We start from the raw sequence: 72,089 nt of genomic DNA on the forward strand, positions 1-72,089 counted from the left end.
TAGAAGCATGTCTAGGAAAAAGGCTTCTTAGAATGATGTCCAAAAACATGGAAAACAAACAGAAATTGATAAATATGATATCATAAAAATTAAAAATATTTTCCCTGAGAAAAATTCTGTGAAGAGAATGAAAAGACAAGCTTTAAACTGGCCGAAAAAATTTGCAGCCATATAGATCTGACTAAGTACTAATATCTTGAATATCTAACATTCTCATACCTCTGCCATAAAAACAAAACATATGGAGGGCCTGGCTGGCTCAGTCAGTTAAGCATCCAACTTCGGTTCAGGTCAGGATATCACAGTTTGTGGGCTTGAGCCCCACGTCGGCCTCTGTGCTGACAGCTCAGAGTCTGGAGCCTGCTTTGTATTCTGTGTCTCACTCTCTCTCTGTCCCTCCCTTGCTCATGCTCTGTTTCTCTCTCTCTCTCTCAAAAATAAATAAACATTAAAAAAATTAAAAACAAAACAAAACAAAAACAAACAAAACGTATGACAAAAATAAACCAGTCCATCTAGAATACGGACAAATGCATGAAGACACATTTTACCAAAAGGAGTTATACAGATGTTAAATATGACTGAACATCATTACTCATTAGCCACAAATGAGATACTATGGCACGCTGACCAGAGTGGCTAAAATGAAATAAATAAATAAATAATGACTACACGGGAGGCTCCAAGGATGGTAGGCAAATTGGACTGCTCATACTTTGCCAGTGAGTACAATGTCACAGCCACTCTGCAACACAGTGTGGTGGTTTCTTAGTAAATCCAGTCAGGCAACCACCACATGACCCAGCAGTTGTACTTTTTGTCCGTCAAGCCAGAAAAATGAAAACTTATATTCACACAAAATTATGTACACAAATGGTCATAGTTATCTTACTCATAATATCTAAAAACAACCCAGAGGTCCTTTTGTGGGTGGATGGTTAAGGACACTGTAGAATGCTGCTCAGTAGTAGAAAAAGAACTGATACACACAGCAACCTTGATGAAACTCCAGAGAATTCTACCAAGTCATAAAAGCCAGCCCTCAAAAGTTACCCATTGTATGAGTCTGTCTACAGAACATTTTTGAAATGAAAACATTGTAGAAATGTAGAACTAGTGGGTGCCAGGGGTTAGAGGAGGGAATGGGGATCACAGATAAGTGGGTATAGTTATAAAGGGGAACAAAGTGGATCTTTGTCTTGATAGAAAGGCTCTATATCTTGACTATATCAATGCTCATATTCTGGTTGATATTGTACTACAGTTTTGCAAGATATTACCACTAGAGGAAATAGAATAAAGGGTACCTAAGCTTTTTCTACATTATTTCCTACAGGTATGTTTGCATTTTCATTATCTCAAAAGAAAACAAGCATTTAATTTAAGTAACCACTTCTTCCCTTTTAATGGTGGAGGTGTTGTTACCAGGTCTGTTTGGGATACTTGCATCTTCTTTGACTTTGTGTGCATTCTTCCTGAAGAAACCTCTCATTTTTTCACAGGTCATCTTGAGAGGAGCCCAGCTGTGTGTGTGCATCTGCGCATGTATGTGTGTCTGTACGCCCATAAATACACACAATGTACATATGTTTATTATATATTTTACTGAAGCCAAGCTGCCACAAAATTTACAAATAAAAAATACAGTACTCTGTACTATAAATTCCATACAGCAAATTGATTCGCACAGAATGCATTGTTGGTTTTTGCCAAACTCGTAGGCACAGCCAACCTATGGTTGCAACGGACAGACAAACGTAGCTCTCCTGCGGTGTGGGTTATTTGTGTTTACATTAACAAGAAGGATGCAAAAGTAAAAAATGAAAACATGTCAGCACCTTGCTCATTTGTCAATGACCTGAGTGAGTCAGAATTATCTGCTGATTCAGATAATGATTTTTTTTTGATAGTGAAAGAACGTTTTCTAGATTTTTGTGCTATTTGTAATGGAACAGCTATGGACTCAACGTATTTTGAAATTTAATCTGCATTATTAACCTTTCTCTATTTTTTTTTTTTTTGTCTAGACAAGAGTCAGCAAACTTTTACCATAAAGTATTAAAGCATAATATTTTAGGCTTTGCAGCTCAGGCAGTCTTTGTTCTAATTACTTAGCTTTGCCATGTGGCTCTGGCATTGAAAGTAGCCACAGACAATACATAGTTAAATGGCCTGGCTGTGCTCCAATTAAATTTTATTTACAAAAACAGAGAAATTATCTCTCATCTATCTATCTATCTATCTAATCTATTGAGAGTGAGTCTGGGTAGCATGTTCTCTGTTTTTAGTTTATAACCTTTTAAAAACGCAAAACACATCCTTAGCTTGCAAGCCAGATTTAAACCACTGTCTTAGTTTGGTGATCCCTGGTTTAAACAGACAATGAAACAATAAACCAAGACTTACTTTGTGTGATTTGTCTATTTCACTGGTATAAAGAATCCCATGGCTGATTTTAAGCTGCTAAAGTGATGTCAATGAACCAAGAGTTAGGAAGACAGGCATACAAAACACCATTATATGTATTTCCACAGAGCAGAGAAAATAGTCAGATGCAGTGAAATCATGAGAAAAAGATGACTTTTGAGTATGCACCACCTTTGTTTTGAAACGATTTAGTTATAATTAAATTTATTAAAAAGTTTATTTATAATATGTAATATGGTAATGATGATAATTGAGTATAAATTTAATTCCACATAAATTTATTAATAATAATATAAATGGAATTAAATTTAAATCTCATCATAATTATAAGCTGGAGGTGGACATATTATTACAAGTGCAAATGTTCATGGTCCCAGGACTATGTCAGGTACAGTGTGCTGGAATAGAGTTGAAGAAGAGAATAATTAGTGGTCCCAGGAACTGCAGTAAAGATCCAGAGAGAGACCAGAAGGCCACGGGATATTAGAAAAGCAATCATTATGTTTCGACAGGTAGATGGCAAGTGGTTTGGGAAAACTTCAGAAATGGGGAACACATCCATTGTTAGACAATGACTCACCAGCACATTTTCTAGGCCTGGGTGGGTGACTGGATGATATTTCACATCAGTGGTCTTAATAAGGACTCAACGAATAACAATAATAATGATAACAATAAAATTATTAAATAGGGAGAGAATGAGAGGCTGGGACTGGAGCCCATGTACTTGTTCCACTGAACAAGAGGAAATTGTCCTTTCTAATGAGAATGTATTCTCTGGAATGCCAGATGGCCAAACCTTACTAGGTTCCCTTGTACACATGAAGCTTGCAACAAGCTTGCAAATGAAGAATTAGCATGTATTCCCTCATTCACAAATTAACAGGAGGGCTCACTCCATTCCAGCTCCAAGCAGACATCACTAGCTGTGTGTGGCCTCAGCGTATGTTATAGCTCTCAGCTTTCCACCTACTACAATGCCAATGTCACAACGGTGTCAGGGAATTTGGCCTAGTGAAAGGAGTGAATGCCAGACAAAGCCAATGAGGGTCTATCTCTTATTCCTTGATGTTTCTCTTTGTTCATTCTTGATCTCTGACAAGTTGCAGCTGAAAGGGAAGAATTAATCTGTAGCAAATCCTATGAAACATCTGTATGAGGAGGAAGACTCCTTCATTCAGCAGCCAACAAGAATGTCTCCAAGGGTAAGGGGTGAAGTGAAAAGTGTCAGGGAGCCCTGAGGAGAGAAAGACTGCTCCATTAAACAATAATATATTGCTGATCCAAATCCTGATGAGGAAGGCAGTTTAGTTATGTAAAAATGGAAAACTGGCCCAGGGGAAAGAGGTGAGCTGCAAAGACAGGAAAAATGTGACATTCAACAAAGGTGCTATTAGAAAGAAAAATAAAGACACAATAGTGATACCAATGGAAGAAGCTAAATTTAGGGGTGATACTAAAGATATCTAGAGATACTAAATTTAGAGGTGTTGTCCACTGACAATTGGCCTTATAGAGAAACACGGCCAGGACTTGGTCAGTATGTGTCCAGAGAAGTGACTCCTGGGTCTTTGAAGACTGGAATCAGGTTTTCTTTCACTGGTGATTGCCATAAGTAATGCTAATGTAATTTTAAGAGACTTGTGCTTTCTTAGAAAAAAATATATAATCTGCATAAGCTATCCAGAGATTAGAGATGTTAGCCTTTTTTTTTTCTATAGCACTGTAATAAAAGTACTTATGGGGGGATGGGGCAGAATGATATTGCTTCAGAGTAAGTTTTATCCAGGTGAGTTTGGTAGAATAAGCCAAGAGATGGGACTTCATTGCCTAAATATATCTTCCCAGTCAACCCCCCAAAACTCTACCCTGTTTCCCCATCTGAGTGCAGGATGATTATTAAGCCGCAGATCTAGGAAACACTCCAGCAGATATTATCACCTGGAATGACAGGGACTGCATTCTTTGTCTTCTCATCAGAAAGAATCAGAAAGAATTCAGGTGACAGACCTGGAAGGCACAAGCAAGCAGAGTTTATTGAGTACAGTCACAAGAGAGGTGAGCAGGCAGCTTGAGAGAGACTCAATTGCCCAGAACAGAATTGGTACCAGGGTTTTTATTAACTAGGGGGTAGAATATTACTAGGGGGTGGAATAGTCATTACTTGTTGGGTGGGGAGAGGCAGGGTTTCCCTCCTTTTCTTCCTAATTTGGTTAGAGGTTTCCTGTCATAGCATCCACCATCTTGGGTCCATCTGGTTTGATCTGGGTTTTTGTGGAGAGCTGCCAGGACAGGTCTCTGACTTTCCCCATACCCTTTCTTATCGTGGTGCACCTGCCCAAAATTCTTTAGTTTTATTACCTAGCATCCTCTAAGAAGGTCGGATGAAGGTGAGGGTGGGCAAACCACGATGATAATTGCATTTTTTTTTCTTTTCGTGCCTGTGCATCCTGTGGTTTCTGTATTAGAATTCCCCTTGGCCCTCGGGGCAAGATATGCCTAATTGCAGTTCACAGATGTCTCTCCTAACACATTCACCCTCCCTGCCCCTGTCTCTGTGGGACCCAGGCCTCACACAACTATCTAACTGCCTACCACCCAGCCTGTGCTTCAGTCTCCCATATGTGGTCAGTTTCTAGGCCTGTCCATTCGACCACCTACACTGAGTCCACCTGCCTTTGAGTCAGCCACATTGTTGCCTCCCTCCCAGGCACTTGCTTCTTGTCTGGATGGTTGCTGATTTCCCTTCCTGAGTTTCACCTCTTTTCTCCATCTTCCCAACTGTTGCTGGAGCCATTTCATGGGGGCATTTGCTTGTGCGCTTGCCGTCTGTAAGTACTCCACAGGCAATTTGCTGTCCACTTTCTGGCAAGGCTCACCCCCAGTTCCATCTCTCTCCCAGCTTCCTCACTCCCACCCTACCCCAACAGCAGACAGCAGTGTGCATTTCCAGCAATGCTGAACTGCTAGTACATTCCCGTGGTTTTGCACACTCTCTTCTTGCTTTGAATGACCTTCCTCTTTTCTCTCTCTCTCTCATCTTGAATTGAGTTCCTACTCATGAGACAGTGAAACCAAAGGGATCCCATGAAAGAAAAACAAAATTTTCCTTTTGCTTCTTTTCCTGCTTCTATTCTTGCTAGGGCCTACACCCCCCACCGACTCTACAATTGCCTTAATGTATGTCCTCCTTGAAAGGGACAAAGAGTTAATGCTATCTTTGGAGTCTTCCAGAAAAATAGATAATATCTAAACCATTGGCACTAGACAACTTGTTGCCCAGACTCCTGGCTTCAAGGAATAAGTGACTTATGATGGACACTTGAACTTGTCCTTGTTCTAACCAGTTCCTGGGTGCTTGAGAAGACATGTACACCAAGCCATTGTCCTCAGTAAAAACCCCCAGACCCTGAACAAAGGTGAGACTCATGCTCCTTTCTTTTACAAATCTTCCAGATGGTCTGTCTGTGTCTGGTCTCTCTCTCTCTATTTTCAATAGACTCTGTCTTCATGTCTTTCTGGTTCTATTTGATTTCCATCTTGTATGAAGCCAAGGACCCTGTTGCCTGGTTCTGTGGGATCCCCCTCCTCTGCCCTGTCCCAACCCCGCTCTGGGTCCTTGAACCGGCTTGCCTGCATCAGTTATTAGAGATGAACACTAACAGTCTTTCAATCCCTCACCCCATCTAACCTGGGTACAGATTCTTAAAACATACAAGTCTTCTTTCTAAGAAAGGAAGGAAATGGAAGGGAAGGAAAGGGAAAGAAAGGAGAGGGAAGGAGAGGGGAGGGGAGGGGAAGGGAAGGGAGGGAAGAAGAAAGAAAGAAGGAAAGAAAGAAAGAAAGAAAGAAAGAAAGAAAGAAAGAAAGAAAGAAAAGAAACAAAGAAAAAGAGAGATGAAGAATTGCCTCAATACACATAAATTTTATTCTGGAAAGATACTTACAGATGCTGCTTCCCTAGGGAGAAGTTAGGGAATTTTTTAAGGCATATATAAGTGAATTTCTTTTCTTTTTTTTTAATGTCTTTATTTATTTTTGAGTCAGAGAGAGACAGACCATGAGCAGGGGAGGGGCAGAGAGAGAGGGAGACACAGAATCTGAAGCAAAGCAGGCTCCAGGCTCTGAGCTGTCAGCACAGAGCCCGATGCGGGGCTCGAACTCATGGACTGTGAGATCATGACCTGAGCTGAAGTTGGACACTTAACCAACTGAGCCACCCAGGCGCCCCTATAAGTGAATTTCTTAACACAGCAGTGGGAAAAAAATGTTTTTATTTTTAAAAAAGGAAATGTAAAGTCTGAGACATAAATCACACAAACATTTACTAACTGCCTGTGGATGATTATATACTGAGAGAAGTGGCAGATGAAGGAGGAAAGGTCATCTTGAAGTTTGAATTTTATTCAGTATGAAATGAAGAATTTAAAAAAGTATTGAGTAATGGAATGACATACAGTATGCTTTTTACATTTTCCTTTTTTAATGTTTTTCTATTTATTTTTGAGAGAGAGAGAGAACACGAATGGGGTACAGGCAGAGAGAGAGGTGGGGAGAGAAAATCCCAAGCAGGCTTCTCACTGTCTGCACAGAGCCTGACATGAGCTAGATCCTACGAACTGTGAGATCATGACCTGAGCTGAAATCAAGAGTCAGACATTTAACCAATTGATCCATGCAGGTGCCCCTACATTTTCTTTTTAAAATTTTCATATTGTACAATTGCAATTTTTAAATTGGATTGTGTGTTTTTATTGTTGCTGTTGATATATAAGAGTTTTTAATATATTTTGGTATCAATCCCTTATCAGATACATGCTTTGAAATATTTTCTCCTATTCTATTGGTTGCCATTCACTCTGTTGACAGTGCCCTATGATGCACAGAAGTTTTTAATTTTGATTAAGTTCAATTTATGTAGTTCTTTTCTTTTATTGCCTCTGCTTTTAGTATCAAAACCCAATATTATAAAGCTTTTCCTTTATGTTTTCTTCTCAGAGTTTTATAGTTTTAACTATTACATTTTGGTCTTAGCCCATTTTGAGTTATTTTTTATTTATAGTATAAAGTAAGGGCCCAACTTCACTCTTTTGCATGTGAATATCCAGTCTTCCTAGCACCATTTGTAGAAAAGACCGTTCCCTATTGAATGGTCTCAACACTTGTAGAAAATTATTTGACCATGCACACAAGGCTTTACTTCTGGGTTGTTTTTTTCTATTCTATTGGTTTATATGTCTATCTTTATGCCAGTACCATGCTGTTTTGATTACTGTGCACTTGTATTAAGTTTTGAAGGCTTTTGTTTCTTAAAGAAGGGTATAAATGATCTCATCTCTGGGATAATCAAGTGGGACAAATTATTCCTGGTCAGCTACATGAATGCCACTATTCTAAACCCAGGGACTAGAGGGACAGATAAGGGAAATGGGTGATGATTTCACTCAAGGGGATAATCAGGGTACAGAGACACATAAAGGAAGGCAGACTGGAGCAGTGTAGGCTGCTTTGTGGGTCTGCTGCCATGAAACAAATGAGGCCTTTTGCTATCGGCCCTGGATCTGGCCAACAGTCAGGAGACCTATATTTTCTGGGACAACATATGTACTGATTATTTGTATGGTACACCATAATGAAGTGGGGACAAGTACATCAAAAACATTGGACCTAAAAAAAAGCTAAAAATTGCTAGTGCGGCTCTTGCCACATCCTGAAGAGAGGTGGTGTCAATCACCTAATTAGTTCATGACACCAGAATGGGACCACTTGCCTGGAAAGGGGCAGAAGCTAAGACCAGCCTCTGACTCTTAGTCAAGCCCCAGGAAATTTCCTGAAGAAGCCATGGGTGAAGGGATCCTTCAATCAACTTCCCTCAGGGCAAGATTTCCAGGTCACATTCAGTTACAAACAGTTGCCCACGTCTGCAATCCAATTCCAGCTTTCTTTGGCTGCATTTGGGACACAAAAGGACAATTTATAAACAAAAAGAGCTTGTAAGGGACTTCTGTTATATGTTCCCCTCTATGTCTTTGTTATAGGTAGAAGTTCAGAAAGCTTTGGTAATTTCCTGTCCCAAACAATTGTATCTAGGATTCTAAATCGTGTTGGGGCAGGGGTTGGGGGGGAATGTCATTCATTCCAAGGCTGTTGAAGTTTTCAGGGAACTTGTGATTTTTCCTGAAGATTCTCCAAACAATGTGGATCAATGTTCTCTTCATATTGTTGACTTTCTAAGCATAGTACCACAGAATCTGGGAACGTCAGCACTGGGAGGGAAAGATCTAGCTTGATGTGTATCCAGATTTATGTATATACTGTATATACCAGACTGGTCATCAGAGACAGGAACTTAATGCAAGCCACATGGCCTGCAGATTGCTGAGACTGCACAAAAGGCAGACTCCCTGACTCCCAGCTGTTTCTCCCTCCACTGCCCACAACACCTTGCCCCCAGTGAGTGTAATTCACAGTCACCAGTGGGAAATGGGACCAGCAGCTGCTTCCTCCAGGCACAAATCCTGAACACTGGATGTATTCAGATGCCTCAGTGCCTTCGCAGGGCGCCTTGCATTGCATAAGTGCTCAGGATTGGCCTGCAGATCTACTGAGTCACTAAGTCCCCTAATTAAACATTCTTGAGTGACTACGTAACATAATTAATTATGAGGGTGTTATCAGAATTCTTCCCCCTTCCCAGGGCTCCAGTATCCCTTAATAATATGAAGAATGCTGACCACTATACTCTAGAAGAGATTAGAAAATGTAGCCACTGTACAAATATAGTGTTTGCCCTGCAACAGGTCACATATATGTGACTACAGCAGAAAGCTGTTCTTTTGCCTTTGGGTCCTTTAATCCTTCCATTTGGAACTCTTATTTTTTCCTCAGCTCCCTTCTTCCCACCTTCTTTAAGGAAAGAATCCTTTCTACCTCCCTTTCAATGTTGGTGCCTCAAAATATCTCCTGGCTGCACCAGGTTTCACAGAGGTCCACTCAGATAAGGTAGACCCCTCTGAACCCTCATTTCTGAATGTAGTTCCTTCCAGCCTGTCCTCCCTGCCCGGGTCAGTTAGCCTGCCCTCTGCTCTCTGGATCTCTCACTCCCCTCACAAACTGTTGGGCATGAGTGTGTATGGACAGTGCCCCTGATATTATGGGAGTAAGTACTCTGCCCTAGCAAAACACAAAGCCAACAAAAATCTTGACAGGAGCTTCGAAAACCCTTTACTAGATTAGAGGTATTTGAGGAATCTGAGAGGGCTTGGGAAAGGCTGTTCTGGAGAAAGGCATTGAAGAGCTCCATAGAACTCACTCTAAGTCAGCCCTACTCTGCATATGCATGACCCCCTATGAGACTGCAAAGGAAAAGCTGTGAGAAGGTGAAGGTGGTGGTCATTTACAAAGTCTTACACTGATTCTCAAGGGTAGCTGCACATTAGAATGTGCTGGAGGATTTAACAAATACCAAAGCCCAGGCCTTATCCCAGGTCAGTTAAATCGGAAACTCTGGAGGTGGAACCCAAGGACATTTACCCCCTTATCTGCAGGAGATAGATTCCAAAGCCCCCAGTGGATGCCTGAGACCATAGAGAGTGCTGAATGCTTTGTATACTACACGTTTTCTTATGATAATGTTTAATTTATAGATTCAGCACAGTAAGGGATTATCAGCACTGACTAATAATGAAATAAATAAATTAAGAAAATATGCTGTAATAAAAGCTTATGTGAGTGTGCTTTCTTTCTCTAAAAATATCTTATTGTACAGTACCTACCTTTCTTGTGATAAGGAGAGATGATTAGATGCCTACATGATGAAATGAAGTAGGTGAATGATGTAGGAGTTGTGATGTAATGTTAGGCTATTATTCACCCTATGACCATATGTCAGAAGAAGGACCATCTGTTTCTGGACTATGGTTGACCACGTGTGACTGAAATCGCACAAAGTGGAACTGTGGTTAAGGGCAGGACTACTGTATCAGTAGTTTCAAAGGATTCCAAGGTGATTACAACGTGTGGCCAAGACAGGAAATTTGAAATTCACAATAACATTAAAGAAAGAGAAAGAAGATTTGTGAAAATAGCAATGAGGTTATTTCTATCACCTGATAAAATCCTGGGGCCTGTGCTAAGCACGTTGTAAGATTATAAGGCATTAATTTATTTAACATTTCTAATAATGCTTTGGGATTGGTAATAGAATCCTCATTTTATTTATTTATTTATTTATTTATTTATTTATTTATTTATATTCATTTATTTTTTAAAGTTTATTTAGTTTGAGAAAGAAGGAGAGAGACACAGAGAGAGAGAGAGAGAGAGAGAGAGAGAATCCCAAGCAAGCTCCATGCTGTCAGCACAGAGCCCGATGTGGGGCTTGACCTCAAGAACCATGAGATCATGACATGAGCCAAAACCAAGAGTTGGATGCTTAACTGAGCCATCCAGGAGCCCCTAGTATACTCATTTTAGAGATGAGGAAACTGAGAATCCAAGAGATAAATAAGTTCATCAAGATCATAACTCACAAGAGGTAGAGCTCAGTAAGCAACAACAAGAGAAGCTTTGGGTCTGTTTGATTCCAACAACAGTCTGGATTCCAGCCTCTCTACTTTATTCCTTCTCTATTTTTTGTCAGTCTGCTATTGAAGAATGCCTATGGAATAGGGCTGAGCACGGTGGTGGGAAGCAGGCTAATAAAACTAGTCAGCTGCAAATAATGTGTCATCATGAAAAAGAAAGGATGACTCAGAGGGCAAACAAAACCAAGAGCCCAGAGGACAAAGTTGAGGACCATAGAGGATTATTCCAGGCTTGAAATCTAATCAAGGATTTGCAGCAAATAAGGCGGTCACAGGGAATAACTTCGAAAACTGTGATTCCCTGAGCAAGGGTGAATGGGGTCCTTTTATTTAAGGTTAGGATGAATATTTAGAAAGGAGGGGCCTCGTCATAGTACGTAGAGGTGGGCATAAGCCAGTGTATGTTCCAGAAGGAAACAAGCCTGTACATACATTACATGTTATGTTATTGGGGCTTGTGTTCCTCCTTGAGTCGAGATGTCAGCAATATAATGAGGTAAGGGTTACTGTCAGTCATTGCATGGGTCACTCCATGGCCCATCACAGTGCATGTGTGAGTCAGGGGTTGGGCTCAAATTGGCCTGGGTTGTCTTGGCCCCAGAGCTCTTCATCTAGGCAGTCATTATTGCTTGAGGGGTAGTTTTGGTTCCTATCACAGGATGCTGTGCCCATTGGGTCTTTTGCCTGAGTTATGAGGTAACCTGGAAAGAGCTTAAGGAAAAATGGGGACAAAGGTCAATGGTCGAAGGAGGCAGGTGGTAAAGCTCAGGTCTTGCAGTCTAGCTGGTGACATCCCCAGGATCCACAGTCTATTTTTTTTTTTTAATTGAGAAACTGCTTTGGAGAAATTTAGATTGGAGGCTTATAATTTGGCTTTAAGTAATTTTGTATCTTTTCTACCATATTGGAAGGGCTGGGTAGATGGCCAGTGCTTACAAATAATATTCGAGTAAATTTGAGTATCCAACAGGCTTTATTAAGCAATTCATGCAGCATCCCATCTAGCAAGTAGTGAGATGCTCTGAGGCTTTGTACCAAAAGGAAATTTTTTTACAGGAAGGTAGGTAGGGCAAGAAGTTATGAGCAAAGGAAAAGAAAGGATTGTTTCGGGCCACAATACCTTCTTTTTGCAGGGAATCTTGCTGAGGGCAGGGTTTTTTATTGTGCAGATGACCTCACTGGTGCTGATTAAGACATTTCAGATTGCTAAAATCTCACATTCCTGGGATAGGTTGAAATTTTAATTTGTAATCCTGGGGGAGGGGGGTGCAAATGACTGCATTTGGGGCTTGTGCTTTTCTTTTTCAACACCAGTCACCACTGTCAACCTGAAGTACAGGAAATAAAGAAACTTATGGCTATTCTGAATTCTCAGACAGGATCTAACACTCCTGAAAGCCTCTGCTCTACTTTGTTCAAATCTCTAACTCTGTTCCTGCAAATTTACCAGAGAAATAACTCTAATATAAAAAGAAAATAGAGAGTTTTATTTTGGCTCAAATTAGGACAGCTGCCTGGGAGATAGGCTCTTCACAGGGAAGAAAGTGCTCCAGAGAATGAACAGTTTCCACAGGGGTATATACTTTTTTACATCTTGTAAAAGCTCAAAAGATTATAAATTAGCATATAGGCAAGAATCATGAGTTTTAACATCAAGGAACACAGGGAGTAGAAACATTGATCAATATCTTAAGAACAAGATGGTTTTCCTTTAGGCTACTTATTCACAAAGCAGATGTACAATGCATATTTGGCGGGCTATCAATCAGTCTTTTGGTTTGAACAAGTTTATGTATGGTGATGCTGACTTAGAAATAAATCTAAATGGCTTCCCTTGTAGATCAGGCTGTAAGAGAGTTTTTCTCTCATCAAGTCATTCTACATCATGCTCACTTAATTATGTGTAACTCTCCTTAGACTAAGATCTTAGAAAAGCAATTACAATTCATTTCCAACTTTGTATTATCATTAGTTAGATGCCAGAGAGGGCCTATGATGATTAATTGTTAATGCCCCCATTCACTTTTGGGGGCCTGACAGATGATGCTTACTGGTAGCAAGCAGGATGTGTAATGGCGCTACTCAAGTTGAATATGGGTTCATTTTCTTCTCAGACATGAGAAGAAATATTTTTTTTTTTTTCAAAAAAAGAGAAAGTTCCTTGTAATTCACATCCCTACCCCAAATATCTCTAATTGATACAGAGACTCAAGGGCCAAGTAAGCAATCATAAAACACTGTTAGGACCTTCAAAAATGCAAGCCATCAACTTTCAGAGAACAATGAAAGATTCAAGGCCCTCTTGGGAATCAAGGGATGGAGACTTGGTTTGAAAATGAACCTGGGGCGTTTGCATATGCAAAGGCCAGGTCATTTCTTCAGAGAGAAGTAACTGTTCTACTTCCTGGATGGCACTTTTTCTAATGGAAATGAAGCAAAACAGAAAGGTGCTCACAGCAGAGGGTCCTCAGAACTCACCAACACCTGACACCAATCAATCAAAAAGAGCAATTCCAGTCCAGTGCCCAACTCTGTGGGGAGAATGCTACTTTCTTCTGACAACCTCCCAGACTTCCTTCATCCCTTAACCAAATTCTTTTCTGACTATTCTTTGGACCCTATTGAGAGTCCATGCCCTTATGACAAGAATTGAGCTCTGTACTTCCTCTTTTCACATCTGGTGCTCAGCTATACAGGATATTTTTGTGCATTCTGTTGCTTAAAAAAAAAGACTATCAGGGAAGGGTTTCCAAATTGATGGGAGAGACCCTCCTGCTATATCTTTGATCTCTCTGCTATTTGTAGGTAAACCAAACCAGCTAGGACCTGTCTGTAGGCAGCAACTTGTTAATTTGTTAGTGTTCTCACAGTCTGCCTCTGGTATTCATAGGCTTTCTGCCTTCTGGGTTAAACTCAAGGAGGAAGCAGAAAACCTCACATAAGCCTAAAACCTACAATATTTAGCACAGATTAGTAGACTGCCGAATGCCATTTTCCTCTGAATTAACTATATTTTCTTAATTTTCTGCATTCCTTTATGCCCCGGCCTTATTGAGATAATAATTGACATAACATTCTATACATTTAATGTACAACATGATGATTTGATGTATGTATATAATGCACAATTACTAGCATAACTAGGTTAGTTAATCTGTAACCTTACACAATTACATTTGTGTGTGTGTGTGGTGAGAATTTAAAACCTATTCTTTTGGCAAATTTCAAATATATAATAAATATTGTTAACTATAGTTACTTACTGAATAATAGATCACCAGAACTTATTCATAACTATAAGTTTATATCCAACATCTCATTTCCTCGCCACACCCCATACTCCAGCCCTTTGGCAACTATTGTTCTACCTCTGGTTTTCTGTGTTTGATTTTTTTTTTTAGATCCCACACATAAGGGATATCATGCAATATTTACCTTTCTCTGTCTGACTTATTACACTTAGTTAGCATAATGCCCTCAATGTTCATCCACGTTGCTGCAAATGGTAAGATTTCTTTCTTTTTTATGGCTGAATAATATTCTGTATATGTATATATTTTTCTTTGTCTCACATTTTCTTTATCCAGTTATCTGTCAACAGACACTTAGGTCGTTTCCATGTCATGGATATTGTGATATTGACAACATGGAGATACCGTTAATTTTTCTCCTTCTTTCTTTCTTTTTTCTTTCTTTCTTTCTTCTTTCTTTCTCTCTCTTTCTTTCTTTCTTTCTTTCTTTCTTTCTTTCTTTCTTTTCTTTCTTTCATGAGACAGCATGAGTGGGGAAGGGCAGAAGGAGAGGGAGAGAGAGAATATTAAGTAGGTTCCATGCCCAGCATGAAGCCCTATGCAGGGCTTGAACTCACAAACCATGAAATCATGACCTGAGCTGAAATCAAGAGTCAGATGCTTAACCGACTGGGCCACCCAGGTGCCCCTAGATAGTTTTTCTAGTTAGTTAGTGATTTCATTTCCTTATGCTACAAAATAGGATTGTTGGATCATATGGTAGCTCTATTTTTAATTTTTTGAGGAATCTTTACATGTGGCTGCACCAATTTATATTCACACCAAAGTACGTAAGAGTTCCATTTACTCCACGTCCTCGCCAGGACTTGTTACCTCTTTTCCTTTTAATAATAACATTCTAGCAGGTATACTATGATATCTCCTTGTGGTTTTGCTGCTAATTAGTGATGTTGAGTGCCTTTACTTGTGCCCATTGTCCACTTGTCTATCTTTTAAGTTTTAATTTTGTCTGTTTTTATCTTTTAATTTTAATTTTTAATTTTTTAATTTTTTCCCATTGAGTTGTATAAGTTCCTGAGATATTTTGAATACTAACCCCTTATCTGATACATGGCTTGCAAATATTTTCTCCCCTTTCATAGCCCCTTTGTTCTGTTGTTTCTTTTCTGCAGATAAGACTTTCAGGTGGATGTAGTGTTACTTGTTTATTCTTGCTTTAGTTGGATGTGCTTTTGGTGTCATGTCTAAAAAACTGTTGCCAAGAGCAATGTCGAGGAGATGTTTCTCTGTGTTTTCTTTGAAGAGTTTTACAGTGTCAGGTCTTACGTTTAAGTCTTTAATCCATTTCAATTTAATTTTTTGTGAGTGATGTAAGATAGGGGTCCACTTGTATTCTTTTGCATGTGTGTATCCAGTTTCCCCACTACCATTTATTGAAAAGAGAATGTTTCCCCCACTGAGTGTTTTTTTCAGCTCCCTTGTCAAATATTAGGTGATTGTACCTACATGGATTTATTTCTGGGCTCTCTTTTATTTGTGTATGTTTTATGCCAGTATATTATGGTTTTGGTTACTATAGCTTTGTTGTATAGTTTGAAATAAAAAAGTATGATGCCTCCAGCTTTGTTTTTCCTTATGAGAATTTCATTGGCTACTGGGTTCTTTGGAGGTTCCAGACAACTCTTAGAATAGTTTTTTTCTATTTTTGTGAAAAGTGCCACAGGAATTATGATACGACTTTTATTGAATTTAAAGATTCTTGGGATAGAATGGACATTTTAATGATATTAATTCTTCTGATCAATGAATGCAGGATACATTTCCATTTATTTGTGTCTTCTTAAATTTCTTTCATCAAATTCTTACAGCTTTCCATGAACTAATCTTTCACCCCCATGGTTAAATTTATTCCAAAGTGTTTTCTTCCTTTTGATGTTCTTGTAACTAAGATTATTTCCTTTCTTTCTTTTTCAGATATTTCATTAGTGTATAAAAAGCAGAACTGATTTTTGCATCATGATTTGGTGTCCTGCAACTTTACTGAACTTAATTATTAGCTTTAACAGTTTTTGGGTGGACATTTTAGGGATTTTCACATATAAGATCATGTTATCCAAAAATAGAGACAATTTTACAGCTTCCTTTCCAATTTGACTGCATTTTTTTCTTCCGTAATTTTTGTGGCTAGGACTTCTAGGATAATGTTGAATAGTAGTAGTGAGAGAAAGTACTATTGTCTTACTCTTGATTTTAGAGGAAAAGCTTTCATCTTTTCATCATTGGTATATTAGTTGTGGGTTTTACAAATATGGCCTTTATTTTTTCATGTTCTATCTATGCCCAATTTGTTGAGATCTTTTTCATGTAAGGGTGTTGATTTTTGTCAAATGCTTTTTTTTGTATCTATTAAAAGGATGATAAGATTTTTATCCTTTATTCTATTAATGTAGTGTATCACATTTGATTTGTGTATGTTGAACTACCCTTGTATCTCAGGGATAAATACCACTCCATTATGGTGTATAATCCTTTTAGTTTGAATTACTGTTGCTAGAATTTTTTTTGAGAACTTTTACATCTATATTTATCAGGAATATTTTCCTGTACATTTCTTTTCTTGTGGTGTCCTTATCTGGCTTTGGTATTAAAGTAATGCTGGCATCACTTTGGCAAAGTGAGTTTGAGAGTGCTTTATTTTCAGAAGAGCATGAAAAGGATTTGAATTATTTTTTCTTTAAATGTTTGGTAGAAATCACCACTGAGACCCTCTGGTCCTGGGATTTTAGGATGTTTTATTTTCTGCATTCTTAATATTTTTCTATCTGGGGCTTCAGTGACTAAAGAGGGACTGTCCCTCCCTGGGTTAGGTCAATTCCTAAAGATGGCAAGCAATGTGCCCAAGGAATGTACCTTTCATATACAGATGAACCAATACAGAGCCTATAAGCTTCCCACCCCATCTTCTTTATTGGGTTCTTACACTCCAAGACAATGTTCCCTTTATCACCCCAGGGCGAGGTAACACACAACTAGAGAGAGCCTCTGTGCCCAAGAGCATGTTGAAATTATTCAACCTAGCCAATCCTAAATTTTGTTGGCTTGCCTTGCACTTCTTTTCTCAGGAAACGACAATAAAACCTCTCACCCACATTTTCCCCTCACTGCCCTTGATTGCTGACCAATTCTGGTGTTTCTCCATGTAGTCTTGCATAGTGTAGATAGCATGACAGTAACTCTTAGTTACTGTGAGTAACAATACTGTCTTTTCAATTATAGTCATCCTTTGATCTTTTGGTTTCATCACACCTAAACAATAATAAAAACCACATTTTAAAACATCCTCACACTTCTTTTTACTAGCAGAATTCCTCCTATGTAGAAGGTTGTAATGCTATTTTCCTCACTTTCCTCGTTAGAGGTAGCCATGGGATCCAGTTCTGGTGAATGGGACAAAAGAAGTAAAAGAAGACTGCTTTTATGAGGCATCTGGAAATGTTATTTCTACTAAATAAAATTAAGAGATGCTGGGGACAAAATTATTCTCTTTAGTGTATGGACTGAACACAATTGTCTTAGGATGTGATGTCTTAATGTGAATTGTCGTCTTGCAATCAAGGAGCAACATATCTCAAAATGAAAATCAACCCATTGAGGATTATGGCAGAGGCAGGAAGGAAAGTGCCTAAGTCTCAGAAGACAGTATTGAACAGCTGAGCTGTCAGCACAGAGCCTGACGTAGGGCTCAAACTCATGAACCACAAGATCATGACCTGAGCTGAAGTCAGATGCTTAACTAAGTCACCCAGGTGCCCCAAATCCTCACATTGTAAGCCAATTTTTTATAGCATCTTCTGCAACTTCTAACCAATGACATCCTAAATGCTACAATCTGCTTTTTAGAAGATTATAGGGTTTTCTTCAAGATAATTAACATGGTACTTGATTTCTCAATTGGCTTCCAATGTGCTTTTTTTTTTGCCTGAAAAGAATAACAGAATCTCTAGAAGAAAAAAAATCTATGAAAAAGTGAAACTCCTCATGAAATATTTCCATCATCCATAACAAAACTTCTTGTAAGCTTTTAACTTAGGAAAAATTAGAAATTTATACAGAACGAAGAAATGAATATGGTTTATTATAGATGGCTATGAATGAGTTAACTACTATATAAAGTGCTCTTTATATCTTTTGTTTTAACAAGTATAAGAAATAAACTTTATAAATTTATATGTTAAAAATGCCTCTAGCAACACTAAACTTAGAAGTATAGATTGAAGAGGTAGATTTTTGTGGTGGTTAAAACCAGAGTCCCTGGAGATAGATGATTTCAATTTATAATCCTGGTTTAGCATCTTTCTATGTGTAAAATAATGGGGAAAGAACTCAGATTGTCTTAGTTGTTCTTTTACATTTTGAAATGGAATGATGACATATAGTACTATATATTTATATATACTCTACGTGTGTCCATACACACACACACACACACACACACAACCAATATACGTATAGTATATATAGTACTTGTATATATAAATTTCCTTAAGACACCGCTAGAAGCTTAGTAAGTGCTGAATGTATTAGCTATTATAATTATCAGCTATATTTTTACCTGCTATTCATCTGTTTTTTGCCCTACTCATCACACAAGATAAGACCCTTCAAGAAATGCTGGTTAAAAAAAAAAAAAAAAAAAAAATATATATATATATATATATATATATATATATATATATATGTTTAAGAAGTATAGCTTTCTTTATAAGTTTAATCCTTTATATTTGGTCCATGTCTACTTGATCTTCTACTTCACAGTTTAATTTTTTCAAGCAAGGGTATTGGTGTCAGCCTCAGAAGTTCAATAATTTCGATAGATAATGTTTTCCCTTATTGGTTTTATTTAAATGTCAAAATATTCTTTGCACTGAATTCCAGCTCAGGGAGAGATAAAAGACTAAAACTTGGTAGACTAATATGAGTACACCAAAACCAGGCTTCTGGGAATAACTGCTGCACATTTATAGCAAATTTCCTTACAATGAAACCAACCTCTAAATCACTGTCTTTTTACCTGTTATGTCACCTTAGAGAGCCCAAGACTACATGACCATTACTATAACCAAGCACCTACTGTACATCAAATACTATGCAAAGTGTTTGATCTGCATTAGCCGATTCTACAAGAAGCTTATGTGGTACATGTGGTTCAGGGGAATCCAGCCAGTTGTAGCCAGTAAGTTGTAGAGCCAGGAATAGAGCAAAGTGTTTTTGTCCCCAGCTTTTTCCCCGTGAAATCTTACCAAAATATTTTTTTATGGTTGATTTTTGGTAAAATACACACAACATAAAATCTACCATTAGAGACATTTAGTAAATTTACACTCTTGTGCAATTATCAACACATCTAGTTCAAGATCTTTTGCATTACCATTAAAGGAAAACTGCCACTCATTATGAACCACTCTTGGTTCCCCCTCCCCACTATCACTGATAGCCACTGATCTTCCTTCTGTTACTATGAGTGCTCCTATTCTGGATATTTCATATACATTGAATCATACAATTATTTAATGGCCTTTTCAATTAGAACTTATTTGAAATATAGAAAGTCTATATAAGATCAAATCATTGAAATGTCTTACTGTAATAGAGAATTTTGTAGATATCGTAGTAAAATAATTTTGATCTTGAGTACTTAACTTAATTTACAACATGAGAAAAGCTGCCAAAAAAGCATGAGATTTGGAACAAAGGGGTTTGAATCTAGGATCTATTTCAATTATCTGCTGACTTTGTGATGCCAGGGAAATAATTCAAGATAAGATTCTAGGGGCTACAGAGCAGTCAGTCTATATCATTTTGAAGTCTAGTCTTAGAATGCTTCTCCCTAGTAGTCTATGTTCTAAAACAAGGCTTAACTCTGGTAGCAGCCCCTGGGTAGCACCATCCTTCTTTGTCCTGAGAATCAGGACTAGTTCTACCAATAATATTAAAAATAAATAAAGAGATGACTAATTATATAACATGATTTGAGGGTCATCATAAGACCTATGCCACCCCAAATATATTCACAGTCAGATTGTCCTCTGTAGCCAAAAATTTACCTATTAAACTCATCCTCTGAATCCACTGAATAGAGGCATTGTTTCCACAAAGTCATGGTTAGACTGTGCTTGTGTTGTCTAGTTGCTAATTAATATGCTTTTACACTTTGTGTCCTGTGAATAGACCATTTTCAGCCAAGCGTTTGTAACGTAACACCATAACTACAATCAAGTTCTGCCTCTCCTAGGAGAAATAGCATGACTCTGCTGCCCGACTTCTGAGCATCTCTGCCTGAACATCTGAACACCCTGGTTGCTACCAGATCAAGTCATTTTGTCATGTCAATTAGGCCTGGTTTGCACTGTTACTGTGGCCAGTGTGAAAGCAAAGGTCTCAGCTTCCCACAACTCTGATCTCATCCCTTCTGATTTCCTTTAATTTTTTACTGTGATGGATGCTGGAGAGAGTATAGCAAATCCCTTAAGAGCCTGGACTGTGACACCTGCAGTGTGTTCCTTCATCTCTGGCCTTCCACGTACAAGGTAAGTGTCTGTGAGCAAGTTGCCTTGCTTCACCTCAGTAAGACTCTGTTTCTCACTTGTACAGTGGAAAAAGAAGGACATTTTGTTGACACACATCTCTGAGAAGGTGTAACTCATTTTACCAAGATGTGCATCAACATGATTAATTTAATAGAAGTTTTGTGTTTAAACTGGCATTCAGGCAAGATTGTACATAATAACTTCAAGGGGAGGTTGCAAATATGAAAAAGGGAAATGCTCTGAATGAAATGATAGCTAGTGTTCACAGCACATGCAAGATACAGAAACTATAATCCACATTTAACAGTGAGAAAACTAAAGCATAAAGAGGTTAATAGGTCCAAGGTCAACAGCTGGTGAGTCATAGGTCTAGGATTTGAACCAAGGCAGTTTAGTTCCAGAGCCTGTGATATCAGAAATTTGGTTGTATTTCCTGAACAATTCATCTAGAACAGAATTTCAATATGGTTTATGTTATTGGTTATGGTAAAGCTGGGTCCAATGGGAGTCAATAAGGAAGGCAGTTTCTGCATGTTCTAAAAATGCTAACAATGAAACTGTGGTACACCCAGGAAGAAATAAATTCTGAAGCAGTAAAGGTGTGCAAGCAGAGATTGGAACATAATCTTTGGGGACTGCAGTAAAAAGTGTTCTTGCACTAAAAATGGCAGGTGAGTTTGGTAAATCTTGGGTTTCTTCCGAAGATTCTATGAATGCGGACCTCAGTATTCTGGACTAGATCTGCCATTTTCTGCAGGATTCCATATACACAGCCTTCCACTGAAACATTCATATGCATCAGTTCTAATCTTCAACATAGATCTGAAAAAGCCTGCTGTCATTCCCATTTCACGGAGGGAGACATTGGTCTCAGATACATACACAATGAGTAGAGTGGTGGATATTATCTCAGGCTTCCTAATTCCAAAGCTCATGCTCTTTAATAGCCACTTTTGTGTTATATTGAATTTCTCAACAATAGCCCCAAAATGAGGCATCTGTGCAGGAGGACTTGCCTGATTCATTCCTTACTGTGTTCTCTTTAATTGTTGTAATATTAATGTAGATGAGGGTGGTGATAGCATTCATAATTATAATTTGAATACCACCCTAATTGGCTTTTATTGCTTCTTGGGAATGGGTCAGGGTTGTACATGGAATATTTAAGTTGAAATGTCGTTTCCAATACTTAATAGAATCCAATTAGGATTTTATTGATTAATTAGTGTCTACATGAAGCATTCTATTTTCCAAAGGCCAGTAATGCGCCTGACTGTTCCCTAAATGTTAACATATTCAGATAATTATAACTGCATCATACTTGCTGCTTAGACTGCTTGAGTTATTTGCCTTTACTGGAGTTTCAGATTCAAGTAAGGCAATCTTTTAAAGTAAAAATGATATTTAAATAACCTGAACTAATCGTTATGGAAAACCTCTCTTAAACATTCACTAATTTATGGCTATAAACGTGCTAGCATCTTTCTACACAAAGGCTCATTTGCAAATCCTTTAAAGGTGACAAAGATGGGGTGGGTAAAAGGGCAGACTGTATAGCCAATGAGGGACCCTAAAATATTGCAGTGTTTTAGGGTTGGATGTATTAAGGAATTTCAAATTTCAAACAACTGTACAGTGGCATGAATGAGAAACATAGGTTTAAAAATCAGACCAAGTATTATCCAATGAGTGGTGTTCAGTAAAATTCCGTGTAATGTAGGAATGGTTTGTTATTATCATTTGCTTCTCTGAAATGACACGAGCTGACACTGGATGGTACTCAGTGCCTGAAGAAAGTCATGTGAGTAACTGGAAAAGATTAGGAAGAGGCAAAAATGCATGAAACAACTTTTGTTTGTTGGACCAGTGCCCATCTGTCCAACAGACACAAATGGGTCACAAATGGACAGACCAGCAAAAAAGTAGTTATATATTGTTATGAGGCAAATTACAAGAATGATATATCTGAGACACATATAAGTCCCAAATTGTACTCTGAAGGAAATTAAGTCACTGATGTTTGAAATATTTTCTAGTTGTATTTAAAATCAATATTGAGCATTTACTATGGAAAAATATTTTGCCAATTGCACACATATGTGGAAAGATAAATGTTCCTAAGATGCATGTGCCAGGCTGTACCATATACATGACAATGCAATGTAATATACTATTACCACAAAATGTAGTATGGTTATCCTCATGTTACATAAAAAGATGGTAATAACTTAGACAAGGTTAAGTAACTTGCCCGAGATTATCCAGTTATGTCCAAATTACAAAGTCTGTCTTTATTAGAACAATCTGGGAATAACAATAACAATACCAGTAATAATTACAAAAACAGCAAAATTCTGGGGCCATGCCTTTCCAGTAGAAACACAATCTATGGCAGTGAGATAAGCCACCTATAGTGAATTAGTTAGAGTTCTCCAGAGAGACAGAACCAACAGGATGTATGTATATGCAAGCATGCACACACACACACACACACACACACACACACACACACACACACACACAGATTTATTATCAGGAATTATGTCACACAATTATGGAGGCTAACAGGTCCCAAGATTTGCATTCAGCAATCCAGAGACCCAGAGAACCTGTGGTGTAAACCTCCAGTCTGAAAACCAGCAGCTTCAAGACCCACAAGCCAATGTTAACATTTGTGTAAGAAGGCAGGAAAGGACCCCTGTCCTGGCTCAATAGCCAGACAGAAGTTCCTCTTGCTCAAGGGTGGGTCAGCCTTTTTGTTCTATTTAAGCCTTTAACTGATTGGATGAAGGCCACTCACATTGGGGAGGACAATTTGCTTTACTCAGTCTATAGATTCGAATGTGTATCTCACCTAGAAATATCTGACAGAAACACACAAAACAATGTTTGCCCAAGTATCTGGTCACTGCTTGTTCCAGTCAAGTTTCCACATAAGATTAATCATCACATGCCATTTTGGAAATCTCCCTAGGTTATTTATATTCATAAGGGCCTGAACCCCCTGGGATATCCCTACCATTGTATTCATTAGGTCTTAAATTTGTCCATTGAAATTACTTGAAGGGCTTCAATAGTGACTTATGCCTTTGTTCCCATCCCTAGGAATTCTTCTTTAATTAATATGATTTTAATGTGTAGTCAAGCCTGAGACTAAGGTTATAGCCATTGTTCTGAAATGAAGCTGGTGGCCCTCTGTTCCTAGCTACCAGGCATTGTGGTCTTCCTGCCCCTCTCGGATGGCGTGCCACGGCCAGGGATTGTGGTCGTTCTGGCCCTCTCAGATGGTGTGTCACTGCTCACTCCATACTGAGAAGTGGCCAGGGATCAAATTATACCCACAGCTTTTAGACTCATACAAGGACAGTCCTGACATATATTTTGGCTATCTCCATCCCATTGCAAGGAGAAAGCTCTTCCCCCAAGGGATTTCAGACCTATTTCCCTTTTGCACAGAGAGAAGGAAAATGTTCATCTTTGTCCTTTAAGCCAATACTTTATGAGTTGCCAATGACACTGACACACTAGCAAATTGCTGCTCCAGAGAAATTCAGGAATGACAGTCATTGTTTCTAAATGGTATTTCATAGGTTTTCCACATCAGCACACTTGCTGAATGGAGAAATTGCATGCAGTGGCCTCTGCTTGTATTACATTTGCAGTGACTGTGTTTAAAGAGTATGTGTTTGTACACAGGTAGGGAGAGTGGATCAAAGGTGCCTGGGTCACACCTATCCCACGTTCAGCAAGAAAAATGATCAGTAATTTGTGCATGTCATGTGCTCAACAATTGTGCATTAATAACATCAGCTCCTACTTTTGAGCATCTTCTATGTGACAATCATGGACAAATGCTGTGAGTAACCTCTGAGTATGAGTTGGGTCTCTGTTCTCATAAGAACATACAGCACACAATGCACCATACACAGGTTCATGTAAAATAAGTTGAGAAAGGATATGCTAGCATGTGGGAGCCACAGGGATAGGAAAACACCAGCGAATGATGGTTGGAAGAAATTGGACTAAGTCCATGTTTTTAAAAGTGCAGGTTGTGGGGGCATCTGGGTGGTTCATTTGGTTGAACATCAGACTCTTGATTTCAGCTCAGGTCATGATCTCGGGTGTGTGGGATTGAACCCCGTGTGGGGCCCTGCACTGACATCATGGAGCCTACTTGGGATTCCCTCTCTCTGCCCCTCCTCTGCTCATGTTGTCTCTCTGTCTCAAAATAAATTAAAAATATTTTCACAAAATAAAAAGAAAATGAAAGTACAGGTCAGGATATGGTAGGGAAAAATGGTGACAGAACCTTCTAGGCAGAGTACGACTTGAGCAAAAATCTGAGATTGAGGAATGAAGGCAAGAGGTGGGCAATGGAAAGACTTGCTTCTGGCAGAGAAGTCTGGAGGAGTTGGCCAGCCATGGTGTGTGTATCTATATCTATATCTATATCTATATCTATATCTATATCTATATCTATCTATATATCTATATTTGTATCTATCTATAGATATCTACACACATATGCATACATATATATACATATACATATTTTTTTCCCATAAAAAATAGCAGAAACCCATGTTAGTCTGTACCTATCTCTACCATAGTTCAATTAGCCATTCTTATATTGGTCTGCTTATTCATTTTTTCCCCAACTAGAGTGTCAGTTTATTTTTAGAAAAGGTTTCATATTAATCTGTATATTCCCACTTCTAGTTTAGTATCTAGCATAGAGTAGGTGCTCAACAAACCAATGCTAAGTGAATGAATGAATGAATGAATGACCTGTTGCGTGGATACAGGATTCAAGTAATTTACTTTCCTTTTCATATACCTCTTGAGTGAAAACAATAGTTTAGGGGAAAAAATGTCAGTTTTTATAGCAATACTGCATTTGTTATTGTGTGTGCCAGTTATTATTATAAATAAATAAATAGTGTATTTCTATACTAGCCACTCACTAGTTGTTGTTTTTTAAATTTATTTAAAAAGACAAAAAAATTACCACTAGATTTTGACTTGAATTGTAGGCAAAACACTTGTTGGCTTGTAAAAGCTCTGTCTCCGCAGCAATGAGGGCAATGAAACAATGTTTAGGACAAAATTTAGTTTTTGAGGTCTGCCTGAATTATATTTTTTCTGCTTTGATTTATTGGACTCTTCTTAGCGCTTCATTATAAACATGTATTTCTTTGGTGCTCGGTCAGTAAAGCATGCAACTTTTAGTGTCAGGGTTGTGATTTGAACCCCACATTGGGCATGGACTCTACTAATTTAAAAAATGTATTCCTCCACTTCAGTATTGGGTAAACAAAGATGAGTAAGGCTCTCTCCCTCTGGTGCCCAGTGGGAGTCAGGGAGGGTGTTGGTCAGTGTCAATAATAAACAGTAAACACACAAAAGATTTAAACACATATTTTTTAAAGTTTATTTATCTACTCTGAGAGAGAGAGAGTGAGTGAGTGAGCAAGGGGCATAAAGAGAGAGAGAATCCCAAGCAGGCTCTGTGCTGTCTGCACAGAGCCTGAGACAGGACTTGATCCCACGAATCATGAGAACATGACCTGAGCCAAAACCAAGAGCCAGCCAGTTAACCAATGAGCCACCCAGGCACCCCAAACATATTTTTGTTTTAATTGAGGTAAAATTTGCATACAATGAAATGCACAGGCTGTAAGTATACAGTTCAACAAGGTTTAGTAATAAGTACAACCATGTAACTAACACACAACAATCAAGGTATAAAATATTTCTATCAACCAAGAAGTTGGAGCCATATTGTAGGCACAAGGTGGAAGTGTGTTACATGTTTTATGACTCTATTTAAATGGAATAATTTTTTCACTGAGGTTTCCAGTTATTTCCTGCTAGTATAAAAATACTGTATCTCGCAATCTTGAGAAATTTACTTATTAGTTGAGAAATTTCTTTTGTTTTGTTTTTAGGTTCCTTAGGGAATATTGATTTGAAGTAGTAGGAGCAGATACCCTTGTCTTATTTCTGTTTTTTTGAGAAAATGTTCAAAATTTCACCATAAATATATACTAGCTGTAAGGATATTGTAGATATGCCTTATCCTATCAAGAAATTTCCCTTCTACTCCTAGTTTTCTATTTTTATCATGGATGGATAGCGATTTTTATCCAATGGTTTTCCTACATCTGTTGAGATAATTCTTTCCTCCTTTACTCAGTCAATGTGATAAATCGGTACATTTTTGAATGTTAAATCCACCTGACCACCTGGGATAAACACTATGTGGTTATATAATGTACTATTCTTTTTTATATATTGCTAAATCTGTTTGATAATATTTAGTAATTTTTTTTTTTGCTATCGCTGTTTACATTCAGAAGAGACTTAGTCTGTAATTTTCTTTGTGAGGACTTTCTCAGGTTTTGGTATCAAAATTTCCTAGCTTGATATCCTTTTCAGAAAAGAGAATGTCTAAAATTTCCTTAGGTTCAGTATTATTTCACTCTTAAACATTTAATAGTATTACCCAGCATAATTATTTTGTGTTTTCTTCCTGATGAGGTTTTTAATTATGAATTCTTTCTCTTTCTCTCTTTCTCTTTCTCTTCCTCTTTCTCTTTCTCTTTCTCTTCTTTTCTTTTCTTTTCTTTCTTTCTTTCACTTAGATTTTTATTTCTTATGAGTCAGTTTGGTAATTTCTGTTTCTTGAGTAATTGGTCCATTCTCTGAATTGTCAAATTTAATTACAAACAGTTGTTCAAAACTGTTATTTATTTTACTTTTAATGTCTGTAAGATGTATAGAGATAATGTTTATTTTATTTCTAATTGTGATAATTTTTTTATCTTTTTTTAAAAAAATCTCATTAGTCTTGCTTGAAAGTTTTCACTTTATTAATATTTTAAAAGAACCATCTTTATCCATGACTTTTTCTATTTTTGTTTTTAAGATAAAATGAATTATGTTCTTATTTTTATTATCTTCTTTTTTTCATCTTACTTTGGGTTTAACTTCCTTTTAATTTTTAGCTTCTTAAGACAACTGATTTTAAACCATCCTTTTCTTTTCTAAAATAAGTATTTAAAAATATAAAATTCCCTCAATTGCTACTTTGGCTGCATTCTACAAGTTCTATTATGCTGTATTTCTGTTATAACATGAGTTAAAGTTAGTTAAAAATATTTCCTTATATGTCTTGCAATTAACTTATTACACAATTATAATTATGAAGTGTCTTGTTTAATTCCCAAATATTTGGGAGCTTTTCTAAGTGTGCTATTGTAACTGAATTATAAAATAATTATGTTCTGGTCAGAAGTTGTATTATGAAATATTCCAATCATTTAATAATTTGTTGAGATTTATTTTAATGTCCCAATATGTAATCTATCTTAGTTTTTTTAAATGTATTTTTATTTTTGAGAGACAGAGCACAAGCAGGGGAGGGCAGAGAGAGGGAGACAGAGGATCTGAAACAGGCTCTGAAACGCTGATAGCAGAGAGCTAGATGTGGGGCTCGAACTCACAAATATGAGATCAAGACTTGGGCCAAAGTTGGTTGTTTAACAAACTGAGCCACCCAGGCACCCCTGTAGTCTATGTTAGTGAGGATTTCAGGTGTAATTGAAAAACAATTTACATCTGTCAGATGTCATGTTCTATAAAGTCTAATAATGTCAGTTTGATTAATAGTGTTCTTCAAATGTATATTGTTATTATTTTCCTATTGTTTTTATTGGTTACTGAGAGATTAAAATTACCTGGAGGTCAGTGCTCACCTTACACCAATTAAATCAGAATCACTGGAAATGCACCCTCGACCTCAAGTAATTATAATGTGTCAGCAGGGTTGAAAACTACCAATTTAGAAAAAATGAAATTCTTATTGATGCTATATTTGTTGACAAAAATGCCTTTTATAATTATGTTGCTTAAATGTGTACAAAATAGATATTTAAACTTTGATTATACCTTACTTATAGTATAGAACTGTAAAAACAAGATAAATATAAGAATTACATAAAAGGCACAAAACCAATATTCAAATTAACAAAATTAATTTAATGTCTTATGGATTGTGTTTTGCTAAAACAACATTGCCAGTGTTGGCTTTAATAGTGGAAAGATGTGGCTTCAGATTTTGTTCTATATTTAATTTCCTTTTACATTTTGAATTCAATAATACTTATGCAGAGATATTTCCTATAACTATGTTGTACTAAATTGTATTGATAACAGCATTATTATCTGGTTAAAAAAATGATCATTTTCTGTCCTTAACCAAAATTTTGCCAGCAAGCAATTCTTGAAGGCTAATATTAATGAACGGTATCTTAATATTTGATATTTTTTCTATATTATGACACAATTTTACTTTTATTCATTTGTAGAAAAACAAAAGTATTCTTAATAAAAAGCAAAAACACCATATATATTGAAAGAACTGTTCCCCATTTGTGGTGGATTCAGCTCTCTGCTACCCATTGATCCTTCCCTTTGCCATTAAATGCCTGATCATTGTAGAACCTGCCTAAAATTTCCAGAATACTGTCCAAAAAAGAAATTTTGAGGCTGTTGCTTGGAGGTGAGATGACACTCATATCTGTGTTCATTGACCCCTGCCACTGCAAAGTGTCATTGTTGAGTCACATTTATAGTTTCTGAAAAACTGGGAGTCTCTTGCTCCAAATGGCCCCTAGTCACACAACCATTGTCTTGTCAGGCAAAGGACTAGCAAAGATGGTGACCTTATTGGACATCAGACAATAAAGATGTCCAAGCTTACCTGCCAATAGCAAATCCTGTGCTACTGTGATTATGTTAGTGTGTGTACCAAGGATTTGATAAGGTCTTACAGTTACTACGTACATCACTTAATAACTCTGTTAAGTTGTTTGGTCTAGTTGAAGATCAAATTATGATTATACTGTTATTAAAATCTGTCTCAATGCAATTGTTTATGGAATAGGAACACGACTCCTTCTTGCTTAGTTATTTCTGTATGTGCTACTAGTAAAACTTTGGCAAGAGTAAAACAGCGATAAAAGCAAAGTAATGCCTCAACTCTATCAGTTCAACCAGAGAAGCAGAAAGACTAGTTTACAACATAATGGGATTTATTGCAGAGGATTAGCTGACATAATTGTAAGAGGTGTTTGAATCACCTCCAGAAGACTATTGTCTTTGCTTCTGAAACTAGAGCTTGAAGTCCACCTGACAGACATGCAGAAAGAAAAGACGGAATCAAAGTGGGAGCTGTCAAGGGTAAACTGAACCTACATCAGGAGCTAAAATCCCAAAAGGAAGGACCAATATCTTCATCAGTTCTCATTGTCTCTGACTTTGGAGCTATGGGTATTCTTCAGAAGCCTGGACCTTTCATCACAGAGCTAAGCATACACATGCATCCCAGGAGTTGGGAAGTAAATGTATCTTAAAAACTGATGCAGACCTTAGAATTTTGGGTCTGAATTAGATCATAAGATGGTCATAAAATGATCCTGAATACAGAATTATAATTTTTTTATATTACCAATGAAATAAAAACAAAGCAATTAAAACTACTGTGGTTTCCGCCGGAATTGTCATAGCAATCACAGAACCCAGTTTGAAAAGCAATTGCTTCACATTGGTGATACTAAATTAATTTAGACAATAAACCCCATAAGCAATTTCAGAGTTCTGATCTGTGTTGGAAAAAAAATGATAAGATCTGGAGCTGCAACATTAAATCAGAGGCTCTGTTCACAAGGAGCACCCATAATCCAAGATCAATAATCATGTGTTAACATAAAGTTCTATGGTCAGAGAACAACATAGGATCCAGAGTTTTGGAGAAGATTTATATTTTCTGGGGCTTTGCTGAAACAAACTGGACTGTCTATCCATCTCCCTTTACTCAATTACCACTACAGCCTAACTAGAGAGCTATTTGAATGGATATCCACTCACGGTTGTTTGTGTGATGAATATCCACTCTGAGATTCTCCCTGTTTCATCAGCTGTTGTCAGGGGCTATTTGTGTACCCACTTGCTTAAAACTGAAAAATGGGAACTGGTGTTCTAACAGCTTCTGGTAGGTTTTACATAGAGAATAGTTAAATGTAAAATTCCCCTTTAGGTTTTGTACAGCATGGTTTTGTCTCCATTTGGCATTGATGATGTCTGACTCTTGGACTATTTCTCCAGGAGTCATTAAGTTCCAGTGGACTTGCTGAGGTAGATTTTAATGTGGCAAACTATTTACATTGTCTTCAGTAGAAACTTGCCAGTTAGCCACATTCATGTTCGAAGGACTGTTTCTTTCTTTTTTTTAAATTTCTTTTCTTGCATTACTAAAATGAATCCCATCAGGTTATGGTTGTATAATTCTTTTTGTATGTTGCTTTATATGGTGTAGTATTTTTTAAGAGGATTTTGCATCAAAACATATGAGTTAAATTAGTCTTTAATTTGCTTCTCTTGTGATTCCTTTGATTTTCATGTGAGGATAATACTGACTTCATAAAATTAATTGGAAAGTGTTTACTCTTCTATTTTTTGATAGAGAATGTTGATAACTGGCATTAATTCTTTTCTAAAAGAAAAGAATTACCAGTTGAAGCCTTCTGATCCTGGTCTTTTCTTTGTGGGAAGTTCTTAATTAATAATATAGTCATTATAGATCTATTTTAATAGTTTGTATATTTCAAGATTTTTGTCTATTTCATCTAGGTTATCTACTTTGTTGGCATCCAGTTTTTCATAGTATTCTCTTATAATTCTTTTTTATCTCTGTAAAGTAAATAGTAATGCCCCCCCTTTTTTTCTGATTCTAGTAATTTGAGTTTTATCTCTATTAATGAGCCTAGCTACAGTTTTGTCAATTTTGATGATCTTTTCAAATAACTGGATTTGGGTTTTGTTGGTGCTCTCTGCTATGATTATATCCTTTAATTAATTTTTGCTCTAATCATTGTTTCCTGTATTAAACTTCTTCAGGTTTAGTTTCCTTTTTTCTCTGAGTTTCTTAAGGTTACAGGATAGATTATTGATGTCATATTTTACCTCATCTTTGTAAGTTTATTTATTTTGAGAGAGTGAGAGCAAGTGGGGAGGGGCAGAGAGAGAGAAAGAGAGAGAGAGACAGGGAGAGAGAGAATCCCAAGCAAGCTCTGTATCATCAGCTCAGAGCCCAACATTGGACTTGATCGCACAAACCATGAGATCATGACCTGTGCTAAGACCAAGAGTCAGAAACTTAACTGACTGAGCCACGCAGGTGACCCAGACTTCATCTCATTTCAATACAGGTGCTTACAGCTATATATTTTCTTGTGGGCACTGCTTCAGCTGAATCTTCTATGTTTGGATATATTGTTTTTTACTTTTCCATTTCTGTCAAAGTACTTTATTTTCCAACTTTACTGAGGTATAATTGAACAACAGAATTGTAAGATATTTAAAGAATAACTTGCAATGATCTGTTATATGTATATTGTGGAAAGATTCCTCCTATAAAATTAACACATCTATCACCTCACATACATGTCTTTGTGTGTGTGTGTGTGTGTGTGTGTGTGTGTGTGAGAGAGAGAGAGACAGAGAGAGAGAGAGAGAGAGAGAGAGAGAGAACATTTCAGTTCTACTCTCTTAACAAGTGTCAATTATACACTACAGTCTTATTTACTATGGTCACCATGTTCTATATTCGATATTCAAATCTTACTCATTTTAGAGCTGACACTTTGCATCCTTTTGTAAAACTCTCCCTATTTATTACACTTCCTAGCACCTAACAGCCACTTTTCTACTCCTTGTTTCTATGTGTTCGACTTTTCTTTAAGTTCCAAATATAAGTGATTCCATTTAGTATTTGTCTTTCTGAGCATAATGCCCTCACAGCTTATCCATGTTGTAATATATCTCACATCTTCTTTATCCATTCATCCATTGATGGGCACTTAGGTTATTCTATATCTTGGGTATTGTAAATAATGCTGCAATGAACAAGGGAGGGCAAATATCTCTGTGATATCCTGCTTTCAATCCCTTTGGATACATACCTAGAAATGGGGTTGCTGGATCATATGGTATTTCTATTTTTAATTTTTTTAAGAGCTTCCATACTGTTTTCCATATTCCATTTCCATACTTCCAATTCACATTCCCTTCCACAGTGCACAAGGGTTATTTCTTCTCCGTGTCCTTGCCAGTGCTTATTATCAGTTGTCTTTTTTTTAAGTTTATTTATTTATTTTGAGAGAGAGAGAACACACATGAAGGGAGGAGGGGAACAGAAAGAGGGAGAGAGAGAATCCCAAGTAGTCCCCATGCTCAATGCAGAACTTGATGGGAAGCTCGATCTCAGATCTCATGACTGTGAGATCACAACCTGAGCCAGTATCAATATTCAGACACTAAATTGACTGAGCCACCCAGGCATCCCTGTTGTCTTTTTGAAATAGCAATTCTAGGGTGCAAGGTAGTATAACACTGTGGTTTTGATTTGCATTTCTCTGATATTAGTGATCTTGGGTATATTTTCATGTACTTTTTGGCCTTTGGGTGTCTTCTTTGGTAAAATCGGTGTTCCTGTCCTCTGGCCATTTTTAATTAAGTTTTTTTTGTTGTTGTTGTTCTTCTTTGTTTTGTTTGGTTGTTTTTGCTATTGAGCTGTATAAGTTTCTTGTGTAGCAGTAGATTAAGTATGCCCACGGGGAGAGGTGAACTCATGGGCTTCTATGTTGCCACTTGGACTGGAACCACTCTACCAAACTTTCTTCTAAATTTCCTTGTGGCTTATTCTTTGACCCATCAGTTCTTGGAACATCTGTAGTGAAATTTCCATATATTTACTGAATTTCCCAAGTTGGCTTCTGTTATTGATTTTTAGTTTCATTTCATGACTTTAGAGAACATGATTTTGTATGATTTAAAACCTTTTAAATTTATTCAAACATGTTTTATGGCCTATGTAGACAATGTTCCAGTGTACTTAAGAAGAATGCATATTCTCCTGCTATTGGGTGGACTGTTCTGTAGATATCTGTGAAGGTTGCTTGCTTTAAAGCATTTTTCAAGTCTTCTATTTTTTGCTTTTATTTTCTGTGTAGTTGTTGTAGCTGTTACTGAAGGTAATGTATTGAAGTTCCAAGTATTACTATGAAATTTCTTTCTTTTCCCTTCAATTCTGTCAGTTTTTACTTCTTATATTTTAGGATTCTTTTCTTTCATGCATATATGTTTATAATCAACTTTTATCATAAAAAAGTCTTTAGCAACATTATTTATCTTTTAATCTCTATTAGGTTTTCTATTGTTACTGTAAAAAATGACCTCAAACTTAATTGCATAAATCTCAAAGTTATTATATTTCAATTCTGGAAATCAGAAGTTCATTATGAGTCTTATAGGATAAATTTAAGCCATCAACTGAGCCAAAGTCATTTTGGAGGTTTTAGGAGAGAATACTTTTTTCTGAGTTTTTTAATTTCTAGAGGCGATTTGCTTTCCTTGGCCTATGATCCCTTCCTCCATTTTGGATGCACATCATTCCAGTCAATTACTTCTTACATCATATTTCTTCTTTCTGACTTTGATTCTCATTCCTCAAGATCCATAACACAATCACACCTGCAAAGTCTCTGTCGACACATATTGTAACATATTTATGACTTCCGCGGATTAATATGTGCACTTGGGTGATGGCCATCATCCTACCTACCATAAAATATATCTTGTCTGATATTAATATAGTCAATCTATTTGTCACTATTTCCATGTATCGCTTTTTCCATGATTTTATTTTCAACCTATTTGTATTTTTGAATTAACGTATGTCTCTTGTAGACAGCCTATAGTTGGATAATTTTTTAAGTTCTTTTGCCATTTTCTGCCTTTTAATAATGTTTCATTAATTTACCTGATCAATCTAATTATTGATAATGTAAGATTTATATCTACTTTTTCCTGTTTCTTTTCTGTATATCTTATGTCTTTTTTCTCCTAATTCTTCCATTATTGTCTTTTATGAGTTCAGTAAATATTTTATAGAGTAGCCTTTTACACTCTTGTCATTTCTTTTAATAGGTATTTTTTAGTTATTTTCTTGGTAACTTCCCTGGGGGTTACCATTCATGTTTTAATATATAACTGTCTAGTTCATACTAACATCAACCTAATTTTTAGTATATAATAGCTCTGGCACTTGTTTAGCTTCATTCAATCTTCTCTCTGTAGTGTTATTATATGTATCACATCTTATACATCGTGCACCCATCAACAAAGATTTATAATCATTGCTTTATAAAGTTGTTTTAAAAATATGATAAGACAGGAGAGACTGTGTGGCTCAGTTGGTTAAGCTTCTGACTTCAGCTCAGGTCATGATCTCGCGGTCTGTGAGTTCAAACCTCATATCAGGCTCTGTGCTGACAGCTCAGAGCCTGGAGCCTGCTCCAGATTCTGTGTCTCCCTCTCTCTCTGCTCCTCTTCTGACCAATAAACTTAAAAAAAAAAGATGACAAGACAAAAAGTTACATACAAAAATATATTTATACTATGTTTTATATTACCTATATATTTTAATTCTTTTCATTCTTCAGGTGGATTTGAGTTACGATCTAGTGATCTTTTGTTTCAACCTGAAGAACTCCCTTTAGTATTCCTTGCAGGGCAAGTCTGCTGGCAATAAATTCTCCCTGTTCTTGTTTATTTAGGGATGTCTTAATTTCTCCTTAATTTCTGAAGGATAGTTTTATAAGCTATAAAATTACTGGTTGACAACCTTTCTTTTAGCACTTTGAATATATGTCACCCAACTGTACCTTGGTCTCTAATGTTTCTAATGAAAAACTTCATGAGGATCCCTTCTATATGACGAGTCTTATTTCTTGATGCTGTCAAGAATATCCTTGTCTTTGAGTTTTACCACTTTAGTTATGATGTCTAGGTGTAAGTCTCTTTGAATTGATCCAACATGCACTTAACTGAGATTTGGGGCTATAAAGATTAATATTTCAAAATCAAATTTGGAAAATTTTTGGTATTATTTATTCAAATATCTTTGTGCCTCCTTCTTTAACTTTTCTTCTGTGACCCCCATTATACATGTGTCCTTATTTTAGATGGTGTGCCATTGATCTCTGCAGCTCTGCCATTTTTCTTCATTCTTTTCTTCTTTCTGTTTCTCAGACTAGATAATTGATCTGTCTTCTAGTTCACTGATTCTCCCTCCTTGCTCAAGTCTCATGTCAAACTCTAGTGAAATTTTCATTTCAGTTATTATAAACTGACAGCAGTGTATAATAAAGAATGTGATTTTTTTTATAATTTTTAGAAAATTATAAAATTTTATAAAAATTATAATTTTTATAATTTAAAAAAATTTTAAATATTTATATTTGGGAGAGAGAAAGTGAGAGAAAGAAGTGCAAGTGGGGGCAGGGCAGAGAGAGGGAAACAGAATCTGAAACAGGCTCCAGGTTCCAAACTGTCAGCCATGAGCCCAACATGGGGCTCAAACTCACAAGCCATGAGATCATGAACTGAGCTGAAGTCGGATGCTTAATGGACTGAGCTGCCCAGGCACCCCTTTATTTTATAATTTTGCTTTCTCTTTGTTGATATTCTTCATTGTGAGAAATATAGTTTTAATACTTTCTTTTAGTTCTTTATATGTGGATTTTAGTCCCTTAAGCATATTTATAATAGATGATTTATTATTTATTTATTTATTTTCTACTAAATCCGGTGTCTGGGCTTCTTCAGGGATAGTTTCCATTGACTATTAAACTTTGCTGTCTATGAGCCAACATTTCCTGTTTCTTTGCATGTCTTGTATTTTTGTTGTTGAAAATTGAATATTTAAAATCATATTATTTGGCATTTCTGGAGATCAGATTACTTTCCCTGCCCAGGGCTTGTTTTTGCTGCATTTTGTTGTTTTATTGTTATTTGTTTGTTTAATGACTTCTCTGAAAAAATTCTGTATAAAGTCTGTGATGTTTGTTGTGTGTGTTCACAGAAGTCTCTGCTCTATTAGATTTGTGGTCAGCTAATAATTCTATAAATATTCTAAAATGGATTGAACCAATGGTTTTCTAAGTATTTTCCAAAGAATTCCATGTGCATATTGAGGCAGGAAGTCAACACTCAGCCTGACATTTGAGAACTCTGATTTAACCTCCATTTCATGGTTGTACAGAGCCTCAAAGTTAGTGCAAGGTCAGATCTTAGGGCTTTCTCAGTCTTCTTTTCTTAGTATGTGCACAGCCCAGAGCATGCAAATAACCATATTGGATGGTGCTGGCCCAGTGTGCATGTGAAACATGATATGTGGTTTGAACATCAAGACATAACAGTGAGATTAGTTTTAATTTTTATGAGGTGTCTCATCTGGAGTAAGTTAACCTCCCATTATTAGGGAATTTCTGTAATTCCAGAAATATGCCAGAGACTTTCAAAGACACTCTGGATATCTTCTTCTCCAGATACGTTTTTTAAGTTTTTTAAAACAATTATTATATAGTTTTCACCAACGGTTGTCCACTGCCTCAGGCAGCTGCAAAGTCAAAAATTTCTTCTCATTGTTTTTTGACAAATGCTCTGGGGAAGCTTTTGCAGCACTGGGTGTGCTCTGAGCCATGTCAAGTAAAGACAGTCTTGCAAGTAGGATCTTCCAATGACTATCAGACAGGTTAAAGTAATGACATTTCTCTGGGAATGACAGTTCTCTGGTTTGAAGGAGGTTCAACACTATCTGACTCTTCGTGTTCCTGCCAGGTTACTAGTTTACAGTGTAATTTCAGCCTACAGTTTTCCAAGGTTACTATGGAGCTGGAGTGGTATGGATGAAAATGAGACTAATGAAAGTACCACGAAGTTTACTGTTATTATTGAATTCAGCTGTTTTCTCTAATAAATTGCTTTGTGGAAACTCTGGTTAATTTCCAGAGTCTTGAAAAAAACTTGGTTCTCACAATTTTTCCTAGTTTTCTAACTTCTTTTATGGAAACAAAAATTCAGAGGTCTTTATTCCATCATTTATGCTAAGTCTAGGGATTGCATTTTGAAAAATGAAAAAAGAGTTGAAGAGAAACAGTGATGCTAGACTGAGGAAAAAAATCTGAGTTAAAGAAAATTCTTTCTAAGAAAACTATTGTTTAGGCCTTTTTTGTCTATACAGTAGCCACCAGCCACATATATCTGTTTAAATTCAAATTACTAAAATTAAATGAAATTTAATATTCAATTTCTCATTCACAGTAGCAAAATTTGAAGAGTTCAATAGTCACATGGAGCTAGTGACTAACATTTTAAACAGTACAAATTTATAATATTTCCATAATTGATAAATGTTCTACTGGAAAGTGCTGGTCTAATGTGTCTGTAAAGAATCGTGATATGATTTGAACATCAGATTATGAGATTGAGATTGGCTTTAATATTTATTAGCTGTCTCATCTGAAACAAGTGACTTAATTTCTAAGTACGAGGGATCTTGAAGCAGTAGGGAATGCAATTTTTGAATCAAGAGAACACATGTGAAAGCATCTTAACTCAGATTCCAGCATGTGGTAGTATTCAATACATGTTGCTATTCCTCTCCTATGCCCATATATTTTCACTTTTACTTTCTCTTGAAATACTTGCCAAATGAACTGTCTTCTTTCCTGATAACATGGAATATTAGTCTCTCTTTCTTCATGTGAGCAGGTACTTTTAGGTAGTGGAAGAAAATATCATGGAGTCAACAACCTTCAGGGACAGAGAGGAGGTTACCTTCATTAGAGGTCTATTTATTTATATGTGGGGGGAAGACTGGATCTCAAAGTGGAATCCCTCTGTTATTTTTATTCATTATGGTTCTAGAAAGAACCATAAAACAGGACAAACCAAGCCCTTTGAGGAGCCAGATCCACCTTTGGTTTGGACCACTCTCCATTCTGTGGCACTACCCTCTCCTTATAAGTAAACCTCACCACTCTCAGCTAGTCTCAGCATATGGTCTGTAAACCTGTTTCCACTTACAGAGACATTTTTCTGTAAGTAAATAATATTTTCTCTTTTATAGTTAAGCATGAAGCTTTTATTGAAAATTTCAATTTAAAAAAAATTTTCTAAATTTCTGTTAGGTAACATAAAGCCAAATGTCAGTTTTTGATGTACAGTTTAGTGATTCAACACTTCCATACATCACCCAGTGCTCATCACAAGTGCATCCTTAATCCCCATCACCTATTTCACCCATCCCCCCACTTACCTCCTCTCTGGTAACCAGCAGTTTGTTCTCTATAGTTAGGCATCTGATTCTTAGTTTGCCTCTCTCTTTTTTCTTCCTCCTACGATCATTTGATTCATTTCTTAAATTTCACATGTGAATGAAATCATATGGTATTTGTCTTTCTTAGTCTGACTTACTTCACTTAGCGTAATATTCTCTAATTCCATCCATGTTGTTGCAAACGGCACAATTTTGTTAAATTTTTTAAAAAAAATGTTTATTTATTTTGAGGGAGGTGGGTGGAGAGAGGGGGAGAGAGAGCGGGGGACAGAGAATCTCAAGCAGACTCCTTGCTGTCAGCACAGAGCCAGATACAAGGCTTGCACTCACAAACTGTGAGACCATGACATGAGCCAAAATCAAGAGTTGGATCCTTAACTGACTGAGCCACCCAGACAGCCCTAGATTTCATTAAATTTAAGAAAATATCACTCTTGGCTTTTTATAACTCTCATTTATTAAGAAACAAGGAATGTATTTACTTCTTTTCTAATAAAAGTATACATTTTCACTGCAACATTTTTTTCCTTAAAATCCTTAAACTAGAAGACATACAGTGAGACACTAAAAGCCATGGATTCTTTACTGGTGCATCTTAATGGTCACTTCATGTCTGAAGGAAAATGAATATTCCTTATGGGATAACTCCCAGGATTTATGAAGAAAGGACAAGGCTGTCAACAGTGATATAACTTTCCTATTAGGCTAGAATTGCACAGTGAAAGATGGACCTTGGCTTTGCTAGGAACCAAGCTCTCAGAGGAGGTTGTAATAACATGGAACCCTCCCCCAACTATCTTCTGAAAAATAAAAGAAGCTGTGATTATGGTAGCCTCCTGTAAAGCCCAAAGCTATTAAGTCAAATTTCTTTGAAAAAGTTTTGGGTTAGGAGATTCCAAAGAGTAATAAATGCTATACACTTTTCTTGAAGAAAAAAAAAAGTGTATATAAACTTTTTTTAGGGAAATAAAACTACTATTTTCATAAACTTACTACATTGTTATTTTATTACTTAATAAACTATGACTTAACTGTCCAGTATTGCTTCAAGATTTTCAACATTTCAAATGTTTTTCTCGACCATTATCTCTGTTCGTCATAACACTTTGAAAGGGATTAAATTTTCTAATCGCTCTATTTAACAAATATAAAGACCATAGAACAATAGCCAACTACTTGAACTTGAGGGGAGAAAAGTCCAGCTTTCCTGCCTTATAGTTAAGGAAAGATGACTTAGCATCATAATTAAGATTTTAAAAAGGTAGCATCATGATTGCTGCTCATCTAAAGGATCCTGTACGTGTGTTGCATGGAGTTTCATGATTTCAAAGCAAAAGAAGGATCGATGGGGGAAAGAACAAGAGGCAAACAGGTAAAAAAACAAACAACATAATTCAGGAGATATGAGATGGGGTGCATTGGGTCTGTCACAAGGGGATGGTTGCACTTTGAATCTGTGCTGGTGCACATAAAGCTCACCATCTCATTGTCTTTGCAGAATCCAGGGTGATAAGAAAAAAATCATGATAAAAGATAATAGAGGAAAGAAGGGTCAGAGAGGGATTTCATTGAGTCTACTTCAGTAAGCATTGAAGCAGCCATTAGGGATTCCCCATTTAATTGTTGGGACTTTGGAGTCAAAGCTTATTGATCAATATTCTCTCCTTTGGGGTGCCTGGGTGACTTAGTTAAGCAATCGACTCTTAATTTCAGTTCAGATCATGATCTCAAGGTTTGTGAGATCAAGCCTTGCACTGGGCCGTGTGCCATTAGTGCAGAGCCTGCTTAGGATTCTCTCTTTCCCCCTCTCTTTCTCTCTGCCCTCCCCTTGCTTGTTCTCTCTCACTTTCAAAATAAACAAATAAATTAAGAAAGCATATTTTCTACTCTGATATCTAGAAATAGGCAAAAATACAACCCTGTATGATTATTCATTTAGTTAGTTACTTAAAAAAAGGCATCTGATAATAACTCTGTTTTGAAACTTTTAACTTCTCTTTTCACCCAGGTTGTTTGCAGCATTTATGGACCTTTGGGATTCCTGACTTACTGATGGTGGATTTACGGCATAATCCAATGGTTACCCCAGTACAGGATGCAGAAAAAAACTCACCCTAACACAGAACATGTTCTCATTATGGTGGAAGCAACAGGCATAGGCTGCTAAGAACCCATATGAAAAATGGATGATGGGATAGATCTCGCTGGTTAAACTGGGGCAGAAGTCAGACTTCTTTCTGGATTATGCCCTGCTCACTCCTTTGGAAAAAAATATTATATTATGGAGAACGACACAAGACTCATACTGGGAGATTCTAATGAAACCTTGTAATACAAGGAGTTTTTGGAACTTCTGAAAGCCTTGGTCAAACACGTGTGCCTTTAAGTTGAGTTGCAGACCTCTCTATCCTTGCCCTGGTTTCATTGATATTATAACACCAAAAAAAATATTCTGAAATATCTGTCATCCAGATTAATTTCTGTGTTCTCTACATCCTTGCTGCTCAACATGTGGTTTCTGAACCGGCATTGTTGTAATCTCTCACACATTTGTTAGAAAGGTAGACTCTCAAACTTTACTGTAGACTTACTGTATCTGAAATTGCATTCTCAAATGATCTCCTAGTCATTGGATACACATTTGGCAAACAATGATCTATATTACCACAGCATTCCAAGGGGCCATAGGTACTCAGTAGGGAGTTGGTTCTGACATCCAGTCATGATGAGGTGGGTGAGAAACTTCATTAGCCAATGAAAAAGAATAGTTAAGTCAGAAGACCCTGAAAGGTTTTTCTTGTCCATCTCTTAAGGCAAAATGTAAGCCAGAAGCAAGGAACAGCCTTGGGGAGGAAGAGGGCTTCATATTCCAATGAAGACACATTTGGAGTGATCTTAAATGAGAACCAAATTCATCAGCTTTAATGAACGTCTGAGAAAGTGATGGAATTTTAAGATTAGTACAAAGTAGGTGAACACTGTTTAGGATTTTCCATCTGGGTCTAGGGAAGAATCTGGGGTAATAGCCATTTATGTGCCACACTGCCTAAGAATTCTTTGCTTTTGTGCATGAACACTGTTTGCAGAAATAAACCATTTTCCTTTTTTTTTTTTTTTTTTGGTGTGTTTGTTTATATTTCAGATATAATCAGGATACTGAAAAAGGATAGTAGCCATTTTCCTTGGTATTGCTACAGAGATCCCTGGTATTTCTATTTCATAGTATTTTGTATGCTTTTTACTGCTGAGTTAGAATGGCAAGACTCCCCGCCTGTTTTTACTTTAAGTTACATGAGGCCAACGGGTTTGTTGGTGGTGTTCACCAGCAGGGCTTTTGGAACCCGATGGAACAAATAGCAACTGCTACTTGTTTATGTGCAGAAGGCAAGTGATTCATATGTAGGATAAAGACTACTATGGTGGTAGGTGAGCAGAGGCTTGAGGCGGCTCAGAGAGGAGGACCTCACTACCATCTGAAAGACGACCAAGAGAAGTGGGGGTGCACCCACCCCAATGGGGTGCTTCAGAAGAAGAATGAAATGCAGTGCTAAAATAGAGATAGTGAAGAGGAGGTGATGAGAAATCAGTAATCAGTAGAAGACCAGAATGAGCTTAAATGCTGGGGCATAAGAGAAAGATAAATGTCTCTCTTGGAGTCACTATTTTGGTGGCCAAAAAACAAACAAACAAACAAACAAACAAACCAAAAAACAACAAAAACCCTAAACCAAAACACACACACACAAACCTGTACAAACTAGCAGCTTAAAACAGACAAAACCAACAGTGGTATGTCCTGCCTAGCTCACCATACCACATATATAATGTGTTTCATTATTTCACGGACACACAAAAAAGTGATGGCCTATCACTGTACTTACTGAATGTGATTTGTGATAGTTTGGGTTATCATGTAATTGCATTTTGTTTAAAATATTGAACAAAGTCAATAACAGAGTTATAAGGAAAAATCCTTATCAGGATGAACAAATTACCTGGCAAGTGAATTAATTAACACCAATTTCGAGCAATGAAATACATTATTAATTACTCTCTATCACTACAGATTGCTTGCGGAATGGGTAAGTTTATTTATCACCATTAACAGTTTTAATTACTGAAACATCAACAATTAATAAATTTTGAAAGTGTTCAGTGTTAGATACTACTGTTTTATCATATTTAAAATTCTTGATCTGTACAATGTTCTTTAAACTCAGGCTAGCACAGGTAAATCCCCAATCTGGGCACTGTTTTCCCCATTTGTAAAGTTTGCCATTGAACAAGGAAATTTCTCAAATGCCTTCCCACTCTCAGATGTTATGTTACTAATTATGAAAAAGATATAGATTTTTAATGCCTTTTACACAATATATAGGACTTCAAGTTTATAAATGTCTTTTTTTTTCAATATATGAAATTTATTGTCAAATTGGTTTCCATACAACACCCAGTGCTCATCCAAGTTTATGAATGAATGTCTTTGAGATACATTGTCTTATTTGATTTTCAAGTCAACATTCTGTCTAGGATGCTGGGTTGAGGGAATTTTTTTTTCTTTTCTAGTACATTTCATTTTTGAAAAAAGGACACACACAAGCATATATAGTATTAGTAATTCCTAGAAAACTAGAACACATTTATGCTCATCATTTTATTTTCTTTCTTTCTTTCTTTCTTTCTTTCTTTCTTTCTTTCCCTCTCTCTCTTTCTTTCCTTCTTTCTTTCTCTCTTTCCTTCCTTCCTTCCTTCTTTCTTTCTTTGAGAGAGAAAGATAGCGCGAGAGGGAGCATGAGTGGGGGAGGGGCAGAGAGAGAAGGTGTCAGAGCATCTGATGTGGGCTCTGCACTAACAGCAGTGATCCTGATGTGGGACTTGAACTCACAAACCATGAGATCCTGACCTGAGCTGAAGTGGGCCACTCAACTGACTGAGACACCCAGGTTCCCCTGCTGATCATTTTCTAATTATAATTTTAGGTAATAATTTTATTGACCTGGATATAGATTGTTAGAGAAACCATTGCTTTGTGATTTCAAACCCTTTGGCCACCTTAAAGCATGGCTGCTAGGAAGAGTCACAAGGCTAAAAACATCGCTGTAAAATGTGTGTCCATTTCTGCAAGTTTTCAAACCTTTAATGCCCAAAGTTCTGGCTCTAATGCTCTTCCTTGGAGGAACAGACTTTCCAAAGGCATCAGAGAACTCTTTCATGAATTTCAAGGTTCCTGGAAAGCCCATCCACTCCTGATACTTCTCATCTTTCTATGTTACATACAAAGCCCGAGGTTCCAGCCCACTGCTATATTTCTGATTATTGTTCACTCTAAAGTTGCTGCAGTTTTAAGCTTGATATTGCTTTACCTAATTTAGCATAGGCATCTCATAAATTTAAATTTCCAGCATCCAAAACCCAAGGTTTTGATATGCTCTTACTCCATATAGTAGTACATCAATCTATGTTTTAATAATCCGTTTGCATGAAATTAATTAAAATGCAATTGCCATTGCAATTAGATGTTTACTTTTTGATTTAAAGGGCAATTTCCCTTTATCTTAATATTAAGAAAAACATTAGTAGTTCTAATCACTTGGCATTTATATATTATTGGTTTCTATATAATCAGTTTAGTTTGAAAGGATCTTTAGTAAATAAGAAATAATCCGGCATTTAACTAATAAATTATTTTCTGGTGCACGTGAAAATTTTACAAAGAGCTGCAATTATATTTGTGTATGGCAGTGGTAGCTAATTTAAAAGAAAAAAATTTTAGGCTATCAACTTTGCCTCCACAAACATATGGCCTTCTCATTAAATTCTTCTTTTATTGTACTCCATGTAAGTGATTATTGACTTTTTAGTGATCTCACTGTTCCATCACTAAATTGCTTATGTTCCAAATGCTTATGTTCTATCACTCTTCTATTACTAAATGTCATTATCTGACATGCATATCTTTGCTTTTAGTATTATTTTATAAAATTCTCCCCAAGTGGACTATAAGCCCCAAGAGAACAGGAACTGTATTGTATATAGAATTTCATCATTGTCACTGGCCCTAAAGAAAACACAGCACAGAGAGTATGCCCTTGGTCAATATTTGTTAACCATGACCATCATTTCTGCATTTCTGCAACATCTACATATGAATTTCAAGGCACCAACACAGCCCTTTAAGGGAAAGACTGTAAGACACAGAGCCAGAAAGTTATGTTTGGTTTTTTTTTCTTAACATTTTAATAGAGTATAACATGCATACAGTAAAGTACACCATCCTAAGTGTTCAGCTCAGTGCATTCTCACAAAGTGAACATACTCTGGGTTGAAAAATAGAATATTACTTGTCACTCAGAAGCCTGCCATGGGCCCTCCAGTCACTAACCTGTCCCCCCCAAATGTAACCACTATGCTATCCTCTGTCACCATTGAGTAGTTTTACTCTGAACTTCCTATAAATTGGATCTTATAATACAGATGATTTTACAATTTTTTTTTCATATAGCATTATGTTTATGGGGTTTATTTATGTTTTTGCATGCTGTTGCACTTAGCAAAAGTGGCTTACTTACCATTAGTAGACCACAATTTGTTTATGTAATCTATAGTTAAAGAAAGATTGTTTCTAGTGTGTGTGTGTGTGTGTGTGTGTGTGTGTGTGTGTGTGTCTACAAGTTGGGGAGGGGCAGAGAGAGAGAGAGAGAGAGAGAGAGAATCCCAAGCAGGCTCCAGGTTGTCAGCTGTGGAGCTCTATGAGGGGCTCAAACTCACCAACTGTGAGATCATGACCTGAGCTGCAGTCAAGAGTCAGACGCTTAACCAACTGAGCCACCAGGCACCCCTGTTGGGAATTACTTTACAACTCAATTTATGACCAATTTTGGTGAATATTCTAAGAACAAATATAAATTCTGATGTCTGTGTGCACTGTTTTCTGTCAGTTTTTAATCACTTATACATATTAATACCTATAGTATTATACACATTTTAATTTGTTAATGTAAATGTACATATATATATATATATATATATATATGCATTTTATTAAGTTTAGAAAAAAAAAGACCATTACATCCTCAAATATTTTTTTTCTTTTTCAGATATTCCAATTTTACATACACACACTTACTTTTCCTGTTTTTATATTTGCAGTTCTTTTCCTTTAGAATTTTAGTAAATATATTCCAATTACCTGGTTTCCATCATTCCTTCTGGAAAGTCTTATTTTAGCTGTGTTATTTTTCCTTTCAGTGTGATAGGTCTTTTTTCCTCTGGCTTCTTTTAAAACCTTTTTCACATGTTCTGTTAGTGTTCTGATGTGCTTAATTTTATTGTCTTTAGATGCCTCTGCTTAGAGTTTGTATCATGTTTTGAATTTGTGAGATAATTTTTTTTCAATTTAAAAAAATGTTAATTTTTTTAATTAAAAGTTTTTAAAGTGTATTTATTTTTGGGGTGGCTGGGTGGCTCAGTTGGTTGAGCATCCAACTTCGGCTCAGGTCATGATTTCACAGTTTGTGAGTTTGAGTCCCGCGTTGGGCTCTGTGATTACAGCTTGGAGCCTGGAGCCTGCTTTCGATTCTGTGTCTCCCCCTTTCTCTACCCTTCCCATGCTCATGCTCTGTCTCTCTCTGTCTCTCAATAATAAATAAATGTTAAAAAAATTAAAGTGTATTTTTTTTTCAAGGGTGGAAAGAGACAGAGAAAGAGAGAGAGAATCCCAAGCAGGTTCTGTGCTGTCAGTGCAGAGCCTGGCGTGGTGCTTGATCACATGTATCATGAGATCATGACCTGAACTGAAATCAAGAGTCAGACACCTAACCAACTGAGCCACCCAGGTGCCCTATCAATTTTTGAGAATTTTTAGGAATTATCTCTTTTAAACCCAATCTTTTGCTTCCTACACTTTTTGGACTTTAATTATATATACATAATTACTGACAAGTTAAAACTTTTCACCTTGTATCATAGTCTTCTTAATCACTTTAAAAAAATTTCCATGCTTTTAATGGTTAATACCATATTTTTTTTTCTTCTGACTTCTTTTAGCTAATGCTGTATTCATCTGTGTCTGAGGTTAAACCCATCTGTTGTTTCTAATTTCAGTTGTCATATCTACTAATTCCATAATTACTTCTTTAAAATGTATTTTTAGGGTCACCTGGGTGGGTCAGTCAGTTTCACTCCTGGCTCCTGATTTTGGCTCAGGTCATGATCTTGCATCTGTGAGATCGAGCCCTGAGTTGGGCTTTGTGCTGACAACGTGGGGCCTGCTTGGGATTCTCTGTCTCGCTCTCTCTCTGCCTTTCCCCTACTCATTGTCTGTCTCTCTCTCTCTCTGTCTCTCTCTTTTAAAATAAATAAACATTAAAAAAAATTTAAGTTTATTTTTAAAGCTTTACTGAGGCCCAGTTGACCTACAATAATTTGCCCATATTGAAAATGTATAATTTGATTTGTTTCACTGTACATGTACACGGAGATAGTGGTGCCAAAATCATGAAAATGAACATATTCTTTCCTTAAGTTTCTGTGCATCTTTATAATCATAAAACAAGGGGCATAAAAGTACCCCTTGTTTTCCCTGCCATCAAGTAATTGCTGATTTATGTCATAATAAATCAGTTTTCAACTTCTAGAATTTTATGTAAATTTAGCTATATAATATTACTTTCTTTTCTGTTCATTTTTTATTGTGCTAAATAAACATGACATAAAACTTACTGTTAAAGCTATTTTTAAGTGCACAGTTAGCTGGCATTAATTACATTCGCATTGTTGTGCAACCATCACCACCATCCAGCCCAGAGCATTTTTCATCATTCTGAATTAAAAACTCTGTACCTGGTAAGCAGTAACTTTCCATTACTTCCTTCCCAGACTCCTGGTAACTACCATTCTACTTCGTTTCTACAAATTCGACTATTCTTAGATAACTTATATAAAGTACTTCATATATTTGTCCCTTTGGGTCTGGTATTTTACGTAGTATAATGTATTCAAGGTTAACATGTACTGTAACACGAATCAAAAGTCCATTGATTTTTAATGCTGAATAATATTTAATTGTGCATTTATACCATATTTTGTTTAACTGTTCATCTCTTGATGGAACCTTTGGGTTGTTTCCACCTTTAGCTATTGTGAATACTGCTTTTATGAACACTGTTGTGCAAATATGTTTTAGGCCCTCCTTCCAACATTTAGATATATACCCAGAAGTGGAATTTCTGGATCATTTGGTAATTATTTAACTTTTTTGAGGACCCATCACACTGTTTTCCAGAGTGGCTATATCATTTTATATTCCCATCAGTGATGCACAGGTCTCCAAATTTTTCATGTTTTGGCCAACACTTACTTTGGTTGTGTTTGTTTGTTTCATGATAGCTATACTAATGGGTATAAAGTGGTACAACATTGTGGATTTTACTTCATCTCCCTAATGGTTACTAATGTTGAGTATCTTTTCATGTGTTTATTTGCTTTTTGTATGTCTTTGGAGAAATGTCTATTCAATTCTTTTGCCCATTTTTAATTGGGCTGTTTATTTTGTTGTTGATATGTACCCTTTTTTGACTGGCTTCTGTCACTTAGGGTAATTTGTTTGTTAATTGCATGATCAATAGTTCATTAGCTTTAATAGTGAACAGTATTTCACTGTGTAGATGTACCATAGTTTGTCTATACATTCACTTCTTGACATGCACACAGGCTCTTTTCAGTTTTTAGCCTAGAAATAAAGCCACCATGAACATTTGCATGCAAGTCTTTGTGTGTACATATTTCCATTTCTACAAGTATGTGTAAATATATAGAAGTAGAATGACTGATTCATATTGTAATTATATATTCAAAACTACAGTTATAGAGAAACTCATCTCACCAGCAGTGTGTGAGAATGTCATTTCCTCTAAGTCTTTATCAGCACATGATTTGGTTAATCATCAATATTAGTCATTATGATAGGTGTACTGGTACCCTATTATAGTTTTGATTTGCATTTTGTTAAGTTTAGAAAAAATGACCATTACATACTCAAATATTTTTTTTCTTTTTCAGACACTCCGGTTATACATAATTTAGGCTAATGGAAGCTGTATTCCTCATTACTAATGATAAGGCTATCCTTGTTTTGTTGTTGTTGTTGTTGTTGTTTTGTTTGTTTGTTTTGAATCTTTTAGTCTTCGTTTTATTTTTAATTTGGGAAATTTCTATTGCTGTGTTCTCAGACTACTAATTATTTCTTCTGTAACATCTAAACTGTCTAACTTGTCACTAATCTTATTCAGTGTATTATATTTTATCTCAGACATAATATTTTTCATTTCTACTTGTATAATGTGGGTTTTAGTATCTTTCTGTCTATTTAACATATTCAATTTGACTCCCAGCTTTTTGAACATATGGAATACAGTTGTAAAACTATTTGTGATTTTTTTCCTTGCTAATTCTAACATCTGTGTCAATTCTGGATGTTTGGATTTACTGACTTTATTCCTCCTTTTGGATCATACTTTCCTGCTTCTTTTCATGCTAGTAGTTTTTAGTTGGCTTAAAATATAGTGAATTTTACCTGGTGTTGGATATTTTTATGTTTCTAATTTTGTTTTTGAACTTTTCCCTGGAATACAGTTACAATATTCAGGAATAGTTTGATTCTTTGCATATTGCTTTCAGTATTTGTTAAATGAAGTCAGAACAGCCATTATTTTAAGGCAAATTATCTTCCACTACTTTGATAAGACCCAGGTGAGTACCCTACCCAATGCCTTGTGACTCATTAGACTTTACAATCAGTTGGGTAAGAACAGGCACTATCGCCAGTCCTCTGTGAGCTTTAAATACTATCGTGTGTGTGTGTGTGTGTGTGTGTGTGTGTGTGTGTGTGTGTGTTGTTTTATTTTATTAATATATTTTATTTTTGAGGGCAGTTTTAGATTCATAGAAAAAATTAGTAGAAAGTACTAAGATTTTTCATATTTACCTCCTCCTACAGATGTATAACTTCCAGTTATCTCACACCAGAGTGATAACGTTTATTATAATTGATAAACATACACTGACACATCATTATCACTTAGAGTCCATAGTTTACCTTCAGTTTTATTCTTGGTGTTGTATATCATATGGGTTTGGATAAAAGTATAATGACACATATTTGCTATTGGGAGATCATAATTTTATATCCTGAATATCCTCTGTGATCTGCTTATTTACTTCTCACTCCCTACCTAATCCCTGGAAACAATTGATGTTTTTACTCTCTCCATAGTTTTTTCCTTTTCAAAGCTGTCATGTAATTGGAATCATACAGGATGCAGCCTTTTCAGATGACTTCGTAAACTTAGTAACTTTCATTTAAGCTTTGTCCATGTCTTTTCATGGTTTAATATAACATTTTTTAAAATACTGAATATATTGCATTGTCTGGATGTACCAGAGTTTATTTATCTATTCACATAAGCATATCTTGATTAGTTTCAAGTTTTGGCAATTAATGAATCAAGCTGCTATAAACTTATGCATGAAGGTGTTTTTAATGCGTGCACAAGTTTTTAACTCCTTTGGGAAAATTTTCAAAAGCACAATTACTGTATTATATGGTAAAAATATGTTTAGTTTGTAAGAAATTGACCCTTCTGATAATTTTGTCTTTAACATCGCTAGTTTAATTCCATTGTGGTCTCATAGCAGGCATGATAGAATTTTTATTCTTTTAAATTTTTCAAGGTATGTTTTACAGCCTAGAATGTGGTGCATCTTGGTGAATGTTCCATGTGAACTTGAGAAAACTGGGTATTCTGTTGTTGTTTTATAGTCTATAAATGCCCATTATATCCAGTTGATTGATGGTGTTGTTGAATTTAATTATGTCCCTACTGATTTTTTGTCTGAGGATCTGTACATTTCTGATGGAAGGTTGTTGAAGTCATCAAGTATAATAATGGATTCATCCATTTCTCCTTGTAGTTCTAATTGTTTTTGTCTCAATGCATTTTTATGCTCTCTTGTTACATGTGTGGATATTGAGGATTGTTATGTCTTTTTGGAAAATTGACTCCTTTATTATGTAATGCCTCTGATAACTTTCCTAGCTCTGAGGTCTACTCTTTCTGAAATTAGTATAATTTTTCTGGTTTCTTTTGATTAATGTTAGAATGGTATATTGTCTCCATATTTTTACTTTTAATTTATATTTAAAGTGGATTTCTTATGGACAACATATAGTTGGGTATTATTTCCAATCCACTCTGACAAACCCTATCTTTTAATTGGTACATTTAGACCACTGATGTTCAATGTGATTATTGATATAGAGTGATTAATATCAACCTTATTTGTTTCTGTTTTTTACTTATTGCTCTTGCTTTTTGTTACTATCTTTGTCTTCCACTATTTTTCTCCATTTTGTTGTTTTGTGTAATAAAAAAAATATGTATCCTGACACAGAGCTCTTGAAACCCTTGTAAATTCCTAAGTGATAAGAGGACTAGGGCCATCTGTGGTTCTATTGAGGTGACTCCTACTGGGCTCTTGGATGATTTCTGGATGGGAACTGGTCACCAAAAAACTAAGCCATGATTAAAGGCTTGGAATTTTCAGCTCTACCTCCTATCCTCCAACGAGGAGAGAGGGGCCAGAAATGAGGTTAAATAATTGGTCATGCTTATGTGGGGAAGCCTCCAAAAAATTCTAATACTAGGGGGTTTGAGGAACTTCCAAGCTGGTGAAAACCTGCAAGTGAAAAGGTGATGCATCACAACTCCATGAGGTCAGAAGCTCCTGAGCTCAGGACCCTCCAAGACCTTTCCCTGTGTATTTCTTCATCCAGCTCTTCATCTGTTCTTTATGACATTATTTAAATAAATAAATAAATAAATAAATAAATAAATAAACAAATAATACATACATACATGCATAAATGCATAAATAAATAAAGTAAACAAGTAGTATTTTTCCCCCTGAATTCTGTGAGCTGCTCTGGGAAATAAATCAAAACTGAGAAGAGGGTCATGGGAACCCCTGATTTGTAGCCACCCTGGACAGAAGTTATGGGTACCCTGGGGACCTACTACTTGAGATTGGCATCTGAAATAGGGTGGGAGCATTCTTGTGGGAATGAGCCCTTAATCTGTTGGTTCTGATGTTATCTCTGGGTATATAGTGTCAGAATTGATTTAACTTGTAGGATGCCAGCTGGTGTCACAGATAATTTCTTGGTGTAGGGTAAAACCTCCATACATTTGGTAATCAGAAGTGTCAAATTGTGAGCAGTAAAAAAGGCTCACAGAAAAGAAAGACAAAGAGGGAAGAACTGGGTTTTTCCCTACAAAAGAAGAAAAGAACTTGTTTTTCAATATAGGTTTTAATTGAGCTTTTTGTATTCTATATGATTCTATTTCTTAGCATATTTTATACACTTTTTTTTTACTTTACTTAGAAGTTACCTTAAAGTTTGCAATATACATTAAAACTAACCCAAATTCATTTTTGAATAACACTATAGTGCTTTACAGGTATTGTGTCTTATAACAATATTTTCTCTCATCCCTAATGTTGTTTTGTGTATACATAAGCATATATAAGCATATATGTATGCATATATCTATATATGCATACATAACTGAATATGTTATTACTATTATTATTTTGAACACTGTTTCCTTTTAGATCAACTAATACTAAAATAATTTATTATACCTTTACTATTCCATCTTTAGTTTGTTCTTTGTTTCTTTCTTTGTTTCTTTCTTTCTTTCTAGATCAAGTTTCTTACCTATATTATTTTCCTTCTCTAAGGAACTTCTTTTAACATTTCTTGAAATATAGGTATAGGTCTTCTGATAACAAATAACCTCAATTTATGTTTATCTGAGAAAGACTGTATTTCTTCTTCCTTTTTGAGGGATAATTTTGTAGGGTATAATATTCTAGGTTTGAGGGTTGTTTTATTATTTTTACTTGTTTTCTCTTTAACACTTTATTTCACTCCACTGTCTTCTTGGTTGCATAATTTCTTAAGGGAAATTAGATGTAATACTTATTTTTACTTCTTCATAAGTAAGGTGTTATTTTCTTTTTTTTGTTTGTTTATTTATTTATTTTGAAAGAGAGAGAGAAAGAGAGCTAGGAAGGGGCAGAGAGAGGGAGAGAGAGAATCCCAAGCAGTCTTCGTGCTGCCATCACAGAGCCCAATGTGGGGCTTGATCTCAAGAACCATGAGATCATGTTCTGAGCCAAGATCAAGAGTTGACACTTAACTGACTGAGCCACCCAGGTGCACTTAAAGTGTTATTTTTCTTGTGACTTCTTGTAGAACTTTATCTTTGATATTCTATATTTTGAAAATGATATGCCTAAGTGTTGTACATTTGGAATTTATCCTAGTGGGTGGTCTCTGAGCTTTCCAGATCTATGATTTGACTTCTGACATTAATTTGGGGGGAATTCTCAGTCGCTATTGTTACAAATATTTCTTCTGACCCTTTCTATCTTCTCCTTGAGGTATTCCTATTACACTTATGTTACATATTTTGTAGTTGTCCTATAGTTTTGGGGTATTATATTTTGTTTTGTTTTGTCTGTTTTACTTCTTGCTTTTATTTTTGGAGTTTTCTTTTGTGATATTCTCCAGCTCAGAGATTCTTTCCTCAGCTATGTCCAATCTACTAATAAGCCCTACAAGAGCATTCCTCATTTCTCTTACAGTATTCTTGATTTTTTAGCATTTATTTTGTTTCTTTCTTAAGAGTCTCACCTCTACTTATAATGTTTATCTATGTTTGCATGCTACTTCCTATATCTATTAGAGCCCTTACCTTAATCATAGTTGTTTTAAATCCCTGTTATGATAATTGCAACATTCTTGTCATACCTGAGCCTGGTTCTGAAGCTTGTTCTGTTTCTTCAAACCATGGTTTTTGTTTGGTTGGTTTTGCTATTACATTTTGGTACTTTATATATATATATATATATATATATATATATATATATATATATATTTGATAGATGGACATGTACGGAGTAAAAAGGACTACTCTCAGTAGGCTAATAGTAATTTGATGATAAGCATTCTATAGTCAATTAATTAGTTCTCAGTTTTTTAGAGCATTTGTTTTTTGATGTGAACTTCACAAGTGTTTATCAGCCCCTACCATCACTCTTCCCACTTAGGTGGAACAGGATATCTAGAAGGGTCTGGAGAGGGAGGTATTTCCCTTCCTCTACATGGAAGGTTAGAATTGAATAAAGCTGAAAACTTTCCTTATCCCAGGTTATATAGGTTCTGTTAAGTCCTGGAAGGCTCTAATTAAATAGTTTTTCCTGAAGTCAAACCTTTATAAGAGAAACCTTGTTAAGAAAAACACAGTGCTCTGGTATACTTAAACATGCTTCATTTTTTCCCTCTCCTTGACAGAAAATTTTTTTTTCTGATATTGACTTTGAGTATCTGTCAGAGCTTCAGGATATAAAAATATAACATAAATGCGGGGCCTCCTGATAACTGAATCCCTTGGAGTTTTTATTTCTCATACTTGCTCACACTAAGCTTCCAGCAATAAGTCAATTACAGCTCAGGTTTTCCTGCTCCAGCTCTGGTTTCCATGGAGGCTTCTGCTCTTGTGGGCTATGATTCTCTATATTTGCTTGTAGGTCTTTCCAGTTTGGGGGACAGCAGTTTTCCCTGTAAGCTCATTTCTTGTATGCATCTAAGAAGAACTTCAGATTTTTCAAATTTTTCAGCTTTTTATTTTCTGTTAGGATGGACTGACTCCCAAAGCCCTCATGTGCATTATTAGAAATGAGAAACCCCAAGTATTCTTCTCTCCAATCCTTACAGGCATTTCTTTCCAGACTTTAGGTAGTTTTCTTACAAGTATGTATCAATCAATACTCTGTGGAGTACTTAAAAGAGCGGCATCTGCAGATGTCTAGAATCCCATGTGCAATCCTCTGTCTGTGTAGCTCTTCCTTCTCTGGTACTCCACCCTGAAAACTCTAACCTCCTTGACCTCCTCTGATGCTCAGTCCTATCTTTTCAACTCAGGGTGTCTTCTGATTTCTTCCCAGGTTTCTTTTTCTTGAGTTGCAGCCTAGAAACTCTGTCATGGAAACAATATGGGCAATTATAGGGCTCTCATTTTATTTTCAACTCATAGGAATCACTGTTTTCATTTATTGATGTTCAGTGTCTTGGAAACTATCTTTTATATTTTATTCATTATTTTATTATTTTTTTTTCTGGTGGGAGGTCATGTCTGATTCATTTTACTCTAATTTGGTCTGAAGTAGAAGCTATGCATTCTATAATTGCTCTTTGCTTCTTTTTTATTGATTTTGCCTTCTGGTAAATTTTTATATCTTGTCATCTACTTTCTTAAACATATAAATCAAAACAAAATTTGAGTCCATTTCAGGTAACTTAGATATCTGGACCATCTATGAGTTTATTTCTTTTCTTTCTCTCTTTCTTTCTTTCTTTCTTTCTTTCTTTCTTTCTTTCTCCTTTCTTTCTTTCTTTCTTTCTTTCTTTCTTTCTTTCTTTCTTTCTTTCCTTCCTTCCTTCTCTTGGTACTGTTTTGGTGTTGGAATGAAAATTTATAATCAAACCCTAGACATTGTGTATAGGTAAGTTATAGAGATGCTGCTTGATGCTATATACTTTATGGTGATTTAATTTAATGTTTTCTAGCCAGTTAGAAAAGGGGCAGATCACAAACTTCTATTGGGATCTAGGTGAATACAGTCTGGGTTTTTATGTTTTAATGCATGCTCTATTTCTGAGTTGTCCCTACTCTCAGTGTGAATTCCTTCAGAGTCCCAACTCTGAGCCTGGGTGTTTATATAAGGTCTCTATTTCTCGTTTAGACAACGAGATTTCTTTGTGCACATCGTAGTGTAAGGCTTTCAAAAGCTCTGTTTATCTTCTCAGGTTCTTAGGCACTGCTTTATTCTTGATATTTAGACTGTCATCTTACTTTGTTTAAAAATCTGTATCAAATGCTTTCAAGGGAAACATGAAGCAGTTTATTGTCCTCACTTCTTTGTTTTTCCTTAATGTCATGAAATAGTTGTATTTGTGTGTACCTCTGTGTGTGTGTGTGTGTGTGTGTGTGTGTGCGTGTGTTTGCACAGTTGTCTTATTTGTTTTTGGTAGGAGGATTGTGTTGATAAAAACTCTTAATTCATATATGCAAGTGGAGGGCCATGGTACTGTTTTGAATTTCATTTTTATTGTCTTTTTAAGTCTATGATCTTTAAAAGTCTTTTAACCAGGGGTGCCTGGGTGGCTCAGCTGGTTAAGCTTTGGACTTCCGTTTAGGTCATGATCCCATTGTATGGGGTATGAGCGCTGTGTCAGGCTCTGTTCTGGCATCTCAGAGCCTGGAACCTGCTTCAGATTCTGTATCTTTCTCTCTCTCTCTGCCCCTACCCTGCTTGTACTCTGTCTCTCTGTCTCTCTCTCAAAAAAAAAAAAAAAACATTAAAAAATAAATAAAAATAAAAATAAATAAAAGTCACTTAACCTGAAGACATTTTTGTTTCCTTACCTTTAAAGTAGAGACATCCTACTTTATAGAGCTGATGTAAATATAATGTAAGATAATTTTCTTGAAAACACCATAAGCTAAATTTTTCTGTAAAACATGGTCACAAGTTATGTATAATATTATTTGTTTATAACATTACTTGTAATAATAATAATAATAATAATAATAAACTGATGTGATACCAACTGAATACAACCTGCTACATAGCAAATATACTATAATGATTTTTATTTGCATTGTTTGTGACAATCCTCACAATAAATGTATAATTCAGTTATTTATATTTTCTTTGCAAGACACCATTGAATCTAATCTTTCTTTTTAAAATTTATTTTTTTGGGGTATTTTTAGGACTCTAAACTCATTATTGTAAAAATAAGTCTCAATAGAAAAGAATATGTATATTTTCACGTTCTGCTTTTTTGGATTCTTGTTGGGATTTTGAATTCTTAAGAGATGAGACCTTGTTTAAGCACTTTATCCTCTCTGAAACTAATTTATCTCACCTGAAGAATAGAGCTGATACTGCCTTTTTAACATGATTATTGAAGTAAGATAATGTATGTAAAGCCCCCTACCATAATGCTTTAGACATAGTTGTCATTCAAAATTGCTATCAATGCATAGCATTTGATTTTATATAAATATTTTCATAAGCATTTGAATTGACATAGAACAGCAAGTATTTTCCACCTAGAATTCCATGCAACTTGTTGAAATAAGTTCATACTAATGATAAACTAATACTTTGCTTTTCATTTGTGTGATGTGATTTTTGAACATGAATTGGTTCTACTTGAAGTACTTCAACAAACATGGTATTTTGTCCTCTGAATTCATTCCCTCTGGCTGAAATTATCTCATCCTTTTACCTTTCTGAATGATTCCTATAATTCCTTCTAATTTTAACTATAACCAGATCAAGAAAGTTCTCTCCAATGCAATAGCATGATCTAGAAAACCTCCCATTCTTAATTAACTGCACAAACTTATGTCAAGCATTGAAGTTGAATTGCTTTCTTAAATGTCTCTATTCTGGCTCACTCCCCACCAGAAAAACTACTCCTCAAAATGACAGACGGTATATTTTTCATTTCTGAATTTCCAAGGCTTAGCTCAATGCTTGACGCATGGCAAATGCTCTGGAAATATTTGTTTCAAGAATAAATTTTATTTTATTTTACTTTATTTTATTTTTTAATGCTTATTTATTTTTGAGAGAGTGAGAAAGAGAGAGACAGAGTGCTAGTAGGGGAGGGACATAAAAAGAGGGAGACAAAGAATCTGAAGCAGGCTTCAGGCTCTGAGCTATCAGCACAGAGCCTGAAATGGGGCTTGAACCCATGAACAGTGAGATCATGACCTGATTTGAAGAGTTGAATCAGTCATCTGACTGAGCCACCCAGGTGCCCCTCAGGAACACAGTTTAAAAAGAATGAATGAATCAATGAATGCTAGTCTTTTTGTGTGTGTGTGTGTGTGTGTGTGTGGTCTTGTTTTTGCTTTTGTTTTCTTTTTTTTATAATTTATTTATTTTTAAATTTACATCCAAGTTAGCATGTAGTGCAACAATGATTTCAGAAGTAGATTCCTTAATGCCCTTTACTCATTTAGCCCATCCCCCTGCCACAGCTCTTCCAGTAACACTCTGTTTGTTCTCCATATTTAAGAGTCTCATGTTTTGTCCCCGTCCCTGTTTTTATACTATTTTTGTTTCCCTTCCCTTATGTTCATCTGTCTTGTATCTTAAATTCCTCATATGAGTGAAGTCATATGATTTTGTCTTTCTCTGACTAATTTCACTTAGCATAATATCCTCCAGTTCCATCCATGTAGTTGCAAATGGCAAGATTTCTTTCTTTTTGATTGCTGAGTAATACTCCATTGTGTGTGTGTGTATATATATATAAATAGATATATAGATAGATATAGATAGATAGATAGATATAGATAGATAGATATAGATATATCTATCTATCTATCTATCTATATCTATCTATATATCTATTTATATATATAGATAGATATAGATCTATATCTATCTATATATAGATATCTATCTATCTATATCTATATCTATATATATATCTATATATATATATCACATCTTCTTTATCCATTCATACATCGATGGACATTTGGGCTCTTTACATACTTTGGCTATTGTCAATAGTGCTACTATAAACATTGAGGTGCCTGTGCCCCTTCGAAACAGCACACCTGGATCCCTTGGATAAATACCTAGTATTGCAATTGCTGGGTCATAGGGTAGTTCTCTTTTTAATTTTTTGAGGAACTTCTATACTGTTTTCCAGAGTGGCTGCACCAGCTTGCATTCCCACCAGTGGTTGAATGCTACAGTCTTATCCACTGCAATATAGCTTTAAAATAAGTTGATCTATTGCACATGGAGCAAATTGGACTAAACTAGTGGTTTCTAATGCTGCCTGCACTTTAGAATCTTTTGGGGAACATTTAAAATATAAAATGTCTAGAGCTCTTGCCAGAGATTCTTGTTTACTTGGCTTGGGAAGAGTGAGTTCTGGAAATTGAATGTTTTAAAAGCTTCCTAGGAGATTACAAGTGTTGTCATGTTTTAGAAGCATTCTATTAAATTGGGGCGCCTGGGTGGCTCAGTCGGTTGAGCATCCGACTTCGGCTCAGGTCATGATCTCACAGTTTGTGGGTTCAAGCCCCGCATAGGCTCTGTGCTGACTGCTTGCTCAGAGCCTGGAGCCTGCTTCAGATTCTGTCTCCTTCTCTCTCTGCCCCTCCCCGGCTCACGCTTTGTCTCACTCTGTTTCTCAAAAATAAATAAAATGTAAAAAAAAAAAAATGTAAAAAAAAAAAAAAAAAGAAGCATTCTATTAAATCCTTCACCCCCAGTAAGGAATCCTAGACAGTTATGGTTGATTAACATATGTCTTGATTTTTTTTCGAGTTTTTATTTAAATTCCAGTTAGTTACCATACAGTGTTATATTAGTTTCAGGTATACAATGTAGTGATTTATGACTTAATATATAACACCCAGGGCTCATCACAAGTGCCTTCCTTAATCCCCATAATCTATTTCACCCAAATGCCCACCCACATTCCCTCCAACAACCCTGTTTGTTGTCCATAGTTAAGAGTCTATTTTCTGGTTTGCCTCAAAAAGTTAAAAATAGAACTACCCTATGATCCAGCAATTGCACTAATAGGTATTTACTCAAAGGATACAAAAATACTGATTTGAAGGGACACATGCATCCCTATGTTTATAGCAGCATTATCAACAATAGCCGAATTATGGAAAAATATGAATTATCCATCCACTGATAGATAAATGGATACAGAAGTTTTGGTGTATATATACAATGGAATATTACTCAGCCATAAAAATAAGAATGAAATCTTGACATTTGCAATGACATGGATGGAGCTAGAGAGCATTACGCTAAGTGAAATAAGTGAATCAGAAAAACAGGAATACCATATCATTTCATTCATATGTGGAATTTAAGAAACAACAATAATGAACATGGGGAGAAAAGGCACAGTATACAATTTTTAATTTTTTTCAAATGTTTCTTTATTTATTTTGAGAGAGAGTGAGAAAGAGCTTGAGCAGGAGAGGGGCAAAGAGAGAGAGAGGGAGAGAGAGAATACTGTCAGCACAGAGTCTGAAATGGGGCTTGCTCCCATGAACCATGAGATCATGACCCACGCTGAAATACAGAGTTGAATGCTTAACCAACTAAGCCACCCACGCACCCTAGTTATGAAATTTTGGTAGGGAATTGCAAATAGAACAAAATAAGCAGAAATATAGAGTTGATTGAAAATATAAATATTGGATTCTATATGTGAATGGCATTTATTGCTTTTTCTGAAGGAAACTTTCAGACACCTAGAATATAAAAGTGTTTTCTCTGACTTGAAAATGGACTTAAATCTACACACTTACATGTGTGCAAACATAAAATTTCCATTCAGTTATTGTAGAAATCCAAATCTTATTAAGCCCAAATTGTCTTGGAAGATCTAGAATATTCTCCATGAATACCAGAATGAATATGGGGCTTGTAGTTAAGGGATTACAATTTGGACCCTGGATTGACTACTTTAGGCTTTGTTAATGGAGGGGAGCCTCCTCTCATGTCTCAGCCCAAGTTTCTCTTTGTGTAAAGTCAAAGGTACTATAAGACATATTTCCCCCCTTCCTTAGAAAAGTAACCTCCATAGACCTGTGTGACCAGTTGCTCTAGAGTGAGCTTTCTGAGAATCAGGTCCTGAGATGGAATTTGCAGGATATTTGTTGGGGAATATCCTTGTGGAGGGAAAGAAAGCAAGATTTGGTACAAGTCAAATTTGAGGTAGAATGCTTGAAGACAGCCCCAGCAAACTCCATGGAGAGCTCTATTGTAAAATGACCATCAGTTATCCTTATAATGAGTTGAAAAGTTCTGGTCTTTACACCCAAGGCCTAGACCACACACACGCACATGCACACACACACACACACACACACACACACATTCTTTATTTCATGTGTCTCATCCAGGTCCTGGTATATTAAAAGAAAAATCAGTATATATCTATGAATACACTGGTACTTAAATTATTAAATTGCCATCTTAAATATTGTCACTTCAGGAATGTTCTCTTTGGCACATCATTTCTCGAACTTAAGGGTGATATCTGTCTCATATCACTTCTTTCTATTACTGCACTTAAGTAACAACTGATGTTTACAAAGAGTATGCTAAGTGTTCTAAATTTTTTAGAATTTTTTAAAGTTTATTTATTTATTTTGAGAGAGACAGAGAGCACAAGCTGGGGAAGGGTAGTGAAAGAGAAAGACAAAGAGAGAGAGAGAGAGAGAGAAAATACCAAGCAAGATCCATGCTGTCAGTGCAGAGCCTGTCGTAGGGCTCAAACTCACAAAGTGGGACATAATGACCTGAGGTGAAATCAAGTCCGATGCTTAACCAACTGAGCCACCCAGGTGTCCTTAGAACTTTTTATATATTAGCTCATTTGTTCTTCCTAATAATCATACATATAATAAAATATTTTTTACCCTCATTTTACACATGAGGAAATTGAAGAATGGGGTAAAATCATACAATCAGATTATGGTGAGTTTGAATCCAGGTAGTGTAGTAACTGCAGCCTCTGTGCCTGACTTCTCACAGCTGGTGTAAAAGTTGAGAAATAGTCTAATCTCTTAGGCAAGATAGTAAGTTCCTGGAGGAAAGGAAGAATATTGTACTCACATCATATAGATCACATTATTTTTGTACTCACATCATATAGTAGATCTATAAGATTCCTTAAAAAGTACTACAAATTTTGGGACTGAGCAGTGGGAAGAAGGACAAAGAGAAAGAAAGAGAAAAAGGAAGGAAGGATTATAATGTAATATATAAGGAGAAAGAGAAAATTCTGGCAGGGAAATGTTTTCTCAAAATCTACAAGGTTAAACATGTAATCAAGATGAGGGTAATTTTATTGAAACAGAAAGATCAATAGGTCCATTTAAATAGCTAGACATGAGAGTGTTTAATTTGAATATCTAAATGGATTTTCTTAGTGATAATGTCAGATGTCTATTGCCCCTTCAGCTTCCATTGTTAATTTCTCCTCTGCCCATATGTTTCCTGACCAGTGTACAGCTTTGCTGAGATAATGTTTCTCACTTAGCCTTGGGGTGGGCATTCCGTCCTGTCTGAATGGTATCCTGATAGCCGCAAGCACCTTGGGAAGAAGCCATATCACTGAATTCACCAGGGCATATTAACAGATAAGCTAAGTTCTAGATATGGCAATTAACACAATCACTCATTTAGAGATATAATTTATTTAAAATTCCTTTGAGTCCTTTCGTCCTAAGATATGATTATCAAATCCATGCTTATTTTATTACCTACCAAGTTATGAGTTCTTAGCCAAATAGCTCTTGACATTTTGCAGAGGGAAATGATGAGGTTTTAAAAAATGCACTGGGAATAACTCACTTTTACCTTGATGGCTCTTTCCCCCTAAGGAGGACGCTTCCCACGGAGCAGTGGAAACTATGATGTTTATCCTCTTTTTGGTACTAGTGATCTACCCTTACAAGAATTGTAAGAAAACAGGCTCAGTGGAAAATAAATTGGAAGACTGATTATGACAGGCAAAGGCAAAGTAGGAAAATGACAGTCAAAAGAGATAGGCAACGTACGCATTCAATCAGCAAATACTGACCGCTTCTGTGTTCTGTGTTCTGTCCTAAAAGCTAGAAGCACAACCGCGAAGACAGAAATGTTGAGTTACTAACCTTCATGGCTATGACTATCCTTGAGAGGGCTGGATAAAATGTGGGGAGGGGATCTGTTTGTCAGAGTTCATTCACTATTTATGACTCTCGCCTGAAAAAGCCTTCAAGGCTGTGTGGAAATGAGTTAAATCACTGGATTTCAAATGTGTTCATGAATCAGATTCACCCAGAAGTCTTGTGAAATCACCAATTGCTGGGTCCAATGTTAGCATTTCTGCTTCAGTCGGACTGCGAAGGGGTTGGAGAAGTTGTGTCTTTAACAAATTCACAGGCGATGTTGATGCTGCTGGTCTGAGGTCCACTATTTGAGAGTCATTGAATGGGATGATAGAACTTGAGGCAAGAGTCCCCCTTAGAAGGCCATTGCATAAAGGCACACAGTAAAATATTATTTAAGTAGAGCCAAGACTTGATTAAAACAGAGCTATATTTCACGGGGCACCTGGGTGGCTCAGTCAGTTAAGCATCCGACTTTGGCTCAGGTCACGATCTTGCGGTTTGTGAGTTCAAGCCCTGTGTTGGGCTTTGTGCTGACAGCTCAGATCCTGGAGGCCGTTTTGGATTCTGTGTCTCCCTCTTTCTCTGCCCCTCCCCTGCTCATGCTCTGTTTCTCTCTCCTTCAAAAATAAATAAACATTAAAAAAAAAAGACAGAGCTAGATTTCAACTCGGCTCCATTTTTTATTAATATTTTGCTCACCGTGCAAGGTCCTTAAACTAACAGACCAGTTCAAAACAAACATAACACTGTTAAGGGTATCAGACACATCACATTAGTTAAGCAGGAAAATACCATTCCCAAGACCTAAGTAGGAGCCTGATACCCTCCTTAAGAATTCTGGAAATCAGAGTTGAAGCAGAGGTTCTCAGATCAGGCTTAAAGGAAGGCTTCCATGTGTCCTTCGTAAGTTGCTTTCAGATTCTTCATTTTTTTTTTTTTTCTTATCTGTTCTGAACCAGCATGGACCAAAGCCCTCGCCTTGCTCACAGGATTGATGCTACTGCAGCTTATTTGAGTACTCTATCCATCTTGCTGTATTCTAATCTATTTTTCATGATGCAATCAGAGTGATCTATACCAAAATGCAAATACGATCACATGAACCCTTTTGGAAAGATTTAATTGGCTCCCATGATATTCGGGCTGTGGTTTCACATTCTCAATATGAGCTGTGAACCCATGAATCATTTGGGTCCTGCTTGGCCCTTCAGGATCATGCATTCCACACACTGGATTTGACTCAGTACCAACCACTCTGCCCCTCCAGTCCTTAGCTGTAATGTGTTCTTTCGGCCACAGGAGAATTGCAGTTGCTGCTAATTCTTTTTGGAAAAAGTTTCTCCTTTCTGTCCACCCTCTGCCCATTTTACTTAGACTGCTCCTCCTACCTATTCTTATTATCTCAGCATGACTATCAGATTTCAAAAAAAACCTCTGTGCCTACTGCCCTCTTGCTCATCCCAGGTCCCAAGTTCCAATCACTTTAATTCATTTGCTTGTAACTCCATGTACTTTCCCTTCTTTGCTTTTATGCCAATTGCAATTATATTTATTGGTTGGTTTTTATCTGTACATCCTTACCCTAAGCTCCTTGTGGGGACACAGTCAGTGTTGTTCATTACCCGGCACTTAGCGGAGTAGCTGACACACAGTAATTGGCCAACAATTAGCCACTGAGCAAGTGAATGAATGAAGTGACCCAAAGCGATGGCCAGAATGCATGGGTCTGTGTATAGGGGGGAAAATACACACCCATATGGAGTGGAAGAGAGGGCCACGCATTGATGCATTTCTTTCAAGCACCTGATGAGTGAGTTCTGGCTTGGGGATACATTTCAACCAACATTCTAGTCTGGTGGTTTCCCAATAGAGACACAACTGTTATTTTATTTGAGGCCATTCTTCATCATGTAGTACTACTTTGTTTGATGTAGGAATTTTAACATTCTTGGTCTTGACCCACAAAATCCCAGCAGCACCTTTCCTCTAACCATTTCTAAATAGTCCCAAACATGTCCATATGCTTGTGATGAGTAATGCTGCTGTCTCTTGAGAATTACCATCTAAATCACATTAGCATCTACCTCCACCTTGCAGAGGAGAAAGAAAAGGAATGAACACCAACACAATGTCTAGGGTTGGCCTAAAGATTACTTGTTAAAGTATATATGAAGTCCTTAGTATCAGTCTAACACATAGTAAATGCTCAATAAATAGTGGCTCTAAGTAACAGGAAGTGATGTTGAAAGCCTGAACTAAAAAGTGAGGTGAAGTTGGAGAAAATACAAAAGATTCAAGAATCTATTTAGGAGGTAAAGTGAATTTATTTTGGTAACGTTGTTCGAGGTCAGAAAAAGAAAAAAAATATTTTGTAATGTATGCTTGGACAATGGGTACCATTAACTGAGATATAGAATATAACAAAAAGGATAAGCTTTCAAAGGGGAAGGTCATTAATTTGGTATGGGGCACCTGGATTTGAGCTGTCTCTGGGGTGAATTGCAAGAGATATTCAGTAGCAGTTGGGCATTGGGCAATAGTAGTTTTGGAATTCATGTTGTAGGAGGTGAAATTTGAAACTTTCAAAGAAGTGATGGGAACTGTTCAACAAGAAGGTATTGAGTGGAAATCCAGGGGAATAGCCCATAAAGGTTAAGCCAAGGATGAACAGAAGGGAAGGAGACCTCCAGGGACAACTGAGAAAGAGAAGGAGGACCTTAAGTTACATGTGTCTTAGAATCCAAGGGAGGAGTGTATTTTAATAGTAAGGGAGCTGTCATCAGAGTTCAAAGTCATGGAGACGTTTACCACACATCCTGAGAGTATATAGCTCAAAGTAGTGATTTACTACTCATTTAGGATTCTATATTTGTGTTTGTCTATGGAATGGACCATTGTTTTCTTCCCAGCAGACTTTCCTCTTTCCATACAAATGAAAGACTTTGGAAAACTGTGGTTCCTCTAATTCACATGGTTCTGATGGATCTGCTGACATTAGGATCTCACTCTTTTCTCCCTGGTAGGCATAGGACCTTCCCTTGGCCATTCTCCAACTTAATACTCTATGTTTTTAGTCACAGGGTTTATTCCCAGGAATAAACATGTCTACTAAGCTGAGCTAATCAAAGATTTTTTGTTTTTATGTTTTTTTTTTCCTGAAATTTGTATAGGGACCCTGTGGAAGAGGGCTTTCTTCAGTGGTCTCCAGCTAAAATGATGTAAGCTTGGAGTTGCTGACAGCCCTGTCCACCATCCATGCCTCCACCACTCCCACCACCAACTGGAGAAAACTGCTTACAGTAGGAGAAATGACACCAGCAAGAGAGGCAGAAGCAGAGAGAGACAGTGTCTGGACAAGTGATGAGAAGAGAACAATGGCACTCCAAAAGATTGTGAGAATAGCTGTCTCCTCAGCCTTTTGGCTACCTGAATCAATCAATTCCTATTTTCACCTATGCTAGTTTTAGTAGGGTCTTTGTCACTTGCAACTAAAGTATATTGACTCACAATGTGCTTTGCTTCCTCAGTAAAGTTTTCTCTGACCCCCAAACCAGATCTAGATACTCAGTTTTACTGTTTCTTGCCTTCTGTGGACACTCTCCAAGCACTGCACCCCTTTCCACTTCATTCATAAAGTAGATTCCTCACAGAGGGTCTTTGACCTTCCTGCCTATGGACTTATGTCTCCACCTCAATCCCATTGCATTAACCTCTATTGTCTCACCTCTTGAGAAAGCCCTCTATGCCAACTTCCTTCACCTACTCATCCCTGCTCAGTCTTTCTGCACCTAGACACCAGCACCGGTGCCTGCTGTCTCCTCACGCCTTCCCCCCACACCAACACACCTACAAGATGCTTCTCATGTCCATCTCAGGGCTCCTTCTCTATTAACCATAACATTCGTAGTCCAGTCTAATAGCTTTTACTGCAATTAAGACAGATATGTTTCTCTCAAGTTTACATGAAGCAAACAAAGCTGTGCAAATTATTTGACTTACTAAATATTATGCAATGTAAAGTAAAACACAGATTTTTTTTTTTTTTTACAGACCAGGGCTCTTTCTCTTTTTTTTTTTTTTTTTTGGTCATTTTTACTCAATTTACCATCTTTCTTTTCCTGTTCCTTTAATTATATTTACACAGAACCTACAAAGAGCTTATTAAAATAGGAGGCCCATAAATAATGTAAGAACTATATTCTCAATTCCTGCTTTTAAGAAATTTCTGATGTCCTTAATGGAACAAAGCTAACATAACATGTAATAACAATAAACAATATTACAAGGTTTTCTTTTGTGGCACAAATATCCAGCTATCAATAGATTGATTGATTGATTGATAGACAGAACTGGCTAATAAATGAGGATTGTATCAGTTGGGGAAGGCTCCTCCTCCTGGAGAAGGTTGTGTATGAGTAAGGACTTTAATAGTGTCAAGAAGGAAAGGAAATATAGCACTAATGGGAACAACATCTTGCTGACTGGCCTGACTGGACCAACCAGGAAAACCCTTCATCAAGTTGAGGAAATTCCCCTCTATTCTTACGAGTTTTTAACATAAATGAGAGTTGGATTTTGCTAAATGTTATTCTGTGTCAATTGATGAGATGACACAATTTTTCTTCTTTAGCTTGCTAATATGGTGGATTACACTGATTTATTGTCAAATGTTGAACTCTTGCATACCTGGAAAAAAATCCCACGTAGACTAAGTTATAATTCCTTTTATACAGTGATGGATTCATTTGCTAATATTTTGTTGAGGGTTTTGGAGTCTAAGTTCATTAGAGATATTGGTCTGTAGTTTCCCTTCTTAAGGAAATTTTGACTTTTTAGGCTTTTGGTATCAGGGTAATGTTGGACTTATGAAATGAATTGGAAAACACTTTGTCTTAATATTTTTCTGGAAGAGACTTTGTGAAAATTTTCTTTAAATATTTTGAGGAATTTTCCAGTTAAACTATAAATACTAGGAGATTTCTTTTTCTGGAGCATTTAATTATGAATTCAATTTCCTTAATGGTTATAAGACTGTTCAGATTAATTATTTATGTCATCTTGGTTTTTGAGGAATTCATTTATTTCTCATAAGCTGTCAAATTTATGAGTATAAAGTTGTGTGCAGTGTTCCCTAATTATCTTTATTGCTCCAGGATCTGTGGTGCTGTCTCATTTCATTCTTAATATTGCCTTCTCTTTTTGTTTTCCTGTCTTTTCAGTGGTTTACCAATTTTATTATTTTTAAAAAAAACAAATCAGCTCTTGTTTCATTGACTTTCTCTATAGCTTACCAAGTTTCAATTTCCTTTATTTCTGCTCTTATTTTCAAATAAAAATTATATAATTTCAAATAAGATAGTTTTAAAAAAAGGAATATTTTATCTTTGCTTGATCTGGGCTTATATTACCTTTCCTTCCCTGGTTTTCTTTAAGATAAAAACTTAGACTGTTTATTTGAGGCCACCTTGATTGGCTTCTTCATATTTGGCCAACCTTGCATTCCTATGATAAATCTCATTTGCTAATATTGTCCTTATTGTCTATTGTTGGATTCCATTTGCTAATACTTTGTTAAGGATTTTTAGGTATATGGTCATAAATGTTTTGGTCTCTACTTTTCACTTCTTGTGCTGCCTTTGTCTGATATTGGTATCAGTATGGTGCTGGCCTCACAAGGTAAATTGGGATGACTTTCTTCTTATTATATTTTTCTAGAAGAAATTTTGTGCTTTCATGTAACTTTTTTCTTAAATATTAGGAATATTTCACCAGTGAACTTATGTATGTCTGCATTTCTCTTTGTGGAATGGGTCGTGAATAAGAATTCAATGTCTTGAATAGATACAGAACTGTTCATTATGTGTAATGCTTCTTGTGACTTTTGATGGTTTGTGGCTTTTATCCTTGTAGGATGTCTTCAACTTGTATTTTGAAAATTTGTGTCATTTATGGTTTTGGTTTATCTTTACAAGAACAAGGTTTTTTTTGTTTTGTTTTGTTTTGTTTTGTCTCATTTACTTCCTCTACTGTTTTTATGTTTCCTATATTACTAATTTCTTCTCTGATCTTCATTATTCCCTTTCGTTGGCTTGCTTGGTGTTTAATTTGCTCTACCTTTCCAAGTTCCCTGAGGCTGAAGGCTAAATAATTGATTCAAGCCATTTTTCTTTTCTAATATAAGCATTTTATATCATACATTTTCCCTTATGCACTGCTTCAGATGTATCCAAGGAATTTTTATATGTTGTATTTTTATTTTAATTTAATATAAAATATATAATGCCTTTTATATAAAGGCATTTATATGTTGTATTTTTATTTTAATTTAATATAAAATATATAATGCCTTATATAATTATATATAAAATATATAATGTGATTTCCTCTTTGATCACTGGATTATTTAGAAATATGTTGCTTAATTTATAAATATTGGCAAGTTTCCTGAATATTATTTTTTAATTGGTTTCTACTTTAATTTTATTTTGGTCCAAGAATGTACTTTGTATGATATCAATTCTTTAAAAAATATATATATTTTTTTATGACTAAGGATATGGTCTATCATAGTGAACTCTTCACGTGCACTTGGAAAGTATGTGTATTCTGTTGTTGTTGGTTGAAGTGTTCTATAGATGTCATTTAGGTCACGTGGATAGATAATGTCCAGGTATTAAATATGTTTACTCATTTCAGTACACTTGTTTCATCACTTAAGGGGGATTACTTATGTCTATAACTATAATTGTGAATTGTTCTATTTTTTTTCTTTTAGTTTGATCAATTTCTGCTGCAAGTATTTTAAAACTGTGCTTAAAGGGCATATAAATTTACAATGGGTATGTCTTCTTGAGGAATTTACCCCCTTATAATTATGTAAAATCTCTATCCATTATATTATACCTTGCCCAGAATTCTACTTTGTCTGCTTGTAATATAGTCACTCTAGATTTATTTTTGTTATAATTTGCTTTGTGTATCTTTTCTATCTTTTTATTTTAATATATCTTTAACTTTATATTTGATATGTTGCATTACATTTATTTATTTTTGAATGTCAGCCTTGGATACCTAGAATAACCACCTCTTGGTCACGGAGTGTAATTCTTTATACACAGTAATAGATTCATTTGCTAATATTTTTGGGGGGACTATTGTGTCTATGTTCATAAGAAATAATGTTTTGTAGTCATTTTTTGTACTATATTTTTCAGTCCTTTGATATCAGGACAATACTAGCCTCATAAAATAATTGGGAAATGTTCCATCTCCTTGTATTTTCTGGAAGGAATTGCATAAAATTAGTGTGACTCTAGTTCTGCCTACTTGGCCTGGAATCACCTAGAAGGGAAAAGGGTCTCAGACATATGGAGAAAGAGAGAATTTCTGGGCAGACTGTTTGTCATGGCTGGGTCCCTCCTGCTGATCCCATCTGCTTATGTTTGTATGTCTTGGAAGAGAATGGACATCTCAGGCATAGTGGGAAGTAGAGGCACTTCTTCTAGCCACTTATTGTTAGTGGGGTTTCCAATTGATCCCCCCTTGCTTGTGGTGTAAAGCTCTTCTGATGTTTGGGCTTCCCTTAGATCCCTGGGAGGGATTGCCTTCTGTTGCTAGGCTGAGGGTCAGGAAACACAAGGTGGCATGTTCCACTAGGTGAGGGAGGCTGAGGCACCCTCCTGCTGTGCTGTTCCTGGAGTCTCAAACCATTTTGCTCTCCTCTTCCACATCTCCCTCTTCTCCTTTGGTTATTTCTTTTGTTATTTCTATGGATCACCATTGTGTTTGGTGGGCAGAAAGAGAAATGCATCTATGTCATCTTGTCCTGTCACACATTCATGCACTTTTTTTTGTTTACTTATATGTCTTCCCCCTCTTACTATGAATTCCTTAGCAAAGGTATGGGGATTTTGTATATCTGTATGTCTCCAGGGACTTAGATTGTGCCTGGAAAGTATGTGGTAGGCACTCAATGTCAAATTAATACACTGACAGTTTTATGTTTCAATAGATAAAAGGGAAAAGAGAAGAATATTTTGCTCATTAGATTATGCTAGTGGGCCATTCTTTTGGGCATATAAAAACCTTCTTGGAATACAGGAAAGGGAACCATTGACAGCATATCTTTCCATGACTAAATTCAAATAGTCTGTAATCATGACACTCTAGCCCTTACCAAAGCAAACAGTCACATGTCAAAAAAGTTGACATAATTCACCAAACAATATACCCATGTGTTGGTTTCAAGGCCTTGGCAGACTCAGACTCCATGAATGGTTCCGTCTCTATTATCTACTGATTATCTTTATAAAAAATAATTTATTTTATTCAGGAGAGGGGAGCAGAAGGAGAGAGAGAGAGAGAGAGAGAGGGAGAGAATCAATCTTAAGCAGACCCCACGCTCAGCATGGAGCCTGACATGGGGCTCAATCCCACAACGCTGGGATCATGACCTGAGCCAGAATCAAGAGTCGGGTGCTCTACTGACTGAGCCACCCAGGCACCCTGACTATCTATTATCTTTATACCCACTCAATCAAGCAACTATCAGAGATGGGAAAATTTGAGTCTGTAAGAAGGCAGAGAAAGAGGTACATTTCAGATAGAAAAAATTCAGTGTTGCACATTTAATCACACAATAACATCAATGCATTAATGAAACCAAATTGTGGAAGTGATGGCATGTGCCTAATACAAATTATGAAAATATAAAGAGCTACGAAATAGTAGAATGAGGTGATTCAGTTCCAGTTTATTTCATGTTTCTTGCTTTGTACATCCCTTAATTACTCAGAATGGAAAGGTAAGTGCTAGTGTTCATTAAACATTATGTGGATCAGTGCTCCAGGAGAGGAGAGAAAATGCCAACTGAAGTTACTTCAGTCTTCTGGGACTAGGCTTATCATGCAGTTCTAACCACAACTGTAGCAAAAAGGAAATCACATTAAAATATCTTAAAATTTCAGTATAATTAACATATAGTGTTATACTAGTTTCAGGTGTACAATGCGAATGATTTGACAATTCTAAACATTTCTAAGTACTCATCAAGTTAAGTGAACCTTTAATTGCCTTCACCTATTTCACCCATCCCCACCCCAGCTCCCCTCTAGGAACCAACCATCAGTTTTTTCCTCTAT

The 72,089-nt window shown here is 36.2% G+C and overlaps 1 long non-coding RNA gene across 1 annotated transcript; it reads left to right on the forward strand.

Annotated features, from left to right (window-relative positions):
• The first annotated feature begins 20,561 nt into the window (after positions 1-20,561).
• Positions 20,562-41,501, forward strand: LOC122228790. Its single transcript, XR_006206753.1, has 3 exons — positions 20,562-20,854; positions 24,551-24,706; positions 41,103-41,501. It is a non-coding gene; the product is annotated as an uncharacterized LOC122228790 (long non-coding RNA).
• Positions 41,502-72,089: the final 30,588 nt, after the last annotated feature.

Source organism: Panthera leo, chromosome C1, assembly GCF_018350215.1.
Source record: "Panthera leo isolate Ple1 chromosome C1, P.leo_Ple1_pat1.1, whole genome shotgun sequence".
NCBI lineage: Eukaryota > Metazoa > Chordata > Mammalia > Carnivora > Felidae > Panthera > Panthera leo.